General features: G+C 38.8%; 1 protein-coding gene and 1 pseudogene across 1 annotated transcript; one reads left to right on the forward strand and one right to left on the reverse strand.

Moving 5' to 3' along the window:
- Nucleotides 1-9,102: 9,102 nt before the first annotated feature.
- LOC115840087 (zinc finger protein 25-like) lies at nt 9,103-38,298 on the reverse strand. Its single transcript, XM_060301220.2, has 5 exons — nt 38,144-38,298; nt 36,870-36,928; nt 34,791-34,942; nt 16,336-16,428; nt 9,103-11,557 (listed from the first exon to the last, which is right to left on the reverse strand). The coding sequence occupies exons 3-5, from the start codon at nt 34,936-34,938 to the stop codon at nt 10,470-10,472; spliced, it is 1,329 nt and encodes a 442-aa protein (XP_060157203.1). The 5' UTR covers nt 34,939-34,942; nt 36,870-36,928; nt 38,144-38,298; the 3' UTR covers nt 9,103-10,469.
- Nucleotides 38,299-46,374: 8,076 nt separating this feature from the next.
- Nucleotides 46,375-49,412, forward strand: LOC115840135 (nonsense-mediated mRNA decay factor SMG5 pseudogene; annotated as a pseudogene).
- Nucleotides 49,413-72,089: the final 22,677 nt, after the last annotated feature.

Below are 72,089 nucleotides of genomic sequence, written 5' to 3' on the forward strand. Positions count from 1 at the left end.
ACAGCCCAGATGGATCTTTAAGGTCTTTAAGAGGTACTGGCTAGTTGGTACATTTCAGCAGCTGAGAGTAACACTCCAGGGCCCATTCCAAAAACCCGCAACAGTCAATCAGCTCCCTTCTCTCCCCTCTGCTGCACCAAAGTTTTAAGTTTTCAATTGAAGATATAATTTCAGATCTCAGTTTGACTTTGAGTTTTTCTCCTGTTACCTGAACCTTATGTGTTGGTATTGGAAATTTCGTGGAGGACTTCTTGTAAGCCCTCTTAGTAAGTGGCTGACTCCCCTTCCTGGGTGTCCCAGTGAAGCACCCAAGAATTAGGGTCTGCCTCCACTAGTGTCTTACACACAGGGTCTTCGGAAAAAGCCCCGAGGCCTCTGGAGAGTAATAACAAAGCCCTGGCCTCTGGCCTGCTGTGCTCCCAAGCCACACCCAGGAAGTTCCTATAGGGATTTTACATTTATGGAGGAGTTACTGAATCTCTTCCAGAGTTTCAGAAGGCACTGGCACAAGATGCTCAGAACACTTAACAGTTGTCCATTAATTTTTTTTTTTTTCAACACTGTGTTAGGGATTGGACCCACTGTTTTGTTACAGGGCCCAGCAGTAAGGCCAGGTAATAATCACAAGATTAAGATACATGAAACTAGCCAATATTCAACAAGTCACTTGGTTTATTGCACAAAATTAGCACACATCACAGATTAGTCAAAATAGTTAACGTTCAAAGGGGATAACGAACCACACCAAGGAGAAGTCTAAGAAAGAAATGTGTCAGCACCAGCAGCAATCTCTCTGGTCCAGCAACAGGTCTTGAGACAAGCAAGAGTGGGAAGTTGCCTTCTGCTCCCACAGAGGCTCCAGCAGCATCAGTCGGGAACAGCTCTCAGCAGGGTGGAGTCGGTCCTCCAGCAAAGTGCCTTCAAGTTGCTGAGTTCAGTGGTCTCATTTGAAGGAGCCTGCTGGTAGGGTATAGTGGTTACACCCCAGGGGGACTCCTCTCTCATTAGTTGCTCCTTCTGTTCTGGTGAAGTATTTCCTTGGATGTCATCGAATACCTTACCTACACTTTTTTTTTTAATTCAAGTATAGTTGACTTACAGTGTTGTGTTAGTTTCTGGTGTACATCAGAGTGATTCAGTTGTACATATATACACATATTCCTTTCCATTATGGTTCATTATAGGATAATGAATATAGTTCCCTGTGCTATACAGTAGGTCCTTGTTGTTTATCTATTCTATAGATAATAGTTTGCATCTGCTAATCCCAAACTCCCAATCCGTCCCTACCCTTGGCAACCATGTCTGTTCTCTTTATCTATGAGTCTGCTTCTTTTGCGTATATGTCATATTTGACATTCCATATGTAAGTAATATCATATGGTATTTGTCTTTCTCTTTTTGACTTACTTCACTTAGTATGATAATCTCCAGGTCCATCCATGTGGTTGCAAATGGCATTATTTCATTCTTTTTTTATGGCTGGGTAGTATTTGTTGTATATATATACAACATCTTCTTTATCTATTCGTCTATAGATGGACATTTATATAGGTTTTTTCCATGTCTTGGCTATTGTAAATAGTGCTGCTATGAACATAGGGGTGCATGTATCTTGTAGAATTAGTGTTTTGTCTGGGTATATGCCCAGGAGTAGGATTGCTAGATGATACAGCAATTCTATTTTTAGCTTTTTGAGGAACCTCCATACTGTCTTCCATAGTGGCTACACTAACGTACATGTCCACCAACAGTGTAGGAGGGTTACGTTTTCTCCATACTCCCTCCAACATTTGTTATTTGCAAACTTTTAATGATGGCCATTCTGACCAGTGTGAGGTGGTACCTCATTTTACTTTTGATTTGCATTTCTCTGATAATTAGGGATGATGAGCATCTTTTTGTGTGCTATTGGTCATCTGTATGTCTTCTTTGGAGAAATTTCTATTTAGGTCTTCTGCCCACTTTTTGACTGGGTTGTTTGTGTTTTTGTTATTGAGTTGTATGAGCTGTTTGTGTATTTTGGAAATTAAGCCCCTGTCAGTTGCATCATTTGCAAATATTTCCTCCCAGTCCATAGGTTGTCTTTTTGTTCTGTTTATGGTTTCCTTTGCTGTGCAAAAGCTTGTAAGTTTGATTAGGTCCCATTTGTTTATTTTTTCTTTTATTTCTATTGCCTTGGTAGAGTGACCTAGGAAAACATTGTCACAATTTATGTCAGAGAATGTTTTGTCTATGTTCTGTTCCAGGAGTTTTGTGGTGTCATGTCTTATAGTTAAGTCTTTAAGCCATCTTGAGTTTATTTTTGTGTATGGTGTAAGAGTGTGTTCTAACTTCACTGATTTACATGCAGCTGGCCAGCTTTCGCAGCACGACTTGCTAAAGAGACTCTTTCCTCCTGTATATTCTTGCCTCCTTTGCTTAAGATTAATTGACCATATGTGTGTGGGTTTATTTCTAAGCTCTCTTTTCTGTTCCATTGATCCATATGTCTGTCTTTATGCTTAAAGTAACACTCTTAATTCATCACACTAAGACATCCACAGTCATATACCGAACATTTCAAAACAACCAATATGTAGGTTCACATTTGCCACTATGACTCCATTTAAAATTAATTAATATACGTAAGTCCTATGATTTCACACAAGATGAATCATGACACAAAAGAAATCACATCCCGACACCCACAGTATCCCGTTAGGTTGGGGGACAAAGAGTTACAGCAGGAAGTGAGGCAGCCAGTTAGAGAAAGCAAGTCTTGGTTGAATTTCCCCTTTCTTGGTGCCATGAGTTTCTGTTGCAAGGATATTTCACTCATCTAGGTTAGGACACAATAGTCCTGGCATGCTACTGCCTCAGTGGTTTCAGGGGTAAGCTTCCCTCCACCTTACCTATGGGAATACACTTTCCTTGTGCCTTTGACCAGAGCTCCACCTTGGGCAGTGATAATAGCCTTATGATTCAATCCCCCCTCCTTAGCTCTCCTTGGCGTGAGGTGTGGAAGATAGTTGATTATATTAACAGTTAATTAAGACCTCTATAATTAGTGGTCTAATCATTTTATTAGATCATATGGCCTTGACCATGCAGCTCTGGGAAAACTGTTCAATTATTATGGCAGTTGTGACACTTGGGGATGGGTACTGCTGACAACACATGGCAGAGGAATATGCAAAAACACAAAGCAGTGTCATGGACCTCCAGTAAGTGGTTGCTGCCCTCTCAAAGGGTGTTACCCAGCTGGGTTAGCCAGTCACTGATAAAGGGAACTCCCCTTGGTTAACTGCAAGTACAATCATGCAATCCTGCTGGCTACGCCAGCAGGATGTACTGGTCTCATTCTATTAATAGTGAGGTTATTGAGTAGGAATCCCTGAGGCACTCACCTAGGATGTACTACTGGTGGTGAGAAACCACAGACACCACCAGGGAAGCCCTAATGTTAGCATCTTTAATACATTTTCTGCAAAACAGCCACAATGATCTTTTAAAATATGCAATGTCTTGGGCTTCCCTGGTGGCGCAGTGGTTGAGAGTCCGCCTGCCGATGCAGGGGACACGGGTTTGTGCCCCGGTCTGGGAAGATCCCACATGCCGCGGAGCAGCTGGGCCCGTGAGCCATGGCCGCTGAGCCTGCGCGTCCGGAGCCTATTGCTCCGCAACGGGAGAGGCCACAACAGTGAGAGGCCTGCGTACCGCCAAAAAAAAGAAAAAAAAGCAATGTCTTTAGACTTCTGGGCTGCTAGTGACAGAGTACTTAGTACGCAACTGGCACTAATTCAGTCAAAGACAAGTAATAATGAACAAAATATGTCACGCCAGTATTTTCAGTCATGCACAACCAGGCAATTGCTTTTTGTTATGGGGGCACATTCTTGATCCATAGAAATTATCTAAACTAAAGATCAGAAAGAGAAATAGGCTGAGAAACAAGTGAACACTGTATCAATGATCTGCGAGAAAATACTAGTGATCGAATGTGTGTGGTTAAGACATAGAGAAAAATGGTAAAATATCTGAAGAAATAATTCTTGAAAATTTCTAAAATTTGGTGACAAAATTACTTTTTGTATCCAAGAATCTCAAAATCAAAGCAACATAAATATGAAGAAAATATGTAGGTACACAACAGAAAAACTTCAAAACCTAAACATGAGAAGAAAAATTTTAAAGCAGCCAGAGGGTTTTCTGAGGCTAAGCACAGAGGTGTGGTGGATCATCGACTCACATAAAAAACAAACAAACAAAAAAACCCAACAACAACAGCAAAAGAGCCGATTTAACTGGAGAAAATTGTCTTTAAAATATTGTTAAAAGTTTCTGGATATTGTCTGTAGTGCATATCGTAAAGGGAAAAACACAGATTTGAGAAAATCTAAATTTTACTAACAGCCAGAGTCTGAAATATGAATGCATTACTTTCCCCTTCTCCCACCCCACAGATCTTTGCTGTGGGCATGCTAATCTGAGCAGATTCAAACCAGCAAATGGGTTCCATTCCCCCATTTCAGAATTTTGCATTTTTACCTCAGGAGGGGCAGGACATGGAATTTCTCATTTCTGCCCGCCCAGGGCTGCAGAAGCTCTTTCTTGCAGACACGGCAGTGAATATCCCCACCCAGACAATACACATGGGATGGAAGCTCTACTCCAGGTACAGTTAAGTCAAAATTATGAGTCCTGATAAACCTCACAGTAGCTCACGGGGTGGAGTATCCACACAGGGAAGGGCAATCCAAGAAGACTAGCCATTACAGCCCCTACCCAGCATGTTTGCAGAGCATGCATGTCATTCCAGGAGAAGCAGGATACTGCCTGAACCCAGTTCCAGAGCAGTGATGCAGAGATTTTACCTGGGAAGGAGAGGCAGTTGGAACAGCTCCTCAGTTTTGCCTTGAGGAAGTGCATCAGAGCAGGGATAATTCAAGCCTAGCAGCATTATCAAAAACCGTGGAGACGGTATGTTCATGTTTCCACTCCAACACGTGAAGAGCCTTGAAATTGTCAGTCCCATCTTCACAACAATGAAGAAAATCTAACAAATAAAGTGAACAACTACACTTCTTGGATCTATCAGACAACTGAGGTTGTTAGGGGAGACAGTGATTAAAACTGCCCACCCTAGCCAGGCACCACAGTAACCATTTGCATGAGTTATTTTATGACAGGAGATCCTGGTAAGGAACATGGAGCTAACAAGCTACCACCAACCAGAAGAATTAGGGAAAGGTCAAAAGGAGAGAGGAGACTACAGTCCATTATGTCCTACCAACCTCCCAGAATCCGCCTCACTGGAATCCATCTGGGCTAAGCGATGCACACGTCACCAGGAAGGGCCCTGAGTCAGAATGTTTGGCCAGAGACAACCCGGAAAATAATCCTATCGCCATAAAACCCGAGACTGCGAGCCACATGGCAGAGCAGTTCACCTGGGTTCCCTTACCCTCCTGCGCTTCACCCAGGTGCCCCTTCCCAATAAAGTCTCTTGCTTTGTCAGCATGTGCGTCTCCTCGGACGATTCATTTCCGAGTGCTAGACAAGAGCCTGCTCTCACACCCTAGAAGGGGTCCCCCTTGCTGCAAGAAGGTCACTGGGAAAACAATTGCCCCAAAAGAGGTGAATACAGAGAAACACAGCTTGCCAAGAGAAGAAGCTGCTAGAGCCAGAAACTGGTAGGTAAATATAATCAAACTGCTGGAGCTTGAGTATGGACTAGCTTGAGATTTAGAAACTCCCGTGAGCCTATTCTTAGGGGAAGTGCCAGACGTTCATGAGTTTTACCTCAAGGAGCCCCACCAAGTTCTCCTGATGACGGTCAGAGAAAAATCCCCTCGTGTTTCCAGCAGGGAGGGGGAAAAGGAGCCATTTTTAATATATCCAGAGCATACTGTTCTGTGCCTGTTCTTAAGAGAAATTACTCTGAGTTAATCTAACTCATGTAGGGGAAGGAAAACACTCAACTCCAAGCCTCTCTGTTTCTCACACCTACAGGAAACAAAAAGCTGAGAAGCACTTGAGAAGGATACATCCCAGGGGCACAGGTCAAGTAAAAGACTGATATGTAATCATAGACTGCTTCCCCTCCCTCCACACCTATTAACTCATTAACAGGATTCTTGCATAAAAGAGGATTACAGCTGAAAGAACTGCAAGATTTAGACTCTGAGGAGGAAATTCTAGGGAAACTCAAAGACAATCAAGAACAGAAAAACAAGCGTATTAGAGGAAATTGATTTAGACACCTACAGGTATAGCAAACAGTGAACAGTGCAGTGAACATGCTAGCATAAGTCCTAGCAAGATAAACATAACCCTCTCACTGAAGTCCCAATAAATTATGTCTGGCTTTCAGCCAAAAATTACAATGTATTACAAGACAAGAAAAAATACAGTATGTAGAGACAAAGCAAGCAAGAGAACCAGACTTAAATTTGACAGATTTTGTAATTATCAGACTGGAATTTTAAAATATGATTAATAGGCTAAAGGCTCTATTGCAAAAAAAAGGATGACACGCAAATACAAATGGACATTAGGAGAACAGAGATTAAAACTGTAGGAAAGGGACTTCCCTGGTGGTCCAGTGGTAAAGAATCCTCCTTCCAACCAGGGGACGAGGGTTCGATCCTTGGTCAGGGAACTAAGATCCCACATGCCGCAGGGCAACTAAGCCTGTGTGCCACAACTACTGAGCTCATGCACCTCAACTAGAGCCCACATGCCGAAAACTAGAGCGCCCACGCGTTATGGAACCCCCGCGCCACAACTACAGAGCCCATGCGCCCTGGAGCCTATGCTCCACAACTAGAGAAGAGAAAACCCACATGCCACAACTAGAGAGAAGCCCGCACACCACAACAAAGAGCCCATGCGCTGAAATGAAAGATCCCACGTGCCGCAACTGAGACCCGACGCAGCCAAAAATAAATAAATAAATAAAATATATATATTAAAAAACCTCTAGGAAAGATCCTAAAGGAAAAGTTAGTAGTTAAAAACACTACAGCAGGGATTTCCCTGGTGACTCAGTGGTTGGGAATCCGCCTGCCAAAGCAAGGGACACAGGCTCAATCCCTGGTCCAGGAAGATCCTACATGCCGCAGAGCAACTAAGCCAGTGTGCCACAACTACTGAGCCTGCACTCTAGAGTCCACGAGCCACAACTACTGAAGCCCACATGCCTAGAGCCCGTGCTCTGCAACAAGAGAAGCCACCGCGATGAGAAGCCCACACACTGCAACAAGGAGTAGCCCCTGCTCACCGCAACTAGAGAAAGCCCATGCGCAGCAACAAAGACCCAATGCAGCCAAAAATAAATAAATAAAAAGTAAATTTATAAAAAAAAAAAGAACACTATAGCAGAAATGAAAATACCTTTGACGGGCTCCCAAGTAGCCTGGACACAGCAGAGGAACAATCAATGAACTTCAAGATGGAAACAGCAAATTGAAATGCAAGAGGAATAAAAGGAAAAAAAACAGACAGAACACCCAAGGGATGTGTGGACAATTACAAAGGAAGCAACATATGTATAATGAGGATACCAGAAGAAGAAGGCAAAAACAAATGAAATATTTTAAATAATAATGGATGAGTTTTTCAAAATTAGAGACAGACTCCCACCACAGATCCAGGAAGCCATCGGACACCAAGCCATATATAAATAAAACTATCTAGGAATATGCTGTTCAAACTTCCAGCATATAGAGTATTATTTGAAAGTACCTGAATTACCTTTAAGTGTATAGTGTACTCTGGGGCAACCACTAAAGCTTTAAAAATGATAATTGGTATATCAAGAGGAAAGAAAATGCAATCACATAAAATGCACAGTTAAAATTACACAAGGCAGGGCTTCCCTGGTGGCGCAGTGGTTGAGAGTCCGCCTGCCGATGCAGGGGACACTGGTTCATGCCCTGGTCCAGGAAGATGCCACATGCCGCGTAGCGGCTGGGCCTGTGAACCATGGCTGCTGAGCCTGCGTGTCCGGAGCCTGTGCTCTGCAATGGGAGAGGCCACAACAGTGAGAGGCCCACGTACCGCAAAAAAAAAAAAAAAAAATTTACACAAGGCAGGAAAAGAGAAGAATGAAAAAGTACAATGAATAAATATTTTAAAACAGCAGATATATGTGAATTATCTAAATATACCAATGAAAAAACAATCTCAGAGTGGATTAAAAAAAGACCCAAATATATGCTATCTATACAAAACCCCTTTGAATGTAGAAAGATATATTAAAAGTAAAGGGATGAAGGGAATTCCTGGTGGTCCAGTGGTTAAAATTCCACCTTCCAATGCAGGGCACATGGGTTCGGTCCCTGGTTGGGGAACTACGATCTCACATGCCACAGGGCAACTAAGCCTGTGCACCGCAACTACTGAGCCCGCATACTCTGGAGCCTGTGTGCCACAAATAGAGAGAAGCCTGCGAGCCGCAACGAAGAGAACACGCACCACAACGAAGGGTCTGGCATGCCGCAACTAAGCCAAATAAATAAATAAAATTTTAAAAGCCATTAAAAAAAAAACAAAACAAAAGTAAACTACAGTAGCTTTATTACTTTCAGACAAAGCTGAATTAACAAAAGGAAAATTATCAGGAATAAAGAGGAGCATTACATAATGGTAAAGGGGTAGATTCAGCAGAAGATAGAACAAGCCTTAAGAGTATGTGTTTAAAAACAGATCAAAATAGGAGGCAAGAACTGGGACTTCCCTGGTGGCACAGTGGTTAAGAATCTGCCTGCCAGTGCAGAGGACATGGGTTTGAGCCCTGGTCCAGGAAGATCCCACATGCCGCAGAGTGACTAAGCCCATGCGCCACAACTACTAAGCCTGCTTCACAACAAGAGAAGCCACAGCAATGAGAAGCCCGAGCACCGCAATGCTGAGTAGCCCCCGCTTGCCGCAACAAGAGAAAGTCCACGTGCAGCAATAAAGACCCAACGCAACCAAAAGTAAATAAATTTTTTAAAAAAGAACTGAAAACAATTATAGTTTGAGATTTCAACAAACCTCCATTTGTACTTAATGGATCCATCAGTCGAAACAAGGACACAGTTGAACTGAGCAGCACCATCAATCAATGGGATCTAATCAACGTTTATAGAATACTTTATTCTACTACAGCAGAATACACATTTTTAAGCTCAGATGGCACTTTGATTGAGATAGACAACATTGTGGGTCACAATGCACAATTCAAAAGACAATGAAGCTAGAATTAATTAAAAAAACAGCCAGAAATATCAAAACATTTGCAGACTGAACAACACACTTCTAAATAACATTTACATCAAAAGAGTCCCAGATAATTTTAAAATATTTTGAACTAAAAGAGAATGGAAATACAACTTCTTTTTCTGTTTACAGGGTAAATAGTGAGTACCACTGTTCACAGCAACTCAATTGAATCAGATTTGTTCTCCCAACGACTGTGCATATGACTTTTGCATAATGAATATAATGTTCACACTAAATGCACTGGTGACCCTGAGACAATAAAAGTCTTGCAGAAAACATTGTTTGGCTTCTTTCCTGAAGAGGCAATTCACTAACAATTGTATATCTTTTATACACTGGCCAGAAGACAGTAAGAGAAAATAGGAACATGAGGTATTTTAACTATCCAAATGTATCCTCTAACATGTTTACATAATGATAGTTTTTACATAAAAAGTGCATAATTCCCACTACCCTCATGTTGGATTCCAATACAATTAAATTGAAGGTCGTCTTTGGGGAGAAAAGTTTTCCTCATCCATTACCTTCACAGGATGTTTTTCCTGTGTAAATTTCGAACACCCACTGAGTAGTCTGGTGGAAAGACTGTTCATAAGTGATTAATTTCAAGGATTTACCTCTTGTTTGAGTCCTCTAATGTCCAATGAGGGCTGAAATCTGGTTGAAACACTATCCATACACAATGCACTTGAGGGATTTCTCTGGGAGTTTTGTTGATTGATGGTTGATTTCTCGAAGGGAAAATTTCCAGGTTTATTATACTCATTGATCTTCCCCTGAGTTCTCTGATGCTGCACTTCCAGTCAAAGATTCCCCATATCCATTACATTCATAGAGTTTCTCAGTCTGATGTGTCCTAAGACCTGACTTCTGGCTAAAAGCTTTCCCATATTCATCATGAATGGGATTTCCCTGTGTGACTTCTCTGATGTGTTCTTAGGCCTGGGTTGCTGCTTTAAGTTTTCTAAAGTTTACTACCGTTGATAAGGTTTCTCCCACGTGGGGACTGTCTGATGTACTCTGAGGTTCAGTTTATAGGGGAAAACTTTCTCACGTTCATTACTAATAGGATTTCTCCCCAGTGTGAGTTCTCTGAAATCTTTAGGACTGGCATCTAGTTAAAGCTTTCTCACATTCAACCCACTCATTGGGTTTCTCCTCCGTGAATTCGCTGATGCAGAGGTAGATGAGAATTTTCACAGAAGGATTTTCCACAGTTACTACACTGTTAAGGTTTCTGTTCTGTGTGAATTTTGATGCCGAGTGAGGTGAGACTTCCTAGAGAGACATTTTCCACATTTACTACACTCATAGGGTTTCTCCCCTGTGTGATTTCTCTGATGTCTTTTTAGGGTTGACTTATGGCTAAAAGCTTTCCCACACTCACTACATTCATAAGGTTTCTCCCCTGTATGAGTTCTCTGATGTTCTCTGAGGTTTGACATGTGGGTAAAAGTTTTCTCACATTCATTACATGCATAAGGTCTCTCCCCACTATGAGTTCTCTGATGTCCAGTGAGGTATGACTTCCTATAGAAAAGTATTCCACACTCATGACATTCATAGGGTTTCTCCCCTGTGTGAATTCTCTGATGCACAACGAGGTATGACTTCCTACAGATAGATTTTCCACACTCACTACATTCATAGCGTTTTGCCCCTGTGTGACTACTCTGATGCTCAGTGAGGTGAAACTTTGTATAGAAGACTTTTCCACATTTATTACACTCATAGGGTTTCTCCCCTGTGTGACTTCTCTGATGTCTTTTTATGGTTGACTTATGGCTAAAAGCTTTCCCGCACTCACTACATTTATACGGTTTCTCCCCTGTATGAGTTCTCTGATGATCTCTGAGGTGTGACGTGTGGGTAAAAGTTTTCTCACATTCATTACATGCATAAGGTCTCTCCCCAGTATGAGTTCTCTGATGTCCAATAAGGTAATACTTCCTAGAGAAGGATTTTCCACATTCTTTACATCCATAGGGTTTCACCCTTATTTGAGTTCTCTGATGTACACTAAAGGTAGACTGAGCGGGCGAGGTTTGCCAAAATATGGTATCATGACGGAAGCTCCCTTTTGTGTCACATTTCTGGGGAAAGGTAAGGGCTGCATCAGGGCTGAAGTTTCCTCCAATTTCAAAGGTCTTTATTTCTGAGTGAGTGCTTTGATGTTCTCTGCAGTGTAACTCCTGGCGGAAAGTTTTCTCAACTGTGTCTTTATTCTGAAGTTGAGCAAAAAAGTCTTCCTGCAAGTATTTTCCTTGATTTGCCAGACTTTTCTCTAAGAGGTTATCAAGTTTGCTATCTTATAAAATAAAGAAAATTAAAATGTCTTATGAACATTAAACACATTTCTTATAGGATGCAGCCTTTATATATATGTGCTATATTGTATTTAATTATTTGCTTTCTAGGCACCAAGTCTCCCTGAAATAAACATTCCAAATGTTTATACTATTCCTATACTCCTTGAGAAAAAAGGACAACAAAATTATGATGATTATTACTATATAGTTGGCATTTTAAAAATAAGGAAATGAATGGTAAATAGATAATAGGACTCTCAAAAGTGGTTCACTCAGGAAATCTGAAAATGAGAGACTGGGATGACTGATTATGAGCAGTAGGTAGAATTGTAAGAAAAATCAGTTAACAAGGGTTTTCAAATGATAGATCAAAGAAGGGATTGGACTGAGGAAGAATAACAATGTCCAGGTCCTTATACTTCCAACTAGAGATTACAGTGGGAAGTCTACAAGCTTCCGGCTGGAGTCCCCCCTTTTCTATTCTAAACACATCAACACTAAAATAAATTTATAATTGCACTAATTTTCTCCTGATTATAGAAACAATTCTATAGCTCAAGCTGAAATCCTCCTGGAGTTATTCACAGAAATACAAATGTACAAGAAGTGTAAAAGTGATGAGAGGTAAAACCATAATTTGACCTAGAACGAATTCACTTCTATATGCTGGCTCTAATGCCTTAGTTTACTACACCAGGGTTGTTCAACAACAAACCTCTCTTGAACATCAAATCATAAGTTTCCACTTTCACTATGATTACTCACTCTCTTGAAACTAGTCTTAACCATGACTAATCTCTATATAAGCACTCCACCTACTTCTCAACATACTTAGTTTCTATTAGCTGAGATCCTTAAATAGCATGTTTCAACCTGTTTCCAAAAGCCTATTTAGAAATACCCTTTTTATTCATTTCACATAAAAGTTTCTTTCATATGTGTGACTCATCTTACCTAGGCTATTTTAACCTTTGATGTAAAATGTCAGCCCTATGCTAAAACCTAAGGTGGCACTGAACACACTACTCTAAATACAACAGAAAACAGGAGTTAAGTGGCATCATTCTGGAAAACAACTTTTTTTTTTAACAACTCCAGGCACATTAGATATTCTAGCTACCATTTCACAACTCCATATTTTCCAATCTAGTCTGGCCAGGCTATTTGTCTCCTATCAGTGGTTCCTTATCTACAATAATATTTTTCAGTTTCAACATTTATCTTCTACTCACAATCCTTTCTCTAAGTAACTCTATATCCCAATTTAAGGATTAAAGATTAATCTAGATATCTTTTGAGGCAATACTATTCTCTAAACTTGACCAAGAAAATACCTTCTTAGAGCTCCCCAACACTAATTTACACTCTCACAATAAGTACTGCCTATACCATTCATCTTAACAATGAATAGATGGAGAGCACATGTGCACATTGAGGCACACACATTTTTAAGCAAATTATTATCACTTAAATCAGGATTCATCTTAAAATTAATGGCATGCTGACAGTTTTTTAGCTACCCCTAAATTAATGGTTCCTCTTTCAACTGATACCTTCTTAGAGCCTATAAAATATATTTCATGCAGCTTTGTGCTCCTAAATCTGAAACAGAACTCTCATTCTCTGATTATTTTTGCACTCCTCTGTGACATGATATAAATTAGTAGTCCTTAAAAATGCAGTATGGAACTTCGCTGGTGGTGAAGTGGTTAAGAATCTGCCTGCCAACGCAGGGGAAAAGGGTTTGAGCCCTGGTCCAGGAAGATCCCACATGCTGCAAAGCAACTAAGCCTGTGCGCCACAACTACTGAGCCTGCACTCTAGAGCCCATGAGCCACAACTACTGAAGCCCATGTGCCTAGAGCCTGTGCTCCGCAACAAGAGAAGCCCATGCACCACAATGAAGTGTAGCCCCCGCCCACTGCAACTAGGGAAAGCCTGTGCACAGCAACAAAGACCCAACGCAGCCAAAAAAAAAATATATATATATATATATATATATATATATATATATATATATTTTTAAATGCAGTATGTTTCAGAGCTACCCAGACCACTCTCAGTTACACTGGCTTAGTCAAAGAAATTTGACTGCTGCACCAATAAGTATGAAATACCTCTCTCCAACCTTATGGTCAATCCAATGTAACTACACAATATTAATTATATATAATGTCCCAGAAGAGGCAGGAATAAAGTAGGGAATATTCTTTTCTGGTGCATTATAATACACCAAGTAATTTACCCACACACATTCATTTTAAGTACATCTTAATTTTTGTATGTGTGTATGTTTTAACATTCTGTTCCAAATAACAAGATACTATTCAGTTTTTTGTTTCTGACCATTATTTATATGGCATTTTTCTACCAATAGACTTTTGCTGCTTGATTTCATATGCATAATTTTCATTTTAGCTTCACAGACCATGGTTGTCCTGCAGTGTGTAATATTCCATTGTATTATTATATCATGATTTAACTTTAAGTTCACATGTAAATTAGTATTGAGGTTCCTTCCAAAATTGGCCTTTTTACAAATGTTGTATGAAAAGTATCTTGTTTCCCAGTGAAAATGTACAGGAAACGCTAGAAGATAAACCTGGGAGTGAAACTACTGAGTCATGGGGAACAGGTATGTTAAAATTTAAAGAAAATGCTAATCTGTTTTCCCAAATACCAATTAATACCGCTCCCGCCTTGCTGATGATTCCCTGCATATCATCATACTCTTGGAATCATAAAACTTCTCCATGTTTGAAAATTGAGTGAGAAGAACATCATACTACAGTGTGATCTGATCTGAATTTGTGCTTCCCAGAGTAAGCATTTTTTTTCCATCTATGCCATTCATCCCCTTCTTTGAGAAATGCCTCTTTATGGACTTTGACTCTTTTTTAAATGGGTTACTTACCTTTTTACTAACAATTTTAGTAGTTTAATATTTAACATACATTTGAGTCCCAAGTTTTTGTCTCAGGTACTGAATCAGAAAATAAAATATTTTAAATATTTGCTCTCAGAGAGCTTATATTCCAGTGGAAAGAGACAGAGGGAAAAATTCATACTTCACAATAGTATATTAGGTGTTGAGTGGTTGGGAGAAAAATGAAACAGAAAAAAGGAGGAAATAAGACTATTTGACACAGGAGTGACATTTAAAATACAATAGTCATGGAAGGCCATACTAAGGAGATATCTGTCTTAAGAGCTGAATTCCTTATTGTATTATAGAAATAAATTCTTTCTGAGGTATATTTATAACAAATATCATTTCCCACTGTTTGATTTGTCTCCTCATGGTTATAAAAATATGAAACTTAGCATAAATATACATACAACTATTCTGTCCATGATAAGAAATAGTACTGACCACCCATGGAATTATCATTCTCATAAAGAAACAATATGACTGGATCAGAAAAACATCAGGTCTTTCTTAAGCACAAGTTTCTGCATCATTACACATCACATCACTCAAAAAATTTATAGTAATTAATTACTCTCATTTCTGTGCTGTTTTACAACTCTCTTTTAGAGGCCTTAAGAATTTGGACGTTTAGAAAAAATATATTCAATATCGGAAAAGTAAGATGTAACAAAAGTAATGAGATGTAATCCTGATGTTTTTCACATCTTGAAAAGCTAGGAAGCCAAATACATAACTTACAGCTGACAAATCAAGTAACGGTCACAATGATATTGAAGAGGTAAAAACTAAGAAAGATTTATAAAAGAAACTAAGAGATTATATAATAAGAGATTATAATAAGAGATTATAAAAGAAACTAAAGTTAAAATATGGGAAGGAAGAGAAAGTAAGCATTTTAATTTCATAACTGTTTACACATCAGGTGATTACTAGACATTGTCTAAATAAATGGATCATTAAGCAATTGCATGAGATTATAAATTTTTATGGTCACACCTTAAGCCAAAGTACAACCTAACTACGTTATTAGGAGAAAAACACACTTATTCTAAAAAGAAAAGAAAGCAGGGCTATTACTGAAGAGCTTCTGTAACATTATACACAGAAACAGCATTTAGAAGTAACTGCCGATCAATATGAATGGGCTAATGTAAACTATTAAAAGAAAATGCTATTAGACTGTATTTGAGACATACCTAAAATTAATTTGGAAAATCAGAAATATAAAGTGGTAAATTAAGAAAACATATAAAAATAATTCAGGATTCACTAATCTCAGTCAAGGCTGAATTCAATTTTTCAAAGTTAAATTCAAGGTTTAATATCATGCCAAAAAAAATCTCATGAGTATTTTTTGAAATTTGATCAGCTCATTATTAAAACATGTCATAAAGGTGCTGTAATCAATATGAAATGGTCTAGTGTAGAGATATTAAAGAGGCCACAGAAACAACAGAGAAACCAGGACCAAATACATGATTTACTGACTCTTGACTTCTAAAGTAACAATGCATAAAACTGAAGAAAATTCCCCATGTGAATGACTGCTAAATTGCATGTTTGAATGGAAATGTTTATATCATTTATATTTAGAACAATCATCTATGTATTTGGGTTTGTACTGTATCTTGAAGCTTACTATTTGTAAGATGAGAAAATCAATGTGCTAATATTCCATCCCTTTTCTTACACACTCATTTACATCATATTTGGTATACTCTTTACACACTTCAAGATATAAGTCCTCACAAAGAAAAGTGTTTAAACTATTTCACAGTGTCCACCTCTAACTGACCATTTTGGATCTAACTTCCCCTGGAGTTGTGTCTAAAGTACTCAACTCACCTGCATGGCTCTTGTTTAGAAATTCTTCCTCTAATAACAATGGATCATCTTGCTCCAACTTGATGATTACATCCGGTTTTGTAAAATAATACCCTGTAAATGGGAAATAATATGGCATTTAGATCAGCTGAACTGGCTTTAATGCACATGAATGTGAAGGAAGGAATAGTTATAGGAGTAGCAAAGTTATGGTGCTCATTTGACCTTTCCTTTGGAGAGGAAACTACAATATAGTTTTTTTCTGACTCTAAAAAGGAATTGATCTCATTAAAGCCCTGAATCATAAGGATACATAACATTGAGTCTACATGTACAGAGGTTTAAATGAGGCTCTGCACAGGAACTTCCAATCATGACCATCATGGTGTAAGAGGAATAATGGTACAAGCCAATCAACTGGAAACCATACAAAATCAATAAAATAATGACCTTTAGGGATTACACATGAGACAATGGCACTGGAAAACAAGGACCTCTGAGAGAAGGGAAAGAAACAGAATTTCTAGGTTATGGTACAGAAAGAAGACACCAAATCACAGCCTGCTGAACTACAGAATGCAAAGTTCAGAGTTCAGGAAAGCCAAAACAATTAGAATTTCTGGAGTAAAATATTTCAGAGGAAAGAGGTATGCTGAGAGAGAGGCAGGAAGCTCTAACAGAAAGGTCACCTTGAGTAAAATTTGTACATTCATATAAGAAAGCTTCCAACAATGCAGGAAAAAGAACCCAAACACAATAGGTGGAAAAATTCCCAAGCATACACAGAGACAGGATGTTTGGAAAGAGTGGAAAGATCTTCTACTATGTGAGGTATTAGATGCTCTGTATCCAAGAGTATTATTGTCCTACTACTGTGACCAAGTTAGTCTTAAAGAATGCTCTAGACCTGAAATAACAAGCAAATACTGAGTTAATTTAAATGATTTACTTGAATTAAATTACATTAGGGGTTTCCCTGGTGGCGCAGTGGTTGAGAGTCCACCTGCCGACGCAGGGGACACGAGTTCGTGCCCCGGTCCGGGAAGATCCCACATGCCGCGGAACGGCTAGGCCTGTGAGCCATGGCCGCTGAGTCTGCGCCTCTGGAGCCTGTGCTCCGCAACGGGAGAGGCCGCAACAGTGAGAGGCCCGCGTACCGCAAAAAAAAAAAAAAAAAAAAAATTACATTAGAAGCAAGCACTGAAAGGATTAAAATTATTCTCAACTAATTTACTACTCCCCCAAAAAATGCCCCAAAGAATTTAAACAAATATCACAAAATCTAGCAGTCAACAATGCAAAAGTCACAATATGTAGCACACTATCAAAAATGACTAAGTATGGGGCGGGGAGCAGGAGACAAGATGGCGGAGTAGAAGAACTTGAGCTCACCTCCTCTCATGAAAACATCAAAATCACAACTGCAATCAACCATTGACAAAAAAGACTTGAACCTACCAAACAAGATATTCTACACCCAAAGACAAAGAAGAAGCCAAAACGAGACGGTTGGAGGGGAGCTTCTGTGATATAATCAAATCCCATGCTCACTGGGTAGGTGGCCTACAAACTGGAAAATAATTATATCGCAGAGGTTTTCCCACAGGAGTGAGAATTCTGAGCCCCACGTCAGGCTCCCAAGTCTGTGGGTCTGGCATCAGGAGGAGGCGCTGCCAGAGCATTTGGCTTTGAACACTAGTGGGGCTTGAGTGCAGGAGCTCCAAAGGACTGGAGGAAACAGAGATTCCATTCTTGGAGGACACACACAAGGTTTCACGTGCACTAGGAACCAGGGCAAAGCAGTGACTCCATAGGAGCCTGTGTCAGACATAGCTGTGGGTCTTGGGGGGTTTCTTGGAGAAGCGGGGGTTGGCCGTGACTGTCTGTGGGGGCAAGTACACTGCTGGCGGAGGCCTCAAGAAATAATCATCACCATCAGCTCTTCGGGAGATCGTCATCTTGGCACCGACAGCTGGCCCCCACCAACAGCCTACAGGCTCCAGTGCAGGGATGCCTCGGGCCAAACAACTAACAAGGTGGGAACACAGCCTCACCCACCAGCAGACAGGCTGCCTACAGTCTTCCTAACCCCACAGCTGCCTCTAAACAAACCCCCTGACAAGGCCCTGACCACCAGAGGGACAAGACCCAGCTCCACCCACCAGTGGGCAGGCACCAGTCTCTCCAACCAGGAAGCCTACACAAGTCTCTGGAGCAACCTCACCGACCAGGGGGCAGACACCAGAAGCAAAAGAAACTACAGTCCTGCAAACTGAGGAATGGAGACCACAAACACAGAAAGTTAGATAAAATAAGACAGCAGAGAAGTATGGCCCAGACAAAGGAAGAAGATAAAACTGCAGAATAACAACTAAGTGAAATAGAGATAGCCAACGTAACTGGAAAAGAATACAGAGTAATGATAATAAAGATGATCCAAGATCTTGGGAAAAGAATGAGGCACAGATGAAGAAGATAGAAGAAATGTTTAATAATGCACTAGAAGCTTTGAGAAGGGAGTTGAACAATACAATAACTGAAATATAAATACATGAGAAGGAATCAATAGCAGGAAAAATGAGGCAGACTAACAAATAAGTGAGCTGGAAGACAGATTGTTGGAAATCACTGCTGCAGAACAGATAAAGAAAAAAGAATGCAAAGAAATGAGAACAGTCTAAGAGACCTCTGGGACAACATTATATGCACCAATATTCGCATTATAGGGGTTCCAGAAGAACAGAGAGAGAAAGGAAGGGCCTGAGAAAATATTTGAAGAGATAATAACTGAAGATTTCCCTAACATGGGAAAGGAAACAGTCACCCAAGTCCAGGAACTGCAGAGGCCCAGTCAGGAAAAACCCAAGGAGGAACACACTGAGACACACATTAATCAAATTGACAAAAATTAAAGACAATGAGAAAGTATTAACAGCAACAAGGATAAGCAACAAATAACATACAACAAAATTCCCATAAAGTTATGAGCTGATTTTTCAGCAGAAACTCTGCAGGCCAGAAGGGAGTGGTATGATATACTGAAAGCGATGAAAGGGAAGAATCTACAACCAAGAATCCTCTACCCAGCAAGGCTCTCGTTCAGATTCAATGGAGAAATCAAAAGCTTTACAGACAAGCAAAACCTGAGAGAATCAGCACCGCCAAACTACCTTTACAACAAATGCTAAAGGAACTTCTCCAGATGGAAAGAAAAAGTCACAACTAGAAACAAGAAACAAGAAAATTATTAATGGAAAAGTTCACTGGTAAAGGCAAACAGTAAAGGTAGGAAATCATCCACACAGAAATGATATCAAAGCCAGCAACTGTGAGAAGAGGATGGTACAAATGTAGGATATTGGAAATGCATTTGAAATTAAAAGACCAGCAGCTTAAAACAATCTTGTTTATATACAGACTTCTATATCAAAACCTCATGGTAACCATAAACTGAAAATCTACAATAGAGACACACACACAAAAGAAGACAAAGCAAGGCAAACACAACTCTAAAGATAGTCATCAAATCACCAAAGAGAAAAGAGGAAGGGAAGAAAAAAGCCCCACAAACACAAATTCAAAACAATTAACAAAATGGCAATAAGAACATACATATAGATATGCTCCACCCAAAAGACTTATAGGCTGGCTGAATGGATACAAAAACAAGACCCATATATATGCTGTCTACAAAAAACCCACTTCAGACCTAGGGACACATACAGACTGAAAGTGAAGGAATGGAAAAAGATATTCCAAGCAAATGGAAATCAAAAGAAAGCTGGAGTACCAATCTTCTTATCAGACAAAATAGTCTTTAAAATAAAGACTGTTACAAAAGGACAAATAAGGACACTGAATAATGATCAAGGGATTAATCCAAGAAGAAGATATAAAAATTATAAATATATATGCCCTAACATAGGAGCAACTTGATATATAAGGCAAATACTAACAGCCATAAAAGGAGAAATCAACAGTAACACATAATAGTGGGAGATTTCAATGCCACTATTATTAAACCCCACCTTCAAAGGACAGATCAACCACACAGAAAATCACTAAGGAAACACAAGTCTTAAATGACTTCGTTGATATTTATAAGACATTTCCATCTCACAGCAGAATACACATTCTTCTCAAGGGCACACAGAACAATCTCCAGGATAGATCACATCTTGGGTCACAAATCAAGCCTCTGAAAATTTAAGAAGATTTACATCATAGCAAGCATCTCCTCCAACCACAGTGCTATGAGATTAGAAATCCACTACAAGGAAAAAAACTGTAAAAAACACAAACACATGGAGGATAAACAATATATTACTAAACAACCAATGGATCACTGAAGAAATCAAAGAGGAAATAAAAAAATACTTTGACACAAATGAAAATGAAAACATGACGATCTGAAACGTGGGAGGCAGCAAAAGCAGTTCTAAGGGGGAAGTTCATAGCAATACAACCTTACCACAGGAAAGGAAAATCTCAAATATTAACAACCTAATATTACACCAAAAGCAACTAGAGAAAGAACAAATTCCAAAGGTAGCATAAGGAAAGAAATAATAAAGATTAGAGCAGAAATAAATGAAAGAGAGATTGAGAAAACAATAGAAAAGGTCAATGAAACTAAAAGCTGGTTCTCTGAAAAGATAAAAAATTGGTAAACCTTTAGCCAGACTCATCAAGAAAAAAAGGGAGAGGGCTCAAATCAATAAAATTAGAAAAGAAAAAGGAGTTACAACTCACACCATAGAAACACAAAGGATCTATAAGAGACTACTACAAGCAACTATATGCCAATAAAATGGACAACCTAGAAGTAATGGACAAATTCTTAGAAAGGTACAATCTCCCAAGACTGAACCAGGAAGAAATAGAAAATATAAACAGACCAATCACAAGTACTGAAATTGAAACTGTGGTTAAAAAATTTCCAAGAAACAAAAGTCCAGGACCAGATGGCTTCACAGGCGAATTCCATCAACATTTAGAGAAGAGATAACACCTATCCTTCCGGAACTCTTCCAAAAATTGCAGAGGAGGGAATACTCCCAAACTTGTTCTATGAGGCCACCATCACCCCGATACCAAAATGAGACAAAGCCACCACAAAAAAAGAAAATTACAGGCCAATATCACTGATGAACATAGATGCAAAAATACTCAACAAAATACTAAAAAAACGAATTCAACAATACATTAAAAGAATCATACACAATGACCAAGTGGGATTTATCCCAGGGATGCAAGAATTCTTCAATATGCACAAATCAATCAGTATGACACACCACGTTAACAAATGTAAGAATAAAAACTGTATCATCATCTCAACAGAACAGAAAAAGCTTTCGACAAAATTCAGCACCCATTTATTATAAAAATTCTCCAAATGTGGGCATAGAGGAAACCTACCTCAACATAATAAAGGCCATATATGACAAGCCCACAGCTAACATCATTCTCAACCATGAAAAGTTGAAAGCATTTCCTCTAAGATCATGAACAAGACAAGGATCTCCAGTCTTGCCACTTTTATTCACTTTTACAGTTTTGGAAGTCCTAGCCATTGCAATCAGAGAAGAAAAAGAAACAAAAGGAATCCAAATTGGAAAAGAAGAAGTAAAACTGTCACTGTTCACAAATGACACGATATTATACATAGAAAATCCTAAAGATGCTAAAAGAAAACTACCAGAGCTAATCAGTGAATTTGGAAAGGTTGCAGGATACAAAATTGATGCACAGCAATCTCTTGCATTCCTATACACTAACAATGAAAGATCAGAAAGAGAAGTTAAGGAAACAATCCCATTTACCATCACATCAAAAAGAATAAAATACCTAGGAATAAACCTACCTAAGGAAGCAAAAGACCTGTACTCTGAAAACTATAAGACGCTGATGAAAGAAAGTAAAGATGACACAAACAGATGGAAATATATACCATGCTGTTGGATTGGAAGAAACAATATTATCAAAATGACTATTCTACCCAATGCAATCTACAGATCCAATGCAATCCGTATCAAATTATCAATGGCATTTTTCACAGAACTAGAAGAAAAAAATTGAAAATTTGTGTGGAGACAAAAAAGACCCTGAATAGCCAAAGCAATTCTGAGAAAGAAAAACAGAGCTGGAGGAATCAGGCTCCCTGACTTCAGACTATCCTACAAAGCTACAGTCATCAAAACAGTATGGTACTGGCACAAAAACAGAAATATAGATAAATGGAACAGGACAGAAAGCCCAGAAATAAACCCACACAACTATGGTCAATTAATCTACAACAATGGAGGCCAGAACATACAATGGACAAAAGACAACCTCTTCAATAAATGGTGCTGGGAAAACTGGACAGCAACATGTAAAAAGAATGACACTAGAACATTCTTTAACACCACAGACAAAAATAAACTCAAAACGGATTAAAGACCTAAATGTAAGGCCAGATACTATAAAACTCTTAGAGGAAAACACAGGCAGACACTCTTTGGCATAAATTGCAGCAACATCTATTTAGATCCACCTCCTAGAGTAATAAAAATAAAAACAGATATAAACAAATGGGACCTAATTAAACTTAAAACCTTTTGCACAGCACAGGAAACCATAAACAAAACAAAAAGACAACCTACAGAATGAGATAAAATATTTGCAAAGAAAGCAACTGACAAAGGATTAATCTCCAAAATATACAAACAGCTCATGCAGCTCAATATCAAAAAACCCCACAAAACAGAACAATCAATAAATGGGCAAAAGATGTAAATAGACATTTCTCCAAAGAAGACATACAGATGGCCAAAAAGCACAGGAAAAGATGCTCAACATCTCTAATTATTAGAGAAATGCAAATCAAAACTACAATGATGTATCACCTCACACCAGTCAGACTGGCCATCATCAAAAAGTCTATGAACAATAAATGCTGGAGAGGGTGTGGAGAAAAGGGAACCCTCCTCCATTGTCAGTGGTAATGTAATTTGGTACAAGCACTGTGGAGAACAGTGTGGAGGTTTCTTGAAAACCTAAAAATACAACTACCATATGACCCAGCAATCCCACTCTTGGGCATATAACCGGAGAAAACCATAATTTAAAAAGATACATGCATCCCAATGTTCACTGCAGCACTATTTACAATAGCCAAGACAAGGAAGCAACCTAAGTGTCCATCAACAGAGGAATGGATAAAGATGCAGTGCATATCTACCGTGGAATATTACTCAGCCATAAAAAAGAATAAACTAATGCCATTTGTAACATTTGTAGCAAAAAGAATAAAATAATGCCATTTGCAGATGGACCTAGAGATTATCACACTAAGTGAAGTCAGACAGAGAAAGATAAATATTACATGATATCCTTACATGTGGAATCTAAAAAAATGATGTAAGTGAACTTATTTACAAAACAGAAACAGACTCATAAATTTGAAAACAAATTTATGGTTACCAAAGGGGAAAGGCGGGGGAGGGACTAGTTAGGAGTTTGGGATTAACATATACACACTACTATATATCAAATAAACAAGGATATACTTTATAGTACAGGGAACTCTACTCAATATTCTATAATAATCTATATGGAAAAAGAATCTGAAAAAGAATGCTTATATGAATATTTAAAACTAAATCACTCTGCTGTACCTTGAAACTACTACAACATTATAAATCAACTATACCCCAGTATAAAATTAAAATTAAATTTTAAAAAAATGACCAAGTATGAAAAGAAGGAAAACATGATTCATGACCAGGAAACAAGTCAATCAATGGGACAGAAGAAAAAATGTCATCTGAGATTAAATTTGCTTCCAAGGACCTCAAAGCTGCTATTCTAATACACTCCATAGGTTAAAGAAGATAGAGAAAAACATGAACATGTTGAGAAAACAGTGTTAAAACAAAAGTCCAGAACTGAACTTCAAGGCAGGACAATATACTCCCTGGAGGGGAGAAAAACACTAAAAGACTCCAAAGGGTTTTGTTAAAAGGATTACCAATATTTACATCAGATATAAAAACTGACATAGATCTCTTTAATAAGACATGTAGGTTCTCATGTGCTTTTGCACTCATTTTGTTATGTTCCAATCATATACTTATTTGGAAACTGCATTGTTTGCTTGTGAATGGTGCAAAAGGCTAATACCTTAGTGTCGTTATGGCAGCTTTTGACCTCAGAGGCACTCTGAGAAAGTCACTGGGACTCCCAAGTCAAAGGGCCATATGGTCCTAATAGACCTGCCATATTCAGTGCCTTCAGGAATTCCTCATTAATTTCAAAGGGCACCCGGCCAACTGAGCATTCTATTACTCTAGTGGTTCTTAAGTTGTGATTCTGGGGTGACATATGAGAATCTGCATTTCTAACAAATTTTCCCAGATGATTCAAAAGTCTAATATTAGAGTCTAATATTAATATTAGAATGTCTAATGTTCTGGGGTGACATATGAGAATCTGCATTTCTAACAAATTTTCCCAGATGATTCAAAAGTCTAATATTAATATTAGAATGGCAAACATTTCTGTTCCCCTGTGACTTATTCTAAATGGCAGCTTTTAAAAAAAAGTCAGTATGTCCAAACATGAGATTTTCAAACTGTTCATGCTTATCTTACAAATTCAGTACATTATTCTTACTAACTTTCTCTGCTAAATAAAGGACCTAAAATTAAGTATTAACTTTCACCTGCCCCAATCAATTTAGGTTCCTCTTGTCTCCCCAAACCAGTGTCTGGAATCCTGAGCAAACTCAAAGTGCTAGTACTTATGCAAAGATATAAATGACACTTTTAGACAAATGAATAAATAAAACCCATTGCCAGCTGACCAGATCTAAAAGAAAAGTTAAGTCATCTGGATTTTAAAAAATTATACCAAGTGTAAATATGAATCTACACAAAAGAAATAAAGAGAAAAGTAAATGGATAATATATAAATAAAACACATTGTTCTTGTTTTAAAAATATATTAAAGTGCAAATAACATTTTATAAGAAGAAAACAAGGTATTATGTGGATTATAAGATATGTAGAAGTAAAATAAATGACAACAAGAACACAAAGGATGAAAGACAGAAAAGGAAAATATTCTGTAATAACAAAGTTGAAGTAACAAGATATTTGAAGGCAGACTGACACTTCAGAGATGTATATTTAGAAACCACTAAAAATACAAACAAGTATATCTCAGAAGCCAAAAGTGGTTAAAGGAGATTCATTAAAAATAAGTAGTTAAGGGAATTCCCTGGTGGTCCAGTGCTTAGGACTTGTGCTTTCACTGCTGAGGGCCCAGGTTCAATCCCTGGTCAGGGAACTGAGATCCTGCATGCCACACAGTGCAGCCAAAGAAAAAAAAAAAAGGTGGGGGTGGGGGGGAACGAGTTAATCACAGAGAAGGTAGGAAAGAGGGGGGAAAAAAAGACAAAAAACTAGAAGGTAAACAGCAAGAAGGTTTCAGATTCAACCACAAAGATAGTATTAAATATAAGTGATATGAACATTTTGCTAAAACACAAAAATTGTCAGAGCTAATAAAAAGTAAAACAAACATACTCTCTTAGAAACTGACTGTGAATGTAAAGACACAAGTTAGAAATAAAAGGACAGAAAAACTATATATCACACGAAGCACACAATAAGCAAATGATAGTCTGACTGACTATACAGTATCAAACAAAATTCAGGAAAAGAAATACTACCAGGAATAAAAATAAACAATGGAAAATGCTAAAAGGGAAAATTCATCAGGAGGATGTAACAATCCTAAGTGCTTTGCCACTTAAAAACAGAGCTTCAAAATGCCTGAAGCAAATCTTGTTAAGAAAGATAACACACAAATTATACTTAGATACTCACATTCCTTTCTCAATATTTAATAAAACAAGTAGATAAGATATTAAAAGGATATAGAAGCCTTCAGCAATATGATCAGCCCACTGGAACTAATCCCCATCAAGAAAAAGTACTCTTTTCAGTCACATATGGAACATTCCCCAGGATCATATGCTAGGCCCTAAGACAAATTTCAATACATTCAGTAAGACTGAACCATGCATGAAATATTATCCAGAGTGACACACAAACAAAGGATATAAAAATTATAACAATAAGAAATTATGAAACAAATAGTTGGAAAGTAAACAAATTCTACAAAACCAATGGATCAAACAAGAAATCACTGGACATTTTAAAAAATATCTTGGATTAAATGAAAATAAAAACACAACATCAAAACTTGTGTGATGCAGCTAAAGCAGTTTTCAAAGGAAAATATAGTGCCTTATGCTTACATTAAAAAAGCAAAACCGGGTGGCGCAGTGGTTAAGAATTCGCCTGTCAATGCAGGGGACACGGGTTCGAGCCCTGATCCAGGCAGATCCCACACACTGCAGAGCAACTAAGCCCATGTGCCACAACTACTGAGCCTGCGATCCACAACTACTGGGCCCACATGCCGCAACTACTGAAGCTTGTGCGCCTAGAGCCCGTGCTCCGCAACAAGAGAAGCCACCGCAATGAGAAGCCCGCGCACGACAACGAGAAGCCCACACAACACAACGAAGAGTAGGCCCCGCTTACTGCAACTAGAGAAAGGCTGCATGTGGCAACGAAGACCCAACGCAGCCAAAAATAATTAATTAAAAATAAATAAATAAAAATAATAAAGCAAAACCAAGTCTCAATTCATGAGCTTAAATTTTATCATAAAACAGCAAAGAAAGGAAGGGCAAGGTAAACCAAATCAGTATAGAAAATCCTAAGGTATCCAGAAATAAATAAGTAAACTTCTGAAAGTTAATAACCAGGTTCATCAAGGTTGCAGAATACAAGATAAATATGCAAAACTCAGCTGTATTTCTATGTACTAGCAATGAGCAATCCAAATATGAAATAAAGAAACCAATTCCATTTACAATAGCATCAAACAGAATAAAATACTTAGAATAGCTTTAACAAAAGTATAAACCTTGCCCATTTAAAGCAACAAAATATCATTGCAATAAATTTTAAAAGGCCTAAATAAATGGAAAGACTGATAATCTCAATGTTCATGGATCAGAAGAATTAAAGTTGTCAAGATGGCAATACTCCAGGAGTTGAGCTACAGTCGAACCCTCTCAAAATCTCAGCTCTACTCTTTTACAGAAATTGACAAACCAATCCTAAAATTATGGAAATGCAAGTTACCCAAAATAGCTAAAACAACCTTGATAAAGAAAAAACTTGGAGGGCTCACACTATTCAATTTCAATTACTCTGTTATAGAAAACACTCCTGTTTCTCATCTATATTACTGTCTCTACTCACAAAATACTTCTGTATTCTCAATACTACTTCACTGCTGGTCACTGAATGTGTAGAGGTTTTTCCCACTACCAGGCAACTGCAATACAAGCAAGGTGTCCTACATTCAATTCAGTTCTGACATATCTACTTGGAGTTTGCATCAGATCCCACAGGCTAGGGGTTCAGTCCCGCAAGATTGCCTCTCCTCACACTTTAGATGTCAATTACAAGTCCAGGTTGCTACCTGTGCTTCTGACCAGCTAGCTATAAATAGGAGGTTCCCACATCCTGGTCCTCAGGTTTAATTTGCTAGAATGGCTCACAGAACTCAGGAAAACAGTTTGCTTACTATTAATAGATTGCCAGGTTTATTACAAAGCATACAACTCAGAAACAGCCAGACAAAAAAGCTGCATAGGGCAAAGCTTCCATGCCCTGTCCAGGAGCATCAGCCTCCCACCACCTACAAGTGTTCACCAACAACAAAGCTCTCTGAACCCTAGAGTTCAGAAATTTTTATGGAGATTTCATTATGTAGGAATAACTGTTGTTAGTAATTACGTCAAGCCCTGGAGGTCTGGGGGTGGGCCTGAATGTCCCAACCCTCAAATCACTTGATTGGTATTCCTGGCAACAAGCCTACATCCTCAGGGGGTTTCCAAATGCTACCTCATTAACATGAACTACGGCATGGTTGAAAGGGGCTTGTTACCAATAACAAAAGACACCTCAATCTCTCTTACATTTAGGAAATCTCAAGGGATTTAGAACTCTGTGCCAGGAAAAGGGATGAAGACCAAATTTTCTTTCTTATTATAAATCACAATATCATACTATACTATTAAGGTAGTACTGGTGTGAGAATAAACATTATAAAAATAAAAATAGAGACCAATGGAATAGAAGTGAGAGGACAGAAATAAACCCTTACATCTATGGACAACTGCATTTCAACAAGGGGGCTACAATTCAATCAGAAAAATATAGTCTTTTCAACAAATGATGTTGGAAAACACTTCACTATTCACAGGCAAAAGAATAAAGTTGTAACACATACCATCTATAAAAATTAACTCAAAATGAATAACAGACCTGAATGTAGAGAAAAAAATTATAAAATATACAGAAAAAAATAGGAGTAAATGCTTTTGACTTTGAGTTAGGCGAAGTTTTCTGAGATTTGACAAAAAAGAGGAAAAGAGAAAATAGTCCAGCTGGATATTATCAAAATAAAAAACTTTTGCGATTCAAAGAGCTCCATGTAAAAAGTGAAAAGACAACTCATAGAATGGAAGAAAATATTTACAAAACATATAACTGATAGAGACTTGCATCCAGATTATATTAAAAAATCTTAAAAGTCAACAATGAAGACAAATAACCCAACTTATAAATGGAGAATGGGATGTGAACAGACATTTCTCCAAGGAATATACACAAACAGCTAATAAGCAATTAACACATTAAAATGCTCAAAATTAGAGAGATACAACTCATAACTATAATGAAATCCCACTTCACACTACACTTTTTTAGGAGGGCTAAAAAAAAAACAACAGACAGTAACAATTATGCAGGTACATGTGGAAAAACAGGAACCCTCATTCATTGCTGGTGGGGTGGTAAAAGAAGTACCACTGCTTTGAGAAGTTCTTTTGGCAGTTCCTAAAATTGTTAAAACAGAGTTACCATATCACCCAGTAATTCTACGCTAAGTATATACAAAGTAGAATGGAAAACTATGTGCACACAAAAACACAACTGGTCTAGCAGCATTATTCATTAACAGTCAAAATGGAAACAACCCAAAGCCCACCAACGGAAAAAAAAATGTGATATAGCCATAAAATCAAATACTACTTAACCAGAAATTGAATTTCATTACGGATACATATTATAACACTGATGAACCTTAAAAAGATCATGCTGGGCTTCCCTGGTGGCGCAGTGGTTGAGAGTCCACCTGCCGACGCAGGGGACACGGGTTCGTGCCCCGGTCTGGGAGGATCCCACATGCCGTGGAGCGGCTGGGCCCGTGAGCCATGGCCACTGGGCCTGCGCGTCCAGAGCCTGTGCTCCACAATGGGAGAGGCCACAGCAGGGAGAGGCCCGCGTACCGCAAAATAAAAAAAAAAAAGATCATGCTAAGTAGAAGAAGCCGCTCAGAAAAAGCTATATATTTTGTATTCTACTTATATGAAACCTCCAAAATGGGCAAATCTCTATAGACATAGAGTAGATTAGTAGATTAGGGTTTCTTCTTGGGGTGATGAAAATATACTAAAACTAAATAGTGGTGATAGTTCCATATCTCTGTGAACATATTAAAAAATACTGAATTGTGGGGCTTCCCTGATGGCACAGTGGTTGACAGTCTGCCTGCCGATGCAGGGGACATGGGTTCCTGCCTCAGTCTGGGAAGATCCCACATGCCATGGAGCGGCTAGGCCCGTGAGCCATGGCCGCTGAGCCTGTGCGTCTGGAGCCTGTGCTCTGCAACGGGAGAGGCCACAACAGTGAGAGGCCCGCATACCCGCCCCCCCCCCACACACAAGATATATATATACTGAATTGTGTAAATTAAAAGGGTGAACTTTTGGTACAAGAATTCTACCTCAATCAAGTTGTTATTAAAAAAAAAATTCCAACAAAGAAAATTCCAGGTCCAGATTGCTTCTGTAATGAATTCTAGTATGAACTTTTAAGGAAGAAATGATATTAATTTTACAGCACTAGGAATAGAAAGAAAAGAAATAGGTGACAATGAACAACTATTTAAGGCCTATGACTAACATCATACTTAGTTGTAAATAATAAATAAATTCTTCACATTAAATCCTGGCCTGTTCAAAAAAGAAATTAAAATGCATAGAGATTAGAAAAATATCTTTATTTACAAATCATATTATTTAATATATAAAATAGTCTAAGGAATCTTCAAGACATCTAGTAGAAGTAACAAGTGAAGTTAGCAAAACAGAGATAAACAACATCAATGAACATGAATTATAATTCTACTTAAATCCAAAAAAAAATTGGAAATTGAAGTTTTTAAAAGTATCATTACAGATAGCATCAAAAGATTTAAGGATACATCTCACAAAAAAGGCTGAAGACACGTAAGTGAAAACTGTAACACACTGCAAAGGAACATTAAATGCTAAGGAAAAGTAAGGACATTGTTCACACATCAGAAAATTCAATATTATTAGATGTAAATTTTCCCCCAAATCTTCTAAACATTCAACACAATCCTTATAAAACACCACTAGGGTTTCCAGAAAAAATAAAATTTTTTAAAATTTATAGGGAAAGAAAAACAAACTGTAATAGCCAAAAGAAAAAGTTAAGAGGACTTATTCCTTCTGATGTAAAAACTTACTGCATAGACAGATTAATCAAAATAGTGCATGACTAGTGCACTAGTCAAATAGTGCATACCTATTAAGATAGGTATTTAGATCAATAAACCAGAATGATATTGAGAGAAGCCTATGCATATATGTACAATTTATTTCAAAAGGTGCCAAGGCAACTGAATAGGAAAAGGATAACCAGTGAGCCAAGCAGACCTTTAGCTGCAAAAATGAATCACAATCTATATTTCACACCATTTACACAGATTAACCGGAAAAAGTCAAAGACTTAAATGTAAAATCTAAACCAAGGATATTTCTAGAAAAAAACAGAGGAGAAAATCTGAATAACCTCTGTTAGGCAAATTATGAAACAGGGGTGGGGGGAATAGAATAGGAAAGTAAAGGAAATGATAGATTGGACTTCATCAACATGAAAACCTTTTGCCCAACTGTTTCACAACTAAAAAGATCAACCACAGATTAGGAGAAAAAATTTTCAACATGTGTATCTTATAAAAGTGTATATAAAAGTGTATCTTATCAAGATTGTATAAAGAACTGTTTCAACTGAATTATAAGCTGAAAAACTCAACAAAACAAATGGGCTAAGGATCTGAACTTACTTTTTTAAAAGCTATGTGAATGAACAAGTAGCATACAAAAGTTGTTCATCGTCATTAGTCAAAGAGAAATGATAAATGAAACCCAAGTAGATACAACAGACCCCCACTAAAAGGATAAAAACTCATCGGGTTTACAACACAAAATGATGGTGAATATTTGGAGCAACAAGAATTACTATAAGTTACTAATGCCCACGTAAATGACACATGCACTTTAAAAACATTTGGCAGTTATTGTTTTCTTCTTCATATACAGGCATATGTCAGAGACACTGCAGGTGTGGTTGCAGATCACAGCAATACAGTGAATATCACAATAAAGTGAGTTGCACAAATTGTTTGGTTTCCCAATACATAGAAAATCTGTGTTTACACACAGAATAGACTAGTAAGTTTGCAACAGCATTATGTCTTAAAAAACAATGTACATATCTTAATTTAAAATAACACTTTATTGCTAAAAAATGCTAACCATCACTGAGCCTGCAGTGCATGGTAATCTTGCTGGTGGAGGGTTTGCCTCAGTGTTGATGCTGCTGACTATTAATGGTGGTGGTTACTGAAGGCTGGGGTGGCTGTGGCAGTTTCTTAAAACAAGACAACAATGAAGTTTGTCACATCAATTGACTCTTCCTTTCATGAATTATTTCTCCGTAATATGCAAAGCGAATTGACAGCATTTTACAGACAGTAAAACTTCTTTCGAAACTAGTCAATCCTCTCAAACCCTGCTACTACTTTATTAACTAAATGTGTAATATTCTAAATCCTTTGTTGTCCTTTGAAGGATCTTCAGAGTGTCTTCACCAGTAGATTCCATCTCAAGAAACCACTTTCTTTGCTCCTTCAAGAAGCAACTCCTCATCCATTAAATTTTTATCATGGGATTGCAGTAGCTCAGTCACATCTTCAGGATCTGCTTCTAATTCTGATTCTTCTGCTTCTTCCACCCATCTGCAGTCACTTCCTACACTCAAGTTTGGAACCCCTCAAAGTCATCCATAATGACTGGAATCAACTTCTTCCAAACTCCTGTTCAGGCTGATATTGTAAACTCCTCCCATGAATCACAAATGTTCTTAATGTCATCTAGAATGGTCAATCCTTTCCAGAAGGTTCTCAATTGACTCTGCCCAGACCCACAGAGGAATCATTATCTATGGCAGCCATAGCTTTACAAAATATATTTTTTAAATAATAAGACTTGAAAGCCAAAACAACTCAACACATGGGCTGCAGAATGGATGTTGTGTTAGCAAGCATAAATATACTAATCACATTGTACATCTCCATCAGAGCTCTTGAGTGACCAGGTGCATAACCAATGAGCATGTTTTGAAAGAAATCTTTTTTCTGAGCAGTAGGTCTAACAATAGGCTTAAAATACTCAGTAAATCATGTTGTCAACATATGTGCTGTCATCCAGGCTTCGTTGTTTCATTTCCAGAGCACAGGCAAAGTAAATTCAGCATAATTCCTAAGGCCCCTAGAATTCCTGGAATGGTAAATGAGCCCTGGATTTAAATTAAAGTCACCAGCTGCATTAGCTCGCAACAAGAGAGTCCTTGAAGCTTTGAAGCCAGGCATTGACTTCTCCTCTCTACGTATGAAAGTCCTAGATGGCATTTTTTCCAATAGAAGATCTACATCTTTCATCTACATTAAAACTCTGTTGTGTCATGTAGCCACCTTCATTAATCATCTTAACTAGATCTTCTGGATAACTTGCTGCAGCTTTTCCATCGGCACTTGCTGCTCCCCCTTGCACGTTCATCTTATAGAGATGGCTTCTTTCCTTAACCCTCATGAACCAACCTATAATAGATTCAAACTCTTCTGCAGGTTGCTTGCCTCTCTCAGCCTTTACAGAATTGAAGAGAGTTAGGACCTTGCCCTGGATTACACTTTGGCTTAAGGGAATGTTGTTTGACCTTTTATCCAAGACACTAAAATATTCTCCATATCAGTAATCAGGCTGTTTCACTTTCTTATCATTCATGTGTTCACTCGAGTTATCACTTTCATTTTCCTTCAAGAACTTTTCTTTTGCATTCACAACTTGGCTAACTGGTGCAATCAGCCTAGCTTTCAGAATCTCTCGGCTTTCAACATGCCTTCCTTACTAATAATTTCTATTTTTTAATTTAAAGTAAGTGGCATGTAACTCTTCCTTTCATTTGAACACTTACAAGCCATTGCAGGGTTATTAATTGGCCTAATTTCAATATTATTATGTCTCAGGAAATAGGAGGCCTGAAGAGAAAGAGAGAGATGGGGGAATGGCCAGTCAGCGGAGCAGTCAAAACACACACATATTTATCAATCAAGTTTGCCATCTCATACGGGTGCAATTCATGGTGCCCCAAAACAATTACAACAGATCACCATAACGAGTATAACAATGAAAGAGTTTGAAATGTGAGAATTACCAAAACATGACACAGAGACACAAAGTGAGCAAATGCTGTTTGAAAACTGCCAGCAATAGACGTGGTTGGACCCAAGGGGCTGCCACAAACTTTCCATTTGTAACAAAAAGTAACAGCTGAGAAGCCCAATAAAGTAAAGCACGATAAAACCAGGTTTTCCTGTAGGTATACATAAGACCCAGGAAACAACAACTAGGGTCTTTACACAAAGGTATGAAAACATAGCCACACACAGACTTGGACTTAAATATTCATAGCACCTTTGCTTATGATAGCACCAAAGCAAAGAGGACCTCATGTCTTATCAACAACTGAAAATACACGCCAAAGAACGAAACATTACTCATCACTATAAAGAATAAATACAGACACACACAACAATATCCATGAATCTCCAAAGAATTATGCTAAGGGAAAGAAGCCATACAGACAGTATATAAAGTGTGATTCCATTTATATGAACTTTCAAAAAAGGCAAAAGTATTGAAATAGAAAGAGGATCAGTGATTATCATAAAATGGGTGGGAAGAGAGGACTGACTGAGAAAGGCCATAAGGAAAATTTTCACATGATAGAAATACCTGTATGATTTTGGTGGTATAGCCGTACACATTTTTCAAAAGTCACTGAATTATACATAGAAACTTGTTGAATTTTATTTTCTGTTAATTATACCTCAATATAGATGATTTTTTAAAAAAACAGGAGAAGAAACAGAAAATCAAATACACTGTAGGCAGTCGCATGATAAAGTAGGCTCACCCAATGAGACAAGGTGGCTGTAGTTCTCCAGCATCACATCTCTGTACAGGGTCCTCTGAGCAGAGCTCATACACTGCCACTCCTCCAGGGTAAACTCCACAGTCACGTCCTTGAATGACACTGATGTCTGTGAAAGCACATTTCTCATCAATCTGAAGAATTCAAAATTAGGTGACATGGATAATACCTTTGGAATGTAAGATGAAAACTGAAATTTTTTCACATTATGAAAAATCAAAAATATCTGACAGTACACACATTATCTGTGATGTCCTAGGGAAGCAGGCATTTTCCGAGTTTTGGCTCTGCCTTTAAATTCCATCCAAAATTTGATCACTTCAAAGTACAACTGCTAATATCACCATTTCTTGAAAGGATTACTGAAAGTCCTGCTATATCATTTATTTCCACCACTATCTCACTAGAGCCCACTCTCAGAGTTATTATTAAATTATAAGTCAGGTCATGTCTTTTCTCAGCTCAAAATTCTCTAAACAACCTAGTAAACAGAGATAAATATTGAATTCATAGATTAGGAGATTCAGTATGATGGAGATTGTCAGTTCTCCACAAAGAAATCTATAGATTCAATGAAATCATAATCAAAAGCTTACCAGGATTTTTAGAATCACAAGTTAATTCTAATATTTACATAGAAAGCAAACAACCTAGAATATGAAAACAGTTTTGAAAAAGAACAAAGTCAGAGGACTGATATTACTTGATTTCAAGACATACCATAGAGCTTAACACAAAGAAAGTGTGTGATATTAATGAAAATGAAACACAGAGATCAAAAGAAAAAGTATAAAAATGATATATACAAACATAATGCACACACACAATTATTTAATTTAGGTGTCTGGGCAATTCAATGGAGAAAGTATATTCTGACACAAATCATGTTAGACTAAAAAACTCCATTAGAAAAATAATAACAATAACCTTGATTCATACTTTCCACCACAAAAAATAATTAATTCAAACTGATCAAGACCTCAATGAATATGCTTTCTGTTTAGATTTTAGAGTCACGTGAATATATCACCTATCTAAAAAAGAAATTGACAGCTGGTGTACTGAAGTTGGAACCAGCAAAATGGTTGAGTGCATACTCCCTCAACTCACTAACAGTACAAATTTCCAAGCCCAACAGCAGGCTCTGAAATTCTAGATTTATGACAGGGCCGACCCGTTAACAACGTTTGGTTGTTTTCTGATCAGCATTCCCTGTGTTAAGTAGAAAGTTTAAATATATGAAAACAGAAATTATTGATGTAACAACAAATATAAGAGAAAACTATCAAAAAGGTCATGAAAATACATTGCAAAAACAGACAAAAATGTACAATTTTCTCTGAAAATAATAAAAAAAATAGAAAACCAGACTAGATCCATGACTGTTTAAATAAAGTGACTCAGTAATCTACATCAACACACAAAAAGCAGATCTACTCACAAAGTCCAGTTTTAGAGGTGAGTTTCAGGAAGTCTATAACAGATGATTTTCTCATATGAAATAGACACAGAGAGAGACAGAGAGAGAGAGAGAGAGAGAGAGAGAGAAAGGATAAAAGAAGGAAGGGGGAAGGGAAAGAAGAGGAGAGGAGAAAAAAGCAGAAAGAGCCCCAAAGACTAATATAACCAAGATACCACAGTTAGTCAGGGACATAAGAAAACAAAATTATAGGGTAATGTAGTATGTGAATACAGAATAAAAGTTCAAATATGATAATAGCAAAAAGATGTCAGTTACAAATTTAAAACAAAAAAGGCTCACACCCACTATCAAGTAGGGTCTATACAAGAATTCAAGAGTAAGTTAACATTCTAAAATCCATTTAAGCTACTTGCTACCTCTAATATTTGGAGATTAAAAAAAATAAGCTGTAGCTTTACTCCAACAGATACAAAAAGGTATTCGATATAATTCAGGGTACATTCATGACCCAAGTAAAACTGATTATAAAAGGGAAATAACTTACACTGATACAAGATGTGTAACAGAATCTGAGAGCAATCTAAAATCAAGAGTTGAATCTATCATACCACTAACAGGGGGATGAATAAAGCGCTCACCTCAGATATGTTCATTTTCAGTAGGTCTTGGGAGAGTGTAGAGGATGGTGAAGATTCAGCTGGGGGGGACAGAAAGAGGAAAAGGTCAGAACACCTGGCCTGCCTTATAGTTCCTACATTCACCTCCCAATCACCTCAGCAGCCCAGCTGAGGGGCAGCCTCCCTAAGGACTCACTTTGGCCCTTGAAAAGGCAAGGGAAGTACCCTGTGGAAGCACCACTTGTCCATCTTCCAGTTTGAAATGATCATGGGGCTTAAACCTACCACTTCTCAGTTGGTAAAAATAATTTTTTTTACTAATTTAAACAATACAAACAAAAAACTAACATACTAAAATACACCAAAGAACGACACGTTTCATTAAAATTAACAGTAGAAGAAAAGACACTGCCTGCATCCTTACTTTGTTTTCCTAGCAATATTGTTTACCCCTGGAGTTAGAAAATCCACAGGAAGCCCAGTAAAAAGGATGGCAAGCTTTAAGACAATTTTTAAAAACATTATTGAAGTGGGCTGCATTTTCTCAAAAGGGACTCTTGATAAGTTTCTTCTGATGACTGAACGGTATGAACGACTGTTCGACTCCTGGCTCTGTCACATTCCGGGTGGGCCTGGAGAAGTCACAGGCGCTCTCAAACTCAGGACCACCTCACCACCCTGAGACTCAGATCTGCTTTTTGCTTAACGTGTGTTTAATGCAGATGCTCATACCGCTATCACGAGATAATTGGGAGGCTTCTGTAAACCACCCAAGGAAAAGAACAAAGTGCCTTCTGAACAACATCTACTGTCACTTTTTCGGCGGTTAGTACCTGGCACTTGCCTCTTTTTCCAAATGACACCACATCGAATTCTAAGAACAACGCCAGGAAGCAGGCATTATTCATAGCCTCCTTTGCAGACCTGACTCGTCCCCAGGTTACTTCTCCCGCCCACAGTACCGGTGACACGGCTGTAACTGACCGGGTCTCTCCCGCTCCAGAGCAGGGCTGCCCAGTACACTCTCCGCCCGCGCTTTCTGGCCCGCTCACGGCCAGCGTGACCACCGCGCCTTCCCTCCCACTGTCCGCCCCGGCGTCCCCCCGTCAGATGCAGGCGGGGCCGGGCTTTCCATCCCCACAAGCACCGTCCCCGCTCCTAACGGGTCTCAGCGCCACCTGCCCCCGAGACCACAAGGCCCGAACCGGGATCGCCCCACCCACCTTCCCAGGGCCGACGTCCAGGCCAGACCCGGGCACTGCAGTCCCGCCTGGACCAGAAGGCCCGAGACGTACCCCGTATCCCGCCACGAGAACGCCGCTCTCAGCAAAGCTCCGGGCCACGCGAAGTTCCCGTCTCCACCGTGCAGATCCCGCACCTGCGAGGGCCGAAGCTCCAGGCTCTTCACACCACGAGGCCTGCGAGGGCGGAAGAGATGAGGCAGGGCCTATGTTGCACAGGCGCAGAGGAAGCCCCAGAAACCAGGAGGGCTGTGGAGGGAGAAAGACTACATTTCCCGTCGCTCCCCGCGCCCTGGGGTGTCTTGAACAGAGCAATCCATTTATTGCAGCAGAGTAGAAATACGGGGGAAATGCTTGTTCCGTGGTCCTGGGTTCTCCGAGACCCCGGATTGGGTGTTTCTCCGCACTGTGGTTCTTGAACTATCTCCATACCTGGCCTATGTGGGTGTACCAAGGCAAGCAGGTAAAGGTCATGACTGATACCAGATTCTCCAGATTGGTAGATCCTGATAGTCCCGAGAAAATATCCTCCTAATGGAATAGAATTTTCCGTCTCTGCATTAATTAACCTACTTGGCATCAAGGGGGCGTCCTTTGTGAAAGACAAATAGCGTATTTTCTCAAAAGTGAGTTCACTGGTTTAGTCATAATGGGACAGACTTCTTTTTCATTTACTGCAATTTTGAAACCAAGTAGGACGCTACAGGGCTCTTCTGGATACAAAAGCCCTTCCCTGTCCCTTGCATCTTTGTAGGAAAAAGGTTTCAGCTCCTAGACCATCGCTGAGTTCCAAAGGACAGATTCAAACAGTTACTAACCAGGGAACGGAGGGAGTGCAGAAGCAAAGAGAAGCAGTCAAGAAACAATACTGCAGCTATAAAACAGGGACCTGGTTCCTCTTCAAGGGATTATACATAAAATATCTTTGAGTTTTGCTGCAGGATCTAAAGCCCCCTCTCTGCAGGAGGATGGTAACTTCAGGTTGAGCACAATATTCCTGAAGAGCACCCAGTCACCTCATCACCAACCAAAGTAGATACCATGCAGGCTCCGACCCTAAATATGCCTCTAAAACTCTTTCCTCAAAATCATCTAGGAGTTCAGGTCTTTTGAGCATGAGCCACCTGTTCATTCTCCTTGCTTGACCACTGCAGTAAATCTTTACCTGCTCCAAACATCAATGTTTTGGTCTGTTTGGCCTTACTGTGCATCAGGTACATGAACTTGCATTTGGCAATGATTTTCTAGGTAAAAATGCCTGACCTTCTAACACTAAATCTAAATATGACAGTATAATGCACTGATAGCCCAACCATGTTTGTTTTATGCAAATTAGATGGCCCTCCTCATGACATAGGCCTAGCAAAATACTCAATATACTTTGCAAGTATTTTTTTCATACACCACCAATTCTGATCTGAGCAAGGCTGTTGAAAAATCATTATTCTTTCAACATTTTATGGAGTATTTCCTGTGTTCTTTAATGTATATAAATATATTTCAACATTTTGTTTTAAATTATACAAAAACACAAGATCAGTTTCATCAAAAGAGTAGTGCTTGATGGGATAATTGGAGGAAGTTCCCACTCTCCATCTCCTTCCCAAATATAACCAATGTTAATTAGCCTCAACTTTATTCAGTGCAGTACACCACACAAATACATTTTTCAGATACAAGCTTTCCTTTTTCCTACTTATTTACAGCTTATTTTGACCCTTAATTAAAATGTAATCATATCATCAGGTCAAACTATTTAGAACTACATTGCTGGGCTGCACCCTGCATGCCTGCAAGAAAAGATATCTTTACAAAAGTGAAATAGTGACATTATCCTGTCTGCCACTAATATAATCCTGCCCACTATATATCCTCTCTCTTCTTTAACTCTCTTATGCAGGTTAATACTTTTCTTCATATAGACTTACATATAGGTAAACATTTATTAAGTTCTTTCAATTTGAATCCTATTACAGTAAATAAAACACTCTCACATATGGTATAACAAGTATTTATTTGCACATAGGAGAGATGCTTGTTTTGATATATTAACAATATTTTCTCCTTCATCCTCTAATTTATTTTTTAACTAATTTTAATATTAATAGTCTTGGATTTTCATGCACAAAATGACAAGTTACTCATTTTCAATTTTATCATAATTTGTCCTCTATTATGGGCTGAATTGTACCCATCTTCCAAATTAATATGTTGAAGCCCTAAGCCTGAGTACCCTACTATGTAACTATATTCAGAGTTAGGGCCTTCAGAGAAGTAATTAAGTTAAAATGAGGCTGTTAAGGTAAGCTCTAATCCAATCCAACCGGTGTTCTTATAAGAAGCTTTGGATACACAAGGAATGCATACCTACAGAAGAAAGACCATATGAAGACACAATAAGAGGGCAACACTAAAAAAGTCCCAGAGATCTAAAGCACAATATAGTGAATACAAACAACAATATTGTATTGTAATCATCAAACTTGCTAAGAGACTAGATCTTAATTATTCCAATCACCAAAAAAAAAAAAAAAAAAGATAATCATGTAACATGATCAAGGTGCTGATTGTCCCTACAACAGCAATCATACTACAATACATAAACCTATCAAATCAACATGTTTTACAACTTAAATTTACATAATGTTATATGTCAAATATATTTCAATTTAAAAAAGGAGACAACCACCTGCAAGCCAAGGAGAGATTCCACAGAAGACACCAAAATTAAGGACACCTTGATTATGAACTTCTAGACTCTCTAACTGTAAGAAAATATATTTCTGTTGCTTGAGCCCTTAGTCTGCACCATTTTGTTATGGCAGACCTAGCAAACTAATACACCTCTCTAATGAATTAAAAGTAATAAGTACAAAAAGGCTGGTGGAGCTTTATTAAATAAGTCATAATTGAATTTAAGTAAAGATTACTAACGGAGATAAAGTACATATACATCTCATCTCATATATTATATATATTATATATATTATATATGAAATATCTTTTCTGTGTATTCATAAAACCTGCTGTGTGACACCTATTATTCTAGATGCTGTGTTGACAGTAGGGAAAAAGAAATAAAAATCCCTTTACTCTGCTCTTGGTTTTCTGTTCAGGATTAGTCTATTAGTTGGAGTCACAGCAAGCGAGCAAGAGAGTATGGCACTAACCTGGGAGAAAGTCCTGACCAAATTGGTGCTGCTCCCTTAGGTTGAGGTGCTTGGTCATGGCTGGCCCTTTGTTCAGGACAAGATAGTCCAAAGAAGAGCCTTGCTCTCATCTCACTTAACAAACCTTAATGGCAAAACACAAAAAGATCAAACCGTTTACAAATAACATAAATACATCTCAGAACCAAGCTCAAGAATATTTTTTTGACTACAAAATATCCACCACCCAACGAGTCTCTAATCCAATTAAAAATTATCAGATTTGTAAAGATTCAAGAAAATGGGATCCATGCTGAGCAAAATAAACCAATTAAAATTGTTGCTAATCATATACGGGTGTTAGAATTAGGAGAAGGGTTTTAAAACAGTTATTGTCACTGTATTCTGTACATTCAAAAAGTTAAGTAGAGGCATGGGAGATAAAAGATTCAAACTGAAATTCTAGATGTAGATGAAAACTACAATGCTTGATATAAAAATACAGTTGATGGGATCAACAGCACATTATGAATTTCTAGGGAAAAGACATAAGAAAAAAAAAGAGAAAAAAATTAACAATAAACAGCAAATGGTAGAAAAACTTCAAGTGACCAGGTAAATATGCACTTGGAGTTCCTGTAGGAGTGTGAGGGATATGGGAGAGAAAATTTAGAGAAATAATGCTTGAAAACTTTTCAAACTGTAAATCCATACATCCATGAAGTTTCTGTCAAGCATAAGAAACATAAAGCTACACCAAAGTATATCATAATCAAATTGCTCAAAACCAGTGATAAATATAAAATATTAAAAGCAGCTGGAGGCTCCCCTGGTGGCACAGCGGTTAAGAATCCACCTGCCAATGCAGGGGACATGGGCTTGATCCCCAGTCCAGGAAGATCCCACATGCCGCGGAGCAACTAAGCCTGTGTGCCACAACTACTGAGCCTGCGCTGTAGAGCCCGTGAGCCACAACTACTGAGCCCACAGTGCTGCAGCTACTGAAGCCCATGCGCCTAGGGCCTGTGCTCTGCAGCAAAAGAAGCCACCACAACGAGAAGCCTGTGCACCGCAATGAAGAGTAGCCCCTCCTTGCCACAGCTAGAGAAAGGCCGTGCACAGCCACAAAGACCCAACGCAGCCAAAAATAAATAAAATAAAATAAATTAATTTTTAAAAAAAGCTTTAAAAAATAAAAGCAGCTGGAGAAAAAAATAATCTGTACAAGGAAGCTAAGATAAAGATGACAAATTTCTTGTCAGAAACAAAGCAAGAAGAAAAAAGAAAGAAAAGAAAGAAAGGAAGGGACTAAAAAAAAACCTGTCAACTTGGCAGTTGGGGAGAACAGCAAAATCTTTCAAAATGATGAAAAAATAAAGTTTTTTAAAAATACCTCTTGGGGCTTCCCTGGTGGTGCAGTGGTTGAGAATCTGCCTGCCAATGCAGGGGACACGGGTTCGAGCACTGGTCTGGGAGGATCCCACATGCTGCAGAGCAACTAGGTCCGTGAGCCACAACTACTGAGCCTGCGCGTCTGGAGCCTGTGCTCCTCAACAAGAGAGGCTGTGATAGTGAGAGGCCTGCGCACCGCGATGAAGAGTGGCCCCCGCTTGCCACAACTAGAGAAAGCCCTCACACAGAAACGAAGACCCAACACAGCCATAAATAAATAAATAAAATTAAAAAAAAATACCTCTTGATTTTATTTTTTAAAGAATTTGTGTTTCATTTGTATTTGCTTTTTGAATTTAATCACAGCTACTCTCAGGGGCCCTTTTTCCTGAAAATTATTAGTTAGAAAGTAGGGTGAAACCAAATCACAGATTAGACATCCCTCTGTAAAAAATAACAATTAAAATAATCATTTTATCTGAGTATTCTGACAAACTTCAGGGAAAGAACCTGACATAGGATTTAGTCACCTCCATATATCTGTACAACCACTCAAGACTATAAGAGTGTTGCACCCTCAGGGAGCTTTCAAGGAAAAGAAGGGGGTAACCTAAACTAGAATTATCAGGGCAGAACCTAAATTTCAAAATAGGTCCATATAACCCCATATTCTTTTCATCCTGATCATTATGCAGGAGGTGCGTGGAGGAACAAGTGTACCTATGTATGCATTATGCGAGTCCCAGATGAAGAAGAGAGAAAAGAGCAGAGAGATTACTTGAAGGATGAGGGCCAAAAATCTCCCAAATTAGAGAAAAGGAGGTATGTACAAATTCAAGAAACTCAATCATCTACCAAGAGGATAAACCCAAAGAGGCCCACACTGAGATACATTAAAATTAAACTATTGAAAGCCAAAGAAAAACAGAGAATCTTGAAAGTAGTAGGAAAAAAGTGACTTGTCACGAACAAGGTATCCATCCTCATTAAGATTATCAACCAATTTCTCAGCAGAAATCTTGGAGGCCAGAAGGCATTGGATGCTATATAGAAAGTATTGAAAGGGGAAAAAAATCTTATCAACTGATAATTTTATATCTAATTGAGAGTTTTATATCCAGAAAAAAATGTCTTTATAAATGTGTAAGATATTAACATATTCCCTGTTAAACAAAAGCTGAGGGAACTCATGATCACTAGACTACCCTAAAAAATGCTGATGGGACTCCTCCAGATTATAATGAAAGGACACTAGGGAGTAATTTGAAACCATATGAACATATAACAATCTCCAGTAAAGGTATACCCATGAGAAAATTTTTAAAAATTATAATTTTGTTTATAACTTTACTTTTTATTTTCTACAGGATTTAAAAAAAAATGCATGAATGTCATTATAAAACTGTGCTAATGAGTACAGAAAATATAAAGATGTAACTTATGACATCAGTAACATAAAGTGCAGGGAGATGGAATTATAAAGGGGTAGTTTTGTGTGCAGTTACATTTATATTGTTTCAATTCAAAATAGAGAACTATAACTTTAGGATGTTATATGTAACCCTTATGGTAGCCACAAAGAAAATATCTGTAAAAGGAGTTAGAAGGCAGCTGACACATGTGACTACAAATAATTAACTAAACACAAGGGAAGGTAGTCATAGACAAAATGAGTTACCACAAAAAGCCATAAGAATTACAGAAGACAAATAATTACTTTATTTATGGAAAAATAACAAAAGAATTATTTCTTAACAGTAATTAAATATAAGTGGATTAAAATTCTGAAGCACAAGGCATAGTTTTGCACAGCTGATGGTTACAAAAAGGATATACTATATACAGCAGACTCACTTTAGATCTAAGGACACACATAAGTTAAAAGTGAAAGGATGGAAAAGATATCCTATGCAAATAGTAACCAAAAGAGCTGCATGGCTATATATTAATATCAGACAAAATAGATGTTAAATCTAAAACTGGTGAAAGAGAAAAATAAGAACATTATGTATTGGTAAAAGAAATATTTCACTGAGAATATATAATAACTATAGATATGTGCACAACAAACCTCAGAGCTCCAAAGTATACAAGGCAAGTGTCGACAAAATTGAAGGGAGATATAGACACGTCCACAGTTAGAGAGCAAGATTTCAATATCCCATATTCAATAGTAGAACAACCAGCCCAAGGATCAATAAGGAAATAGAAAATTTGAACAATATAAAACAATTAGACCTAAAAGATATATACAGGATGCTCCACCCAGAAAGCCCAGAACACACACTTTTCTTCAAGTGCATATTGAACATTTTGTATGATACATCATATGTTAGCTTACAAAAAGAACCCCCCCCAAAAAGCGAAGAAAGCCTTTGTGAACTATAGGAAACCATTACAAGTAATAATCTATGCATAACTGTGGTCCCAGAGGATGAGACAAAGAAAGGGGTAGAAAGTATATTTAAGGAAATAATGGCTGAGAACTTTCCATCTCTGCAGAGAGATTTGGACATCCAAGTTTACAAAGCTCGTAAGTCCCCAAACAGATCCAACCCAGAGGGATCTTTTCCAACAAGCATTGTGATAAAACTGCCTAAAATCAAAGGTAAAGAGAAAGTTTTAAAAGCAACAAGGGAAAAAAAAAGCATCACATGCAGTGGAAACCACCCCCCCGTAAAACTATCAGCAGATACCTCAAAATAAACTTTGCAGGGTATGAGAGAGTGGGATGATAAATTCAACATGCTGAAAGAAAAAAAAAATCAACCAAAAATAGTTTACCTGAAAAGTTGTCTTCCAGAAATGGAGTGATAAAGACTCTCAAACAAGGAAAATCTAATGGAGTACACAACTGGCAGACCTACACCGCTTACACTGCCAAAGGGAGTTCCTCAAGGTTAAATGAAAAAACACTAAGAACATTAAAACAAAAAATACAAAACATATTGGTAAGGCAAGTATACAGTGAAATAGGATTACAACAATGCATAAATATGATGGTGTGTTAATTAATCATACAAATGTTAAAGGACAGAAGCATTAAAAATAACTACACTTACACACTAATTTGCTATAGATAAACAATATAAAAATACATCAACTGTGACCTCAAATCATAAACTGTTGGGGGAAGGGAGTAAACGGGTAGAATTTTGTATGTGAATAGTTAGGTTGTTGCAGCCTAAAATAGACTGTTATATATATAAGCTGTTCATGGCTTATCAGCTTCACAGTCACCACAAAGCAAAGACCTACAGTAGATACACAAGAGAAAAACGAAAGAAAACCAAACATTCCTCTACAGGAAATCATCAGTTCACAAAGAAAGACATCAAGAGACAAGGAAAGGAACAGGAAGACTACAAAACAGCCAGAAAAAATTAACAAGATGTCATTAGTAAGTTCTTACATATAAATAAATACTCTAAATGTAAATAGATTAACATTTCCAATTAAAGGACAGAGTGATTGAACGAATTTTTAAAAAGACTAACTGTATTCCACCTAAAGAGATTTTTTTTCAGCTTTCATGACAAATAAACATGAGGAGATGGAAAAAATATATTCCATAAAAATGAAAACCAAAAATGAGCAAGGGTAGGCAGTCGCGGGCAGCCATCTCCCTTCGATGGCGGCGGAGCAGGGCCGGCTGCTGCCGCGGCCAGAAAGACGGCAGTGGTGGAGATAGTGGTAGGTGTAGCGGGGGCCTGTGACCGGGAGCCATCCTTGGGCCCAGGCACCATGAGCCAAGGCTCACCCCCCGCCAAACGGGAGAGCAGCGAGCCCGCGAAGCAAAGGTCCCCAACACTAAGCAGCTTTATCCGGGCTGTGGTAAAGGCTGTGCATCGACTTGACCTCATCCTTTGCAACAAAACCGCTTATCAAGAAGCGTTCAAACCAGAGAACATTAGCCCGAGGAGCAAGCTGCGTGACCTCTGCGTCAAGCACCCGGTGGACTATGGGAGGAAGGCTAAGGAGCTGCTGTGGAGAAAGGTATGCTACGAAGTTATCCAGCTCATCAAGTCTAACAAAAAGCATATCCACAGCCGGAGCACCTTAGAATGTGCCTACAGGACACACCTGGTCGCTGGGATTGGCTTCTACCAGCATCTCCTTCTCTATATCCAGTCCCACTACCAGCTAGAACTGCAATGCTGCGTCGACTGGACCCATGTCACCAACCCCCTCATAGGATGCAGGAAGCCAGTGTCTGCCTCAGGGGAGTAGATGGATTGAGCACAGACGGCATGTCACCAATGGCTAGTGTACCTGGGGGATTTGTCATGATATCAGAATGAATTAGCTGGCATAAACTCCGAGCTGCTAGCTGAGAGATTTTACTACCAAGCCCTGTCAGTGGCTCCCCAGATTGGAATGCCTTCAACCAGCTGGGCACCCTTGCAGGCAGCAAGTACTATAATGTGGAAGCCATGTATTGCTACCTGTGCTGCATCTAGTCGGAAGTGTCCTCTGAGGGGGCCTATGGGAATCTCAAGCGGCTGTGTGACAAGGCAGCCAAAATATACCACAGCTGAAGAAGTGCGAGACTAGGAAACGCTCTCCCAACAAGAAGCGATGTAAGGATATTAAGAGGTTGCTGGTGAACTTTACGTATCTGCAAAGCCTCCTGCAGCCCAAAAGTAGCTCCCTGGACTCAAAGCTGATGTCACTTTGCCAGTCAGTCCTGAAGGACTTCAGCCTCTGTCTCTTCTACCTGCCCTCCCCACCCAACCTCAGCCTGGCCAGTGAGGATGAGAGTGGATATGATTTCCTCCCAGACCTTCTCAGCTTTCAAATGGTCGTCATCTGCCTTATGTGTGTGCACAGCTTGAAGAGAGCAGATCCAAGCAGTAGAGTGCAGCTATTGCCTTCACCCTGGCCCTCTTCTCCCACCTCGTCAGTCATGTCCACATAGGGTGGCAAGCTGAGCTGGAAGAGGGCAAGACTCCTGTCCCGGCATTCCAGAGCGATGGCACATATGAAGCAGAGTCCAAGGGACCCTTGGAGAAGGAGGGTCTTGAGCCTCTTCCTGCAGCACCTCAAGAGGGCGAAGCCAGAAAGAACCAGAAGTTCTCCCACCTCTCCTGCCTCTGCCGCCCACCCACAGCTGGTGATGACAGTGACATGAGTGAAGGCTTTGACTAGGACTTGAGCCATGACTCAGTCCAGGCCAGCGAGGGCTCGGACAGTGGCTCTGACAAGAGTCTTGAAGGTGGGGGAACGGCCTTTGATGCCAAGACAGATTCAGAAATGAAGAGCCAAGAGTCCAGATCAGACCTGGAAGATAAGGAGGATGAGGAAGGGACATGGTCCCCAGCCCTGGAGCCACCTTGGGCCAGGTCAGAGGCTCCTGAATCCTTCAATGGCCCACTGGACCCCAGCAAGGCCAGCATTGCCAGCAATCTACAAGCGATGTCCACCCAGATGTTGCAGACTAAACGCTGCTTCCAACTGGCCCCCACCTTCAGCAATCTGCTCCTCCAGCCCACCACCAAAGCTCCCACATTGGCCAGCCCCAGGCCCTGTGTCAGAGGGGATGTGGACAAGCCCTCAGAGCCAGCCTCTGAAGAGGGCTGTGAGTCGGAGGGAAGTGAGTCCCACAGTGGGCGCACCTGTTGGAATGAGCGCAGCATCCAGGAGAAGCTGCAAGTCCTCATGGCCAAAGGCCAGCTTCCTGCTGTGAAAGTCTTCCTGGACTGGCTGCAAACCAACCGCAGCCTCATCATTGTATGTGCGCAGAGCTCTCTAAGTCTGTGGAACTGCCTGTCTGTGTTGCTGAACCTGTTGCCAGCTGCTGGAGAACTCCAAGAGTCTGGCCTGGTCCTGTGTCCCAAGGTCCAGGATCTTCTTGAAGGTTGTGAACTGCCTGACCTCCCGTCTAGCCTGCTGCTCCCAGAGGACATGGCACTTCACAATCTGCTTCCCCTCCAGGCTGCCCACAGATTCTTTAACTTTGACACGGATCAGCTCTTGCTCAGCAGCTTAGAGGAGACAGTCGTGCACATCTGCTGCATCCACAGCTTTGGCCACTTCATTGCCCGCCTGCATGGCAGCATCCTACGGTTCAACCCAGAGGTCAGCATCTTTGTCAGCATCTCCCAGTCTGAGCAAGAGAGCCTGCTGCAGCAGGCCCGGGCCCAGTTCCGCATGGCACAGGAGGAAGCTCAGCGGAATGGGCTAATGAGAGACATGGCCCAGCTATGACTTCAGCTTGAGGTCTCTCAGCTGGAAGGGAGCCTGCAGCAGCCCAAGGCCCGGTCAGCAATGTCTCCCTTCCTCGTCCCCAACACCCAAGCCCTCTGCCACCACCACCCTATCATCCGCCAGCTGGCCACCAGTGGCCTCTTCATTGTCATCATCCCAGTGACAGTGATCGATGGCCTAGATTTGCTGAAGAAGGAACACCCAGGGGCCCAGGATGGAATCCAATACCTGGAGGCAGAGTTTAAAAAAGGGAACAGGAACATTGGCTGCCAGAAAGAGGTGGGGAAGAGCTTCAAGTGGCATAAGCTGAAGAGGCAGGATGCAGATGCCTCGGTGCTCTATAAGATCCTGGACAGCTGCAAACAGCTGACTCTGGCCCAGAGGGCAGGTGAGGAGGACCCGAGTGGCCTGGTGACCATCATCACAGGCCTTCCACTGGACAACCCCAGCATGCTCTCAGGCCCTATGCAGGCAGCCTTGCAGGCCACTGCACATGCCAGTGTGGATATTAAGAATGTTCTGGACTTCTACAAGCAGTGGAAGGAGATTGGCTGAGACCAACCCCCAGGCCCTGCAGCGGGCTGACTCCACATCTCTACCGCCCTCCCTGGCAGCCAGGACCACCACCTGTAGTCACCCCACCACACGCAGACTCACGCATTGTACACAGGAAGGAAGCCCAGCTGCACACAGGCTGCAGGAAGGGCCCAGGAGCCAGCTGGGAGGGCGGGGGTCCCCCTGTTTCTAAGATAACGTCACGAAAGCAAGGAAAGTGCTTGGAGCAGGAGAGGCCTGTGGGCCCCTAGCCAGCCTTCCTGCCTCAGCCCCCCTGCTTTCCCCAGGGGCAGGTGGTAGGCACGAGTGTCTTTGTTTCATTGGAGTAGTTCCTGGACTGCTGGGGGGAAGGGACAGCAGAAGGGGCCCTTCTTCCTCACCCAAGGCATAGGGTGGTTGGTGCCAGGAGTTTGGGCCCTCTGGCCTTGTGGGTAGAGGGGTAATACCAGATGTCTGGGTGGTTCGCTGCAGACCCTTCCTCTCCTCGAGGCCCACCCATCCCCCTCTCATCTCCCTTTGCAAAAGCTGGGCAGCTCTGGAGCCTTGGGGACTCTTAAGAAAGAGGGGCCTGGAGCTGCCTGCACCAATAGCAGGGCAGAGCTTAGATCCATCTTGCTGCAGGGGCTGCACATCCACTACCCCACTTCTCATTTCTGTCTCCCTTCATCTGGCTTCCAGTGCAGGGAGCAGGCCCATGACGGCTTCAGGCAGTCAGGCCTGTATGCCAGTGAGGGCTCCTGTGCCCACCAGCCCCATGGTCACTGCACTTTGTACTCTGGGTTGCTGTGCTGGGACAGAGCGGGATGCCAGTAAGAGGAGGGGGGGCGATGTTTGAGGCCATCACCTCCCTTACTCTCTAGGGAGGGGCCTATGTTCCGATGGGCAGCAGAAAGGAGACATCCCTTGAAGCTGCCCAGCCAGGGGCCCTCTGCCCTGATAGGCTTCCCTACTTTTGTCCTTCCCCAGGACTAAAGGCCTGGAGGAGCTGAGCACGGGTCTAGCTTTTGGAGCGTCGAGGTGAATGTGGGAGCAGAGATCATGAGTGGAACAGCAAGAGCAGGGCTGTGTGTGGGAGGCTTTGGCCAGGATTGCCTCAGCCCCTCCCCCTCAGGCTGCACATAGAGCTCGGACTGGGGGTTGAAGGTGAGAATCTCAGCTCTGCTGTTCCCCCCAGCCCCAGTGCTAGCCTAGCTTCCCAGGCTGTTCTCAGAGGACAGCAGGCATCCTGCCTCTTTCCTCTGAGACGGTAAGTCTGGGACAACCTGGGGGCAGTGTGATCACCCCCATTTCCAGTCCCTGGCAGAGACTGAGACTAAAGCATCACTGAATAAAGACCCATCCCCACCTGAAACCTAAAACAAAAACAAAACCACAAAAACAAAAATGAGCAAGGGTAGCTATACTTATAACAGAAAAAATAGACTTTATGCCTAAAATTTAACATGAGACACAGAAAGTCATTATATAATATTGAAGGGTCAATTCAGCAAGGGATTTAACACTTGTAAATTTTATACAACTGACATTGGCACACCTAAATATATTAAGTCAATACTAACAGATCTGAAGGGAGAAATTGGACAGCAATACAATAATAGTATGAATTTCATTACCGCATTTTCGACAACAGATATATGATCCATACAGAAAATCAATAAAGAAAGAGCACACTTATGCTCTACTTAGACTAAATGGACCTAACAGGTATACACAGAGCATTCTTTCCAGCACCGACAGAATAGACATTTTCTCAAGGATACATGAAATGTTCTCCAGGAAAAAGCATATGATAGGTTACAAAGCAAGTCTTAGCAAAATTAAAATATGTAAATCATGTTAAGTACTATTTTTTTTTACCACAATGATATGAAACTAGAGATCAATAATAGGAGGAAACCTGGAAATGTGCACATATGTATAAATTTTTAAAACACATACTCCTGAATAACCAATGGATCAAAAAATAATAAAAAGAGACGTAAAAAACACTCTGACATACATAAAAACAGAAATACAACATGGCAAAACTAATGAAATTCAGCAAAAGTGCTCCTAACAGAGAAGTTTATAGTGAAAAATGCCTACATTAAGGATAAAAAGAGATCTCAAGTAAACAATGTAACTTTTTACCTCAAGGAATTAGAAAAAAGAAAACACTCAAACCCAAGTTTAGCAGAAGAAAATTATGAAGATCAGAGCAAAAATAAGTGAAAATCAGATAAACAATAGACAAATCAACAAATGAAGAGCTAGTTTAAAAAAAATAAGGAAAATCAACAAAACTTCAGCTAAACTAACACCAGGAATAAGAGCAGACTTTGTAACTGACACCACAGAAATACAAAGGATTATAGGAGACTACTATAGGCATTTATATGCTAATAAATAGGATTACCTAGAAGAAATGGATAAATTCCAAGAAACATACAAGCTACCAAGACTGAATTAGGATGAAAGAGAAAATTTGACCAGACCTATAATGAGTAGTGAGAATGACTCACTATTCAAAAACCTCCCGGGCTTCCCTGGTGGCGCAGTGGTTGGGAGTCCGCCTGCCAATGCAGGGGACACGGTTTCCTACCCCGGTCCGGGAAGATCCCACATGACGCGGAGCGCCTGGGCCCGTGAGCCATGGCCGCTGGGCCTGCGCGTCCGGAGCCTGTGCTCTGCAACGGGAGAGGCCACGGCAGTGAGAGGCCCACGTACCGCAAAAAAAAAAAAAACAAAAAAAAAACCTCCCAACCAGAAAAGCCCAGGAGCAGATGGCTTTCCAGGTGAATTCTACAAAGCATTTAAAGAAGAAGTAGTGCCAGTCTTTCCAAATTCTTCCAAAATATTGTAGAGGAGAAAACATTCCCAAACTCATTTTTTTTGAGGTCAGAATTACCCTGCTTCCAAAACCTGATAAGGACATGGCTAGAAACAAAAATCACAAACCAATATTCCTGATGAATATAGATGCAAATCATCAACAAAATACTAGTAATCCAAATCAGTCACACAATAAAAGGAACACGCACCCTGATAAAGTGGGATTTATCCCTGGATGCAAGGAAGGTACAAAATATACAAATTAATAAATGTGATACACCACTTTAATGGAAAGTTAAAAATCATATTATCATCTCAATAAATTCAGAAAAAGAATTGGACAAAATTAAAAATTATTTCATGATAAATACTCTCAACAAGTGGACATAGAAGGAATATCCCACAAAATAATAAAGGTCATATATGACAAACCCACTGCTAACATCTTACTCCACAGAAAAAGTTTGAAATCTTTTCCCCTGGAAAAGAGAAGGATGCCACTTTCACCTGTCCTCTCAACAATGTATTGGTAGTTCTGGCCAGAGCAATTAGAAGAGAAAAAGAAGGAACAGGCATCCAAACTGGAAGGGAAGAAGTAAAATTGGCTTTTGCAGATGACATATTATTATATATGTAGAATATCCTAAATACTCCTATGCAAAAAACATTTAGAACTAATAAATTTAATGAAGTAACAAGATACAGAATATAGAAAACAATGTAGCTGCATTTCATTACACTAGGAAAAAACTATCTGAAAAAGAAATAAAGAAAATAATCCCATTACAGTAGCATCAAAAATAATAATATACTTAGGAATAAACTTAACCAAGGTGGCAAAAATCTGTACACTGAGAACTATAAGACTTTGATGAAAGAAACTGAAGAAGTCATAAATAAACAGAAAGATACATTCATGTATTGGAAGAATTGGTTTTTTAACATCTTTATTGGAGTATAATTGCTTTACAATGGTGTGTTAGTTTCTGCTTTATAACAAAGTGAATCAGCTATACATATACATATATCCCCATATCTCCTCCCTCTTGCGTCTCCCCCCCACCCTCCCTATCCCACCCCTCTAGATGGTCACAAAGCACCGAGCTGATCTCCCTGTGCTATGCATCTGCTTCCCACTGGCTATCTATTTTACATTTGGTAGCATTTATAAGTCCATGTCACTCTTTCACTTCGTCCCAACTTACCCTTCCCCCTCCCAATGTCCTCAAGTCCATGCTCTACGTCTGCGTCTTTATTCCTATACTGCCCCTAGGTTCTTCAGAACCTTTTTTTTTTTTTTTTTAGATTCCATATATATGTGTTAGCATACGGTATTTGTTTTTCTCTTTCTGACTTACTTCACTGTGTATGTCAGACTCTAGGTCCATCCACCTCACTACAAATAACTCAATCTCATTTCTTTTTATGGCTGAGTAATATTCCATTGTATATATGTGCCCCATCTTCTTTATCCATTCCTAAGAATTGTTATTGTTATACTGTCCCTACAATACAAAGGCATCTATAGATTCAGTGCAACCCCTATCAAAGAGTCAATTACATTTTTCACAGAAATATAAAATTGCTAAAATTAATCTGGAACCACAACAGACCCCCAATAGACAAAGTAATCCAGAGAAATAATTTTTAAAAAGCTGGAGGCTTCACACTTTCTGATTTCAAACTCTATTAAAATGCAATACTAATCAAAACAGAATGGTACTGGCATAAAAATGCACATGTAGATAATGAAACAGAATTGAGAGCACAGGAAAAAATCTCATGTGTATATGGCTTACTAATATTTGAGAAGGGAACTGTGAACATATAATGGAGAAAAGATAGTCTCTTCAGTACATAGTATTTGAAAACGTGGATATTTGCATGCAAAATAATGACACTGGATCCTTTTCTTAAATCACTCAAAAATTAACTTCAAATGGATTAAGACTTAAATGTAAGACCTGAAACCATAAAACTCCTCAGAGAAAACACAGAGAAAAGCTTCTTGACATTGGTCTTGGCCATGATTTTATGTGTACAACACCAAAGCACAAACACAATAGCCAAAATAAACAAGTGGAACTACATCAAACTTCTGCACAGCTTCTACACACAACAAAGGAAGTAAGAAAATGAAAGGCAACTGACAGAATGGGTGCAAATATTTGCAAGCCACATCTAATAAGGGGTTAATTCTAATATATATAAGAAACTCATACAGCTCAATATCAAATAATAACAGTGATAATGATAATAAATAAATAATCTGGTTAAAAAATGGATAAAAGACCTGGATAGACTTTTTTTTCACAAAGAAGACATACAAATGGCCAACAGATACATGAAAAGTTGCTCAATGTCAGTAATCATCACTGAAATGAAAATCAAAACCTCAAAGAAATATCACCTCACACCTGGTTAGAATGGCTATTATAAAAATGACAGGAGGTAACAAGTGTTGGCAACGATGTGGAGAAAAGGGAACTTTTGTACACTGCTGGTCGAAAAGTAAATTGGTGCACCCACTGGAAAACAGTATGAAGTTTCCCCTAAAAATTAAAAATAGAATTACCATATGATCTAGCAGTTCCTCTCTGGGTGTCCATTCTTAACAAATGAAGTCACTCTCTCAAAGAGATGTCTGCTCCTCCATGTTCTTTAAGCATTATTTACAGTAGTCAAATTAGGAAAATAACCTAAGTGTCCACTGATCAATAAATGAATAAAGAAAATTATGTGTGTGTGTGTGTGTGTATATATATATATATATATATATAGGAATATATTTCAACCATATAAATGTCTGCCATTTGCAACAACATTGATGTACCTTGAGGGCATTATGCTAAGTGAAATAAGTCAGACAGAGAAAGATGCATATTGTAGCACTTAACTTATGATGAAATCTAAGAAACCCTAAGTCATAGAAACAGAGAGTAGGTGGTATTTGGCAGAGAAAGGTAAGGAATATGAGTGGGAGAGGCTAAGATGGTCAAAGGGAACAAACTTCCAATTTTTAGATGAATAAGTTGTAGAGTGTAATATACAGCAATGTGACTATAGTTAACAATACTACGTACTTGAAATATACTAAGAGGGTAGATGTTACAAGTTATCATCATGGAAAACAGAGATAACTATACAGAGATAACTATGTGAGGTGATAGATATGTTAACTAAACTTATTGTGGTAATCATTTCACAATATATACATGTATCAAATCTCCACATTGTACACCTTAAAGTACACAGTGTTATTTGGCAATTAAATCTCAATAATCTGCAAAAAATAGTGAACAATGTTTTCTCAGTGAAGGAATTGTTCACCACATTGTTCTATATGGAAAGAAGGGGGGTTTTTTGTTTTTGTTTGTTTGTTTGTTTCCAGAGTTTGGCTTTATTTTGCAGTATAGAGATTATTGGAGCCACTGTGAGACAGACATCATTGAAGCAGAGGCTCTGTCAAATCAATACTGTGTTGCAGCTTGGTCCGTTGAAGAAGCCACACCTGGGTTGGAAAGAAACTTTGTGTATATATATATATATATATATATATATATACACACACACACATATACATATACATACATATATATCTCTTTTAACATGACATAGCATTTTTTTAGAATTTTATTTATTTATTTTATCTTTGGCTGCGCTGGGTCTTGTTGCTGTGCACGGGCTTGTCATTGTGCAGCACGGACTCTAGGCACGCGGGCTTCAGTAGTTGTGGCATGCGGGCTCAGTCGTTGTGGCACGTGGGCTCTAGAGCTCAGGATCAGTAAATGTGGTGCACGGGCTTAGTTGCTCCACTGTATGTGGGATCTTCCTGGACCAGGGATCGAATCTGTGTCCCCTGCATTGGCAGACGGATTCTTAACCACTGCACCACCAGGGAAGCCCTGTAGATATATTTAAACAAATATTTCTAACAAAGCTCATATGAGCTCCTATGAGGACTGTATTATTTTAAAGAATAAATGTGTTCATCAGCTCACTCCATATATAAATTGCTGTTTAAATACACATATATATAAATGTTTCACAGTACTACTTTCATGTGAATTTGAAAAAATATTTCAGTGAATGACTGTCCATCCAATTGTCTGCATTTAAATCACTATTAAAGACACGTGCAAAAAATTTCATGTAACATTACTAGTGTGCAAATTTTAGAACAGCATTATTTCAATGAATATTTGCCACATTGGTCTGCATGGTAAACATTAGAGACAAATGTTATAAACATGTCTCTAAAAGGGCCACTTTTTCGAGAAGGTGTGAGAAAGGTTATTTCAGTGAATGAATGTGTTTGCCACACTGGACTGCCTATATGTGCATTGTTTAAGTGCACATTTACAAAAGATGCTTCTTACAGTATTTCCTCTGTGAGAAGTTGAGAATAATGTTATTTCAGTGAATGAATGTGTTCCCCATTTGTAATGATTATAAAAGAGTGTGTTTAAAGAGCCATGTATAAAAGATGTATCTAAGAGTGCTATTTCACCTCTAGTTGATAGAGTTATTTCAAGAAATAGGTGTATTTACCACGTGTAATAGATGTAAAATGGTTTTATAGACACAGGTATAAAAGATGTTTCTAAGAGTGCCCCTTACTTGTGAAGTTGAGAACAGTGTTCTATCAAGGGATAGATATGTTCACCACAATGTACTGCTTGCAAAGCAGTGTTTAAAGATACATGTATAAAAGATGTTTCTAAAAGTACTATTTGCATGGGAAGTTGAAAATGGTGTTATCTAGGTATAAATGCATTCACAACAATGTTATCCATGTAAATCATGTTTTAAAACAAGTGTAAGAATTGTATATAATAGTGCTACTTGCATGGAAAATTGAGATGAGTCTTATTTTAGGAAAAGATGTGTTCATCATACTGTACTACATAAAAACAAAGCTAAAAAAAAGTTTAAAAGAGGTTTGAGAATGCTACTTGGTGTCCATATTTGAAAACAGTGTTATTTCAAGGACAGATGAGTTCACCACACTGTAATGCTTGTAAACTGTGTTGAGAGAGAAATTATAAAAGATGTTTCTAAGAGTGCTACTTGCATGCAGATTTGAGATCAGTGTTCCTTCAAGGAGTAGCTGTGTTAAGAACATTGTTCTCACATGGATGGACCTAGAGATTGTCATGCTGTGTGAAGTAAGTTAGACAGAGAAAAAGACAAACATCATATGGTATCGCTTACATATGGAATCTAAAAAAAGGGTAAAAATAAACTTATCTATAAAACAAAAATAGAGTTACAGATGTAGAAAACAAACTTATGGTTACCGGGGGTAAGGGGGGGAGGGATAAATTTGGGAGATTGGGATTGACATATACACACTACTATACAGAAAATAGATGACTAATAATGACCTACTGTATAGCACAGGAAGCTCTACTCAGTACTCTGTAATGACCTATATGGGAAGAGAATCTAAAACAGAGTGGATATATGTATAGGTATAACAGATTCTCTTTGCCATACAGCAGAAACTAACACAACATTGTAAATCAACTGTACTCCAATAAAAATTTAAAAAAAAACAACACTGTTCTCCATTTAAATCACTGCTTATGCACATTAAAAAGTTGTTAGTAAGAAGTTTACCTTCATGAGAAATTGAGAGGTGTGGTGGTTTATCATTGTGGTTTTTATTTGCCCTTCCCTGATTAATGGTGTACAAAAGATATTGCTAGAGTGCTTTTTGCATGCAATGTTAAGAAGTGTTATTTCAAAAAAAGGCTGTAATGCATGTAAAACAGTGATTCTAGGCAAATGTATAGATTTTTAACAGTGCTAATTACATTGAAATTTTATTATATTATTTCATGAAATAGATGCATGGCAGATCATGTAAAACAGTGATTAAAGACACATGTAAACAATATGTTTCTAAGAGTGCTTTCTTGCATTCAAATTTGATAAGTTATTTCAAAGAATGGATATGTTCAACACAGTAAATTATGTAAAACTTGTAAATATACATGTAAAAAGGGTTTCTAAGAGTTATATATGCATGAGAACTTTGGAACAGTATTTCTTCAAGAAATGTATGTGTTCACTAAGCTAATATGCTTGTAAAATAATATTAAAGATAAATGTATAATAGCTGTTCCTAATAGAGCTACTTGAATGTGAATTTGAGACCAGTGTTATTGCAAGTTCCCCACACTCTATTAAATGTAAATCAGTGTTTACAGACACATGTAAAATATATTTCTAAGAGTACTGGTTAAATGCAATTTTGAAAAAAGTATTATTTCAAGGAATGTATTTTTTGACCACACTGCTGTCCATTTAAAGAACTGTTAAGGACACATCTATAAAAGTTGTGGACAGCTAAATGCAAAAGAAACAAACTGGTCTACTTTCTCACATCATGTAGAAAACTAAAGTCAAAATGGATTACAAACTTAAATATAAGCCCAGAAACCATAAAACTTCTCCAAGAAAATATAGGCATTATGCACTTTGACATCGGTCTTAGCAATTGTTTTGGATATATCTTGTCAGGCAAGGGAAACAAAAGCAGAAATAAACAAATAGAACCACATCCAAGTAAAAAGCTTTTGAACAGTGAAGAAAACTATCAACAAAATGAACAGGCCTCCTACTGAATGGGAGAAGATATTTGCAAATGAAATACCTGGTAAGGGGTTAGTATCCAAGGTATATGAAGAACTCATATGACTCAACCTCAAAAACAAACAAACAAACAGATAACCTGATGATAAAAATGGGCAAAGGATCTGAATAGATATTTTCCCAAGAAAACATACAGATGGCCAATAGGCACATGAAGAGATGCTCAACATCACTAATCATCAGGGAAATGCAAATAAAAAACACAATGAGATATCACTTCACACATGTTAGAAAGGCTATTGTAAAAAACAAAACAAAACAAAAACAAAAACAGATAACAAGTATTGACAAGGATGTAGAGAAGAGGGAAACCTCATGCACTGTTGGTGAGAATATAAATTGATGCAGGCACTGTGGAAAACACTATGGAGATCCCTCAAAAACTTAAAAACAGAATTTCCATACTATCCAGCATTTCCACTTCTGGGTATTTATCAGAAAGAAATGAAAACACTAATTTGAAATGATATATGAACTCCTATGTTAATTGCAGTATTATTTATAAGAGCCAAAATATGGAATCAACCTAAGTGTCCATCAATAGATGAACGGGGGGATTCCCTGGTGGTGCAGTGGTTGAGAGTCCGCCTGCCGATGCAGGGGACATGGGTTTGTGCCCCGGTCCGGGAAGATCCCACATGCCACGGAGGGGCTAGGCCCGTGAGCCATGGCCACTGAGCCTGCGCATCCAGAGCCTGTGCTCTGCAACGGGAGAGGCCACAACAGTAAGAGGCCTGTGTACTGCAAAAAAAAAAAAAAAAAAAAAAAAAAAGATGAATGGGGAAAAAATATATAAATATGTATATATATGATTGCTGGACTATTACTCATCTATAAAAAAGAATGAAATATTGCTATTTATAATACCCAATGGATCTAGAAGGTGTCAAGCTAAATGAAAGACATCATCTCTGACATCCCACACTTGTCCACAATGTCAGGTTGCCAGGTCAACCATCCATCCATCCGTGGATAATGGGTCTCCTAGAATTGGTCTTGGTGTCAGGCTTCCTGGTCAACCAGCTCACCACCTTGGGTGTCTGGGTACCTTGGATTTCCTCTCAGGTGCTGGGATTCCAGGTCAACCAGATATCTTTCAGGGGTGTCTAGGACTTGGCCTCTGGCACCATGCTACCAGCTTGACCAGTTGTCATTCCTGGACATCCCAGACTTGGATGTTGATGCTGGGCTGCCAGGATGACCAGGTGTTTGTCCGGGAGTCCAGATTTTGCCTTCTGAACTTGGCTGCTGGATCTACCAGCTGTCCATTCCAAAGTGTCCTGAATTTGCACTGGACTGCCAGTGTGTCCAGCTGTTAATCTTAGCTATCTCTGACTTAGTCTCCAGCATCAGGCTACTGGATTGACCAGCTGTCCATCATGAGCATCCCAGATTTGTCCACTGTTGTCAAGATGCCTGGTCAATCAACTGTCTGTCCTGGATGTCTCAGGTATCCCAGACTTGGCTTTGAGTGCCAGGCTGCTGGGTTGACCATCTGAATACCCCAGGCATCCTGGATTTTCCTTGATGCCAGATTATTGGTTTGACCATTTGTACATCGAGGCTTCATGGATGTCCCTGATGTGGCCTCAGCCATCAGGCTGTCAGGTCAACCAGCTTTCATCTGGGGTGTCCTGGACTTAGCCTTGAATGCCAAGCTGTCAATGAAGTCAGGTGTCCCAGAATTGGCCAAGGGTGTCAAGTTGCCAGCTATTTGTCCCAAGCATCTCCAGCTTCTTTGCCTTGGCCTTGACTGCCAGGCTGCAGAGTTAATGAGCTGGCCGTCCAGGGCATCACAGGCATCCTGAACCTGGCCTTCATTTTCAGGATGCTAATTCAACCAGCTATTCACCTGGAGTGCCCCAGTCTTCGCTTCTAGTGCCAGGCTGCTAAATTGATCAGCTATCTGTCCTGGGCATTGCAGACTTGGCTTCGGTGCTGAGCTACTGGGTTCAAAAGAACATCACATTTAAAGAAGCTTCAAGTGGCTTGTTACAAACATACTCATTAAAAATCATTCTAAAACCTTCATTTTATGCCTTACAAAATGGGTATCACTTAGCTTGAATGAACACAAACTTTGGTGAATGCAGCTTGCAAGTACTTTACTGGAAACATGTGTATTACAAGTCTTCTTAGATACTTCATGCATTAAAGAATGGGTAATACTTCCAAACAAGGAAAGACATTGGGCTGAATACATCTTGACAGTATCTTGCTAGAAACATCTTTACTAAAACTCTTATTATACACTACATGCATCACAAAATGAGTATCATTTGCAATCACTGAAAGAACTCTGGGTGGAACACTACTTGCAAGTAGCTGCGTAGAAACATTTTAGTTATGTCTTCCTTAGCACTTCACTACAGGCATTCCAGAATAGTGATAATTTCCATTCATGGAAGAACACTGTGTTGAATTCAGCTTGTAAGTAGCTTGAAATGTTTCACTGCATGTAAATATTACAGGATGGGTATCACTTCCATTCAATGAGAGAACACTATGCTGAACAAAGTTTGAAAGAAGCTTGTTAGAACTTCTTTATTACAAGTCTTGTTAAACAAGTGACTATATGCATTAGAGAATGAGCATCATTTCCATTCTCTGAAAGAATATTGTGCTGAACACAGCTTACAAGTAGATTGCTAGAGTGTACTTTACTGCAAATACTGTGAAACCCTTCACTGCATGCATTACAGAATGTCTACCACTTCCATTCAATGAAAGAACACTCTCCTGAGCAAAGGGTACAAGTAGCTTTTAAGGAGCACCTTTATTACATGTGCTCCTTGTTACACACTTTCCTACATGGATTACAATATGGGTATCACTTCCATTCACTGAAATAACACTGTGTTGAATGCAGCTTGCAAATGGATTTTTATAATCAATTTTATAAAAAGTGCTCTTAGGGCTTCCCTGGTGGAGCAGTGGTTGAGAGTCCGCCTGCCGATGCAGGGGACATGGGTTCGTGCCCCAGTCTGGGAAGATCCCACATGGCACAGAGCAGCTGGGCCCGTGAGCCATGGCCACTGAGCCTGCGCGTCCGGAGCCTGTGCTCCGCAACGGGAGAGGCCACAACAGTGAGAGGCCCGCGTACCGCAAAAAAAAAAAAAAAAAAAGTGCTCTTAAAATCTTTACTCCATATATTAGAGTGTGTGTCACTTCTATTCATTGAAATAACATTGCTGAAGGCAGCTTGCAATAGCTTTCAGAAACACCTTAGTGCAAGTGTTCTTAAACACTTCACCACATACATTAAAGAATGGATATCACTTCCACTGTCTATAATGAAAGTGTAGTAAACACAGCTTGCAAACAAGCTTCTTAGAATCCTCCTTGTAAAAAATGCTTTTAAACACTTCTCTACATCCACAGGAGAATGTGCATCACTTCCATTCACTAAAATGACACTCTGCTTAATGCAGCATGAAATTAGCTAAAAATAAATTTTTAATGAAAGTTTTCTTAAATTTTTCACTACATGAATTACATATCCAGTATCAGTACATTCCATGAAACGACACTGTATTAAACCCACTTACAAGTAGGTACTTAAAAAATCTTTATAGGAATATTCTTAAGCACTTTAATATGTACATTACAGAATGGGTATCACTTCCATTCACTGAAATAACACTGTCGAACACAGCATGCAGGTAGCTTGTTAGAATCGCCTTTATTAAAGTGTCCTTAAACATGTCACTTCATGCATTAAACTTGGGAATCTCTCTCCTCCTTTCACTGAAATGACACAATTCTGAATTCAGCTTGCATGTAGTTTCTTAGGAACCCTTCATATCAAGTGTTCTTAAACACTGTGCTAAAGGTAGCTTATAACACTTCATTACAGGCATTACAGAATGGGTATCACTTTTATTCACTAAAATAACTCTGTGATCAATGTAACTTATAAGCACTTGTTTGAAATATCTTTACTCCAAGTGTTCTTAAACACTTCACTACATGCATTTCAGAGACTGTATCACTTCCATTACCTGAGAGATCACAGACAAGTGTGCAGTTTGTAATTGGCTTGTTAGAAACATTTTTATTGCAAGTGTTTTGAACTCTTTTACATACATTACAAAATGGGCATTACTTCCATTTATTGAAATAACACAGAAACACAGCTTTTAAGTAGCTTATTAGAACATCTTCATTACAAATGTTCTTAAGCACTTAAATACATGCATTGCAGAATGGGTATCACTTCCATTCACAGAAATAACACTGTGCTGAACACATCCTGCAAGAAGGTGTTTAGAAACATCTTTGGTATGTGATTATAGTCACATCGCTATGTGTATTAGATAACAGATATCAGTTCACTTCACTGAAATACCACTGTTCTGAAAAATATCAAGTAGCTTGTAAGAAACATCTTTATAAGACGTGTTCTTAAAATTTCACTACATGCATCACAGAATGATAGCATTTCCATTCACTAAAATAACTGTGTTAAGAGCTTGTTAAATATGCATTAATAGAATAATATTTACAAGTGTCCTATAGTAACCACAATGCATTGCTGAATGTTATCACATTTATTCACTCATATACACTGAGCTAAATGCATCCTGAAAGTAGTTGTTTAGGGAATTCCCTGGTGGTAGTGGTTAGGACTCTGCGCTTCCACTGCACAGGGCCCAGGTTCGATCCCTGGTTGGGGAACTGAGAACCCCATGGAACAGCCAAAAAAAAAAGGTAGTTGTTTAAAACATCATTATTAAAGCTTTTGACAAAATTCAACATCCGTTTATGATAAAAACTCTCCAGAAAATGGGCATAGAGAGAAACTACCTCAACATAATAAAAGCCATATACGACAAACCCACAGCAAACAATATTCTCAATGGTGAAAAACTGAAAGCATTTCCTCTAAGATCAGGAACAAGACAAGGATGTCCACTATTATTCAACATACTATTGGAAGTCCTAGCCACAGCAATCAGAGAAGAAAAAGAAATAAAAGGAATACAAATCGGAAAAGAAGTAAAACTTTCAGTTTGCTGATGACATGATACTATACATAGAAAATCCTAAAGATGCCACCAGAAAACTACTAGAACTAATCAATGGATTTTGTAAGGTTTCAGGATACAAAATTAATGCACAGAAATCTCTTGCATTCCTATACACTAATGATGAAAAATCTGAAAGAGAAATTAAGGATACACTCACATTTACCACTGCAACAAAAAGAATAAGATACCTGGGAATAAACCTACCTAAGGAGACAGAAGACCCTTATGCAGAAAACAATAAGACACTGATGACAGAAATTAAAGATGATACAAACAGATGGAGAGATATACCATGTTCTTTTATTGGAAGAACCAACATCATGAAAATGACTATACTACCCAAAGCAATCTACAGATTCAATGCAATCCCTATCAAACTACCAATGGCATTTTTTCACAGAACTAGAACAAAAAAATTCACAATTTGTATAGAAACACAAAAGACCCCAAAGAGCCAAAGCAATCTTGAGAAAGAAAAATGGAGCTGGAGGAATCAGGCTCCCTGACTTCAGACTATACTACAAAGCTACAGTAATCAAGACAGTATGGTACTGGCACAAAAACAGAAATATAGATCAATGGAACAGGATAGAAAGCCCAGAGGTAAACCCACACACATATGGTCACCTTATCTTTGATAAAGTAGGCAAGAATATACAATGGAGAAAAGACAGCCTCTTCAATAAGTGGTGCTGGGAAAACTGGACAGCTACATGGAAAAGAATGAAATTAGAACACTCTCTAACACCATACACAAAAATAAACTCAAAATGGATTAAAGATCTAAATGTAAAGCCAGACACTATAAACCTCTTACAGAAAAATAGGCAGAACACTCTGGCATAAATCACAGCAAGATCCTTTTTGACCCACCTCCTAGAGAAATGGAAATAAAAACAAAAATAAACAAATGGGACCTAATGAAACTTCAAAGCTTTTGCACAGCAAAGGAAACCATAAACAAGACCAAAAGACAACCCTCAGAATGGGAGAAAATATTTGCACATGAAGAAACTGACAGAGGATTAATCTACAAAATATACAAGCAGCTCACGCAGCTCAATATCAAAAAAAACAAACAACCCAATCCAAAAATGGGCAGAAGACTTAAATAGACATTTCTCCAAAGATATACAGATTGCCAACAAACATATGAAAGGATACTCAACATCACTAAACATTAGAGAAATGCAAATCAAAGCTACAATGAAGTATCACCTCACACTGGTCAGAATGGACATCATCAAAAAATCTACAAACAAGAAATGCTGAAGAGGGTGTAGAGAAAAGAGAACTCTCTTGCACTGTTGGTGGGAATGTAAATTGATACAGCCACTAGAGAGAACAGTATGGAGGTTCCTTAAAAAACTAAAAATCGAACTACCATATGACCCAGCAGTCCCACTACCGGGCATATACCCTGAGAAAACCATAATTCAAAAAGAGTCATGTACTACAATGTTTATTGCAGCTCTATTTACAATAGCCAAGACATGGAAGCAACCTAAGTGTCCATCGACAGATGAATCGATAAAGAAGATGTGGCACATATATACAATGGAATATTACTCAGCCATAAAAAGAAATGAAATTGAGTTATTTGTAGTGAGGTGGATGTATGGACCTAGAGACTGTCATACAGAGTGAAGTAAGTCAGAAAGAGAAAAACAAATACCATACGCTATCACATATATGTGGAATCTAAAAAAAAAAAAAAGGTTCTGAGGAACCTAGGGGCAGGACAGGAATAAAGATGCAGATGTAGAGAATGGACTTGAGGACATGGGGAGGGGGAAGGGTAAGTTGGGACGAAGTGAGAGAGTGGCATTGACATATATACACTACCAAATGTAAAATAGATAGCTAATGGGAAGCAGCCGCATGGCACAAGGAGATTAGCTTAGTGCTTTGTGACCACCTAGAGGGGTGGGATAGGGAGGGTGGGAGGGAGAGGCAAGAGGTAGCAGACATGGGGATATATGTATAACTGATTCACTTTGTTATAAAGCAGAAACTAATACACCATTGTAAAGCAATTATATTCCAATAAAGTTGTTAAAAAAAGAAAATAATACCATTCAAATGGATCAAAAATAATAAAATAATTTGGAATAAATGTATCCAAGGAGGGGAAATACTGAAAACTATAAGAGATTGATTAAAAAATCGAAGAAGACACAAATAAGGGAAAGGTATTTCATGGTCATGGATTGGAAGAATTAATACTGTTAATAGATACAGACTCTTCAAAGAAATCTACAGATTCAATGTAATCCATATCAAAATTCCAATGGCATTCTTCACAGAACTAGAATCCTAAAATTTGCATGGACCACAAAAGACCCCAAATAGCCAAAGCAATCTTGAGAAACAACAAAGCTGGAGTCTTCACATTTCCTAAATTGGAACTATATCAGAAAAGCTATAGGAAAAAAAAATGCTGTTGACAAAAAAACAGACACGTGGATCAATGCAACTGAAGAGAGAGTCCAAAAATAAACTCACAAATATAAGGTCAATTAATTCACAACAAAGTGCCAAGAATATACAAGGGAGAAAGAACTGTCTCTTTAATGAATAGTGTTGAGAAATGGGGACAGCCGTATGCCAAATAATGAAACTGGACCCCTAATTTATACGATACACAAAAATTAACTGAATGGAATAAAGACTTGAAAATAAGACCTGAGCCTGTGTAACTCCGAGAAGAAATATAAGAGGGTAAACTCCATGATATTAGTTCTGGAATCAGTTTTTTTTTTTGGATTTGACACCCAAAGCAAAGGCAACAAAAGCAAAAATAAACAACTGGGACCAAATCGAACTAAGAAGCTTCTTGACAGTAAAGGAAACCATCAATATATTGAAAAGGTAACCTATAGAATGTGAGAAAATCTTTGAAATCATATATGTGATAGGGCTAATTATGAAAATATACAGAGAACTCATATAACAATAGAAAAAACATTTTGATTAAAAAGTTAGCAGAGGATATGAATAGAGATTTTTCCAAAGAAGACATTCAAATGGCCAACAGACACATGAAAAAGTGCTCAAGATCACTAATTGTAGGAGAAATGCAAATCAAATTCCCAATAAGATATCACCTCATGCATATTAGAATGTATGTAGAAAAGACAAGAGAGAACAAGAGTTGGTGAGGATGTGGAGAAAAGTGAACCCTTGCGCACTGTTGTTTGGAAAGTAAAATGGTGCAACTACTAAGGAAAACAGTATGGACATTTCTCAATAAATTAAAAATAGAACTACCTAATGATCCAGCATTCCACTTATGGATATTCATCAGAAGGAAACAAAATCAGTATCTCAAATAGAAACCTGTACACACGCACACCTCCATGTTCACTGAAGCATTATATTCTAGATGCACCACAATGATTTAATCTCACTAGTAGTTGGTCTGTTCATATTTTCTATTTTTCATGATTCATAATTGGTAGGTTGTAAGCTTATAGGTATTTAGTTTTCCTATATTGTCTAATTTCTTGGCAAATAATTCGTTCATAGTAGTTTCTTATGGTCCCTAGTGTTTCTAATAGATCAGTATTTGGAACTAATTTTCACGGTAATACACTGTTCTTTTTACCATATACAACTGGCTTTATGAGGAACATCTTTTATATGCTTCTTTAAATAATGTATTCCATGCAATAGAATTTGGTGAATACATTATGTCAGTGAAATGTCACTCTGCTCTTTCATATGTATAAATAACTTTCTGAGAAACATCTTTTATACCTGTGTGTTTACATAGTGTATAGCAAATATCAAAGCGTGGTGAAAATATCTTTAGTGAGTTAATATTCTTTTATATATTCAGCTAACAGTCTTTGAAATTTATTTTACACAGGCATTTTTACATAGCATATTCCAACAACAGTGTGTTGAACACGTTTTCACTGGGAAAAACCCTATCATTTTATACATTCACATGTAAAACTAGCTTTTTAGAATAATCTTTTATACATGTGGTTTTCAAAATGTATTCCATGCCCATTCTTCCAGTGATCACATTCTTCCACTTAACACTGACTCATTCAGGAGTACAACTACAGTAAGTAGAAGCAACCTTTATATATGTGTCTTTTTTTGGCTGCACTGGGTCTTCGTTGCTGCGTGAGGGCTTTCTCTAGTTGTGGCGAGCAGGGGCTACTCTTCGTTGCAGTGTGTGGGCTTCTCATTGCGGTGGCTTCTCTTGTTGTGGAGCACAGGATCTATGTGCACAGGCTTCAGTAGCTGTAGCACGTGGGATCAGTAGTTGTGGCTCGTGGGCTCTAGAGCACAGGCTTATTAGTTGTAGCTCACGTGCTTAGTTGCTCTGTGGCATCTTCCTGGACCAGAGCTCGAATCCATGTCCCCTGCTTTGGCAGGCAGATTCTTTTTTTTTTTTTTTTTTTTTTGCGGTACGCGGGCCTCTCACTGTTGTGGCCTCTCCTGTTGTGGAGCACAGGCTCCGGATGCACAGGCTCAGCGGCCATGGCTCACGGGCCCAGCCGTTCCGCGGCATGCGGGATCTTCCCAGACCAGGGCACGAACCCGTGTCCCCTGCATTGGCAGGCGGACTGTCAACCACTGAGCCACTGGGGAAGCCCTGGCAGGCAGATTCTTAACCACTGCACCACCAGGAAAGCCCTATATATGTGTCTTAATTAGAGTAACCTTAGCACCACAGTGTGGTCATTCTTTCCTTCACTGAAATAACTCTGCCACATTCATATACACAACGAGCATTCTTTGAAACAATTTTATATGTGAGTTTTATCATAATATATTACATTCATAATAGTGGTAAACACTTTCTATCGCTCAATTTATATCACCTTTATACACATAAACACTAGTATTCAAAGAAGCATGGTTTTCAAACCTACCTTTACATAATGTTTTCCATGTAGCACCTTGTGGTGAATTATTCGTTCAGTAAAATAACACTATCCTTATTCACATACACAACTAACATTCTGTAAAACATGCACATTTTTCTTTATAGTGAATTCCATGCATCACAGATTACTGAACACAGTCTGTCATTCAAATAACTACAGAAATGCAACAAAATTCTAACTCTTAGGAATGTCTTTTATACATGTTCCTTTACAGGGTATATGATATATTGTACTTGGTGAACACATTCTTTCACTGAAATAACACTGTCCTTTATTTACATATACAACTAGTGTTCTTGAAACATTTTTCATACATGTGACTTTTCATAGTGTATTCAATGCATCACAGTATTGTAATCATATTCTCTCACTAAAATAACAGAAATCTTTTTCATGTATACAACAAGCATTCTATATGTTTCATGAACTTTTTTACATACATTATGCTATGCATTCCAGTATGGTGATTACAATTTTTCACTCTAGTAACACTGTCCTTATTTCAATTACACAACAGCTTTATTAGGAAAAACGCTATTCAAGTAACTTCACAAAGTTTTTTCATGCTCCAGAGAATGTTGAACTTGTACTAGAATTACACTGTCATTTTTACAAGTACAACTGGCTTATTTATAATCATCTTCTATACGTGTGTCTTAGAAACTTTTTTTTCCACGTGCCACAGTGTGGTGAACTAATTAATTCACTGAGAGAAGGTAATATTTATTTGCACATACCACTGGCATTCTATTTAACATATTATATATATGTGCCTTTACACAGTGTGCTGTGTCTGGTCTGGGATTTTCCGTTGGGAGGCATTGGGAGGCATTTGATTACTAATTCAATCCCCTTACTCTTTCTTGGTCTGTTCAGACTTGCTATTTCTCCCTGGTTCCATTTGGTAGGTTCCATGACTGTAGGAAATTATCTTTTAGGTTATCTAATTTGTGTTGTATAATTATTGATAGTAGTCTCTTATAATCCTATGTATCCTGTAGTGTTAGTTATGATTTCTCTTCTTTCATTTCTTTTTTTTTTTTTTTAAGATTTTGGGGGTAGGAGTTTAGTAATTTATTTATTTATTTTTGCTGTGTTGGGTCTTCCCTGTGCGAGGGCTTTCTCTAGTTGTGGCAAGCGGGGGTCACTCTTCATTGTGGTGCGCGAGCCTCTCACTATCGTGGCCTCTCTTGTTGAGGAGCACAGCCTCCAGACGCACAGGCTCAGTAGTTGTGGCTCATGGGCTTAGTTGCTCCGCGGCATGTGGTATCCTCCCAGACCAGGGCTCGAACCCGTGTCCCCTGCATTGGCAGGCAGATTCTCAACCACTGCGCCACCAGGGAAGCCCTCTTCTTTCATTTCTTTAAGAGGGAAGCCCTCTTCTTTCATTTCTTTAAGTCTTCTTTTCTTTTTTCTTAGCCAAGCTAACATTTTTTCTATTTTTAAAATCTCTTTAAAAAATCAGCTCTTAGTTTCATTGATCTTTTCTATTGTTCTCCTGAAGTCTATTTTATTTATTTTTGCTCTGAACTTGATTATGTCCTTCCTTCTGCTACTTTGGTTTGTTTTTCTTTTCTTAACATGTGAAGTTTGGTTGTTTACTTGCAGTCTTTCTAACTTCTTAATGTATGCATTTATTGCTAAAAACTTCCCTCTCAGAACTGCTATAGTAGCTCCCACAAGATTTGGTAAGTTGTGTTCTATTTTTTATTTCAAATATTCTTGGATTTTTCTTTTGAGATATATATTGGTTATTCAGGAGTGTGGTGTTTAATTTTTACAATATGTAGATTCTCCAGCTTTCCTCAAGTTGTTGATTTCTAATTTCATACCACTGTGGTCAGAAAAATATTACTTGGTATTGTTACCGATCCAAACATGGGTCCACTTGCACAATGCACAGTAAAGGCAATCTACTAACACTGAGAGCGTGGTGAAGGAAAGTACACTGTTCACTGCATGGTGCCCAATATGGGGCCAAGCAAGGAGAACGGGCAGTTCACGATCAACAGAGATTCAACTCTACCAGGCCTGGAATGAGCCTGAATTGTTTTGCTAATATATCTGTATGGCAGTGAACTCTGAACAAGTAGTGAAAAATACTAATTAATAGTTTTGCTTGGGGTCCATGCAATATCAGGGTATATTGTACCAACTCATAAACATTGTGTATTGAAAACAGTAGGACAGGTAATTGCACTTGGTTTTGGTGAGACCCCTGAAGGCCTCTGCTGTTGAGGCTCAATATGTAGCAGTAATATGCCTCAATGATTAGCAAAATATTAAAATAATACATCTCAGCCAACATTCCATTTGGGGCTCCCTGAGTTCAAGGAGTCTTTGCAAATGTTGGTGGTTTCTGATCTAAGACAAAGTATATTCTGCCACAGCACTTACAGAGGTAGGATAATTAGAGCCAAAATTTGACCTCTACAAACCCCTTGCTAGGACACAGGTTTCAATGTGATTCATATCATTACTTAGATGTGTCACTACATTGTATACTTTTCCTTCAATAAACTGTAGATTTGTAAGTAGAGTCATTGTGTGTCCTGTGTAACTTCTTTAGCAATTGAACCCATGTTACATGACACATTTAGTGCAGTTACTTATCAAAAACAAAACACAAAACACACACACACAAGGAGAAGAAAAAGAAGGATCAGTCTTTTACATATGATGATAAATTTACCCTCTCTGCTGCTCTTCAATTTCCTCTTGTGGATACAGGTATGCATCTGTTATGACATCACTACAGCCTGAACAAGTATCTTTCTCATTTTTTACCTGGCATATCTGCTGTAACAAAATATCTCAGTTGTCATTTTCTAAAAATGTTATTTTATTTCAAACTCATTTTTGCAATATAATTCCCCTGATATAGAATTCTGGGTTATCTTTCTGTGATGAGAAGGATGTCATCCACATGGCTATTTCCAATGTATAATATGTCTTTATATTCCCTCTGAAAACTTCCTTACATTAAAAAATAATCTCTGTTGTAATATGTTGTGTCGACTCAGCCTACTGATACCTTTGTTCTCTGCCAGGAATGCCTGGGCAAGTGCATTTACTGTATTGACTCAAAGTGAACCCCACAGACATTTCCCACCATCACCACTAGGAAAAATGTCATGACTGGGCCAGCCCTTGTGGCTCTTATTATGATTATAGGACACAACTCAACAAGAAACCATCAGGGAATTTTGAAGAACAAGTTATTACTCACAGGTCCTTGAGAGTACATGGCATACATGGGGCCACTCAGTGAAGTTGTGGGGAGAGAGGA

The sequence above is a fragment of the Globicephala melas genome, chromosome 6, assembly GCF_963455315.2.
Source record: "Globicephala melas chromosome 6, mGloMel1.2, whole genome shotgun sequence".
In the NCBI taxonomy this organism is placed as follows: Eukaryota; Metazoa; Chordata; class Mammalia; order Artiodactyla; family Delphinidae; genus Globicephala; species Globicephala melas.

Excerpts from the sequence above, each read along its gene's own strand:
- LOC115840087 (XM_060301220.2), bottom strand. The coding sequence starts at position 34,938 with ATGAGAAATGTGCTTTCACAGACATCAGTGTCATTCAAGGACGTGACT. Across the intron at positions 16,429-34,790 it reads CAGCCACCTTGTCTCATTGG|GGTATTATTTTACAAAACCG; the intron begins GTGAGCCTACTT and ends TCCCATTTACAG. Across the intron at positions 11,558-16,335 it reads TCTAAACAAGAGCCATGCAG|ATAGCAAACTTGATAACCTC; the intron begins GTGAGTTGAGTA and ends TTATTTTATAAG.